The sequence below is a fragment of the Sus scrofa genome, chromosome 6, assembly GCF_054392235.1.
Source record: "Sus scrofa isolate SSC_HxYL_T2T_F1_AM1 chromosome 6, Sscrofa_HxYL_maternal_Yorkshire_Landrace_v2.0, whole genome shotgun sequence".
NCBI lineage: Eukaryota > Metazoa > Chordata > Mammalia > Artiodactyla > Suidae > Sus > Sus scrofa.
The window spans coordinates 90,105,930-90,166,406 of NC_139388.1; the positions used below are offsets into that span (position 1 = coordinate 90,105,930).

Genomic DNA, 60,477 nt, shown 5'->3' on the forward strand with positions numbered 1-60,477 from the left:
CATATTTGCATACGACTTCAAGGCTTTGCCTTTACTTTTAAATAAAAATCCGAAGAAAATTATAGAGTTTTCTTTGAAGATTTCGCTCCAGATCAAAATGTTCTGCAATTATACTCTTATCTTCAGGAACCGGGAATATAAATTTCCAATGGCTTTATTTTCACCCTTACCATAAAAGGAATATCCTAACACTGCCCCCACGTTTTGCAGTAGCCTCGGCAAAAAGGGCTTCTGTCGTGAGTGGCACACGTAGGGCAACTCGTTTGCTCTGCGTGCGGAATCGACATCAAGAGATTTCGGAAGCATAATTTTTTGGTACTTGGGCAGCTAGTGATCGTTGGTCCTAGCGCCCCGCTGTTTTAAATGTCGAATGAAAGACACTTTCCGTTTTGTGGTTGAAGGTCTTCTGTTTATAGAACGTTTGTCAGCGTAAGAGGTTAGCTGTGGGTGTGCTCTGTGACTTGTCCCACTTGTGGTGCGACTGCTTTCTTAACGGAACATTGATAATAAGTTTTTTTTTTTTTTTTTTAGTGACTCACTTTGGGCATATGGAGGTTTTCAGGCTAGGGGTCAGTCAAAGCTGTAGCCGCCTGCCAAGTGCCACAGCAACGCCGGGTCCCAGCCGCTTCTGGGACCTACAACTACAGCTCCAGGGCAACAACGCATCCTTAACTCACTTAGTGAGGCCAGGTATCCAGACCGCGTGGATACTAGTCAGGTTCGTCAACCACTGAGCCACGATGGAAACTGTCGTGTTTTTTTTTTACAGATCCATATTTTCCTGTTTTCTATGAAAATATGGAGTACATGAAAAGATTAGAGAAATAATGAGGATGCATCGTCACTGGAATACAAATGATGGCAAGCAAAATCAGATTCACAAAGAAGCCAGTCACAGAAGGTCATATATGATTGTTTCTACACAAAATGTCCAGGAAAGGCAAATCTATAGAGACAGAAAGTAGATTAGTGGTTGCCAGGACTGGAGCTGGGAACAAGAATGGACTACAGATGGGCACAAGGGATCTTTTTGAGGTGAAGGAAATGTTCTAAAAGTAAATTAGGGTGAGAGTTGCAAAACTATAAATCTACATTGAATTGTACACTTAAAATGGATACGTTTTGGAGTTCCCATCGTGGCACAGTGGAAACAAATCCGACTAGGAACCATGAGGTTGCGGATTCCATCCCTGGCCTCGCTCAGTGGGTTAAGGATCAGGTGTTGCCCTGAGCTGTGGTGTAGGTTGCAGATGTGGCTCCGATATGGCATTGCTGTGGCTCTAATCAGAGCAGCTGCAGCTCTGATTAGACGCCTGGCTTGACAGCCTCCATATGCTGAGGGTGTGGCCCTAAAAAGACAAAAAACAAAACAAAAGGATAAGTTTTACAGTATGTAAATTATACTTTAATAAAATTGTAAAAAAAAAAATAAACTCAAAGGCTGGAAAGAAAGTTCACTCAGCTAGGAGCCTGAGACTCTATAATCAGTTTATAGAATAAATTCTGGAGTTCCCGTCGTGGCGCAGTGGTTAACGAATCCGACTAGGAACCATGAGGTTGCGGGTTCGGTCCCTGCCCTTGCTCAGTGGGTTAACGATCCGGCGTTGCCGTGAGCTGTGGTGTAGGTCACAGACGCAGCTCGGATCCCGCGTTGCTGTGGCTCTGGCATAGGCCAGTGGCTACAGCTCCAATTCGACCCCTAGCCTGGGAACCTCCATATGCCGCGGGAGCGGCCCAAGAAATAGCAAAAAGACAAAAAAAAAAAAAAAAAAAAAAAAAAATCTCTACTTTGGAAACTTGATATTAGTAGATTTCCTGTATTCTGATTTTCTGTGTGTTCACTGAACACTTGTCATTCACTCCCTCATTAAAACTTTCATAGGACCTAACTAGCTTAGGTCAACATCCTGTAAATTTCAAGCAACCCATCATGCTCTTTGTGAGCCTCTCAGGGCTCAAGGCATACTGGTCTTCTCTCTGCATCTCCAAAGCCACTAGCCAAGAAACTTCTCTCCTCCACCTGGAAGTACTCTCTCTCAACAGCTTGTCTTCTCCCAAAGTGGCTAACTCATTCATCATATGTCTGTTCAAACGTCATTTTCTCAGGGAGGTCCTCCTTCACCCCTGCCCCAACACTCACTAGGTTAGCTCCTCCTCTCTCTGTTACATTCTTCCACCATATACTTCTCTGCAGAACATTATTCATGCATTAGGTTTTTTTTTTTCAATCAAATATAGTTGATTGATGCATTAGTTGTAAAGTTAGTTGTTCAATATCTATATTCTTTAGCTAGAGTATAACTTATGTGAAGTGAAAAAGAACAAAATTGGAGAAGTATATTTCCTGATTTCAAAATTTACTACAAAACAAAGTAAGTAAAAACATTGTGGTATTGGTATAAAAACAGACATACAGGACTTTCCTGGTGGCTCAGCGGGCAAAGGATCTGATGTTGTGACTGCTGTGGCTTGGGTCACTGCTGTGGCATGGTTTCGATTCCTGGCCCAGGAACTTCTGCATGTCACAGGCGTGGCCCAAAAAAATCCCCAAAAACAAAAACAAACAAACAAACAAAAGACACATAGATTAGTGGAATAGAACACAAAGTCCAGAAATAATAAATCCTGGCATCAAATAATTTTTGATAAAAGAGCCAAGAGCATTCAATGGGGAAAGGAGAGTCTTTTCAGCAAACAGTGCTTGGAAAATGGATATTCAGACGCAAAAAATGAAGTTGAACTTTTACCCTTCACCACATAAAGAAATAACTCAAAACTGACCAAAGATTTCCACTTGAGAGCTAAAACTATAAAGTGCTTAAAAGAAAATGGGGAAAAGCTTTCTGATATTGGGCTTGGTAATGATTTCTTGACTATGACACCACAAGCACAAACAACAAAACAAAAAGTAAGTAAACTGGGCATCATCAAAATTTAAAACTTTTGTGGAATTCCCCAAGTGGATCAGTGGAAACAAATCCGACTAGTATCCATGAGGATATGGGTTCGATCCCTGGCCTCCCTTAGTGGGTTAAGGATCCAGTGTTGCTGTGAGCTGTGGTGTAGGCCAGCGGCTACAGCTCCTATTGGACCCCTAGCCTGGGAACTTCCATATCCTGTGGGTGTGGCCCTAAAAAGCAAAAAATAAAAAATAAAATTTAAAACTTTTGTGCATCAATAATCACTATCAAGAGAGTGAAAAGGCAACTTTCAGAATGTGAGAAAATATGTGCTCTGTCCCAGACCAACTTTTTCCTCTTCTATGGTGTCTCCTCATGTCCATACCAGAGGTTGAGACTCCAGGGCTGTCAGGACCAGGCCTTGAGCAGAATCTGCAAGAGGCTTGCTGCCGTGGGACCAGCCGAACCAGCCTGGTGTAGCCTTCTAGCACTCGGGCCCAATTTGACCAGAGGATCTAATTTGCAATAAGAGGTGGGGAAATCCCAACCTTTATTTGATACCCCTGGATTTGTAAATATTGATAACCAATTAAAAAAAAAATTTCCTGTCGTGGTGCAGTGGAAACGAATCCGACTAGGAACCATGAGGTTGCGGGTGTGATCTCTGGTCTTGCTCAGTGGGTTAAGGATCTGGCATTGCCATGAGCTGTGGTGTAGGTCACAGATGCGGCTCAGATCTGGCGTTGCTGTGGCTCTGGCATAGGCCAGTGGCTACAGCTCTGATTAGACCTCTAGCCTGGGAACATCCATGTGCTAAGGGAGCGGACCTAAAAAGATTAAAAAAAAAAAAAAAAAAAAAAAGACCAAAAAAGATAAATAAAAAATAAATAGATAAGTAAAAACAGGAGTTCTCGCTGTGGCACAATGGGATCAGCAGCATCTGGGCATCTTTGGGATGCAGTTTCAATCCCCGGCCTGGCACAATGGGTTAAGAATCTGGTGTTGCCACAGCTGCAGCATAAATTGCATCAGTGGCTTGGATCTGATCCCTGGCCCGAGAACTCCACATGCCACACTGCGACCAAAAAAAGAAGAAGGAAAAAAAAAAAACCTTCAGGGAGTTCTCTTATGGCACAGCAGATTATGGATCTGGTGTCACTGCAGCAGCTCAGGTTACTGCTGTAGTGTGGGTTCAATCCCTGGCCCAGGAACTTCCAAGTGCTGAGGGTGCAGCCAAAAAATAAAAATAAAAACGAACTTCAGGCATCTTCTGGGCTGTACATTATCCATCTGTGCAGAAGTATGGCCTGTGGGTCATATGGGGCAGCCTCTGGTCCCAGGTACCTACTTGGCCCCAGCTGCCTGGCCAGCTAATAACTCTGCAAATTGAACACGTTCAGAACTATATTCATAATTTCTATCCCCGCTTCCCCTAAGATTCCCATTCCCCACCAAACCTGCTTCTCCTCCTGTCTCTTCCAACTCAGTGAATGGCAGGCACCTCCATCACTTAGTCACCTCACAAAGACCCCCCCTAAGATTACCTCCTCTCTAAATCCCCTCTTGGTACAGACCACATCATTGCCTGCTCTGTTACATTTATAACCAGAACCTCTGAAATGATCTTCTGACCTACTGCAATGCTCCCTTCCAGTCTCCATTTTTTTTTTTTAAACACACCTGCAGCATATAGAAGTTCCCTAGCTAGGGGTCAAATTGGAGCTGCAGCTGCGGTCTAGACCACAGCCACAGCAACAATGGGTCCGAGCCACATTTGTGACCTACACTGCAGTTTGTGGCAATGCCAGATCCTTAACCCACAGAGCAAGGTCAGGGGTCGATTCCGCGTCCTCATGGATATGAGTGAGGTTCATACCACGGAGCCACCATGGGAACTCCCCAGTCTTCTTTTATTTAGTTATTTATTTATTTATTTGTTTTTTTTGTCTTTTCTAGGGCCACTCCCACGGCATGTAGAGGTTCCCAGGCTAAGGGTCTAATTGGACCACCGGCCTACACCAGAGCCATAGCAACTTGGGATCTAAGCCGTGTCTGTGATCTACACCACAGCTCATGGCAACGCCAGATCCTTAACCCACTGAGCAAGGCCAGGGATCAAACCCGCAACCTCATGGTTCCTAGTTGGATTCATTAACCACTGCGCCATGACAGGAACTCCCCAGTCTTCATTCTTAACTTCTCTAATTTTTTCCCTTAACATTAACCTTGAACTCCTCATTTGGTCTACAAGACTCTATGTGAGCTGGCACTGGGATCTTCTCTTGGCTCCTTTTCTTTCCATCATTCTGGTCTAGCCTGACTGGCCTTCTCCAAGTTCCTCCAACACATGGATTTCATGGCCTTTGCCTGTGCTGTTTCCCCATAGAACCCTGAAACGCTCTGAATCCTAGAGACAAAATCTATTTATTCGCAGCAGTACTCCCAGCCCCCAGAACACTGCCTGGTATATAGAGAGCATTCAAAACAATTTTTTGTTTACTAAATACTGCCTGCATTTTTTTTTCCTTTTTTTTTTTTTTTTAGGGCTGCACCTTCGGCATATGGAAGTCCCCAGGCTAGGGGGTGGATTTAGACCTGTAGCCATTGGCCTATGCCACAGCCACAGCCATGCCAGATCTGAGCCTCATCTACAACCTACACCATAGCTCATAGGAACTCCTGTTCGGCTTTTTCATTCATCCAAGTTGAACAAAATTATCTTCCAAACAAAACTCTCAGCTCTGCTCAGAAATCAGAGTGACCCTAAGAATGTTAGAAGGGAGGATAGAACCACACTGGCCACTCAAGTATGTCTCAAATTTAAGAGAAGGAAAAGTGGAGTTCCTGTCATGGCGCAGCAGAAATGAATCTGACTAGTAACCATGAGGTTTCCGGTTTGATCCCTGGCCTCGCTCAGTGGTTCAAGGATCTGGCGTTGCCATGAGCTGTGGTGCAGGTCACAGACTCGGCTTGGATCTGGCGTGGCTGTGGCTGTGGCTGTGGTGTAGGCCAGCAGCTGCAGCTCCGATTAGACCCCTAACCTGGGAACCTCCATATGCTGTAGGTGCGGCCCTCAAAAGACAAAAAAAATACAAAAATAAAAAAATAGAAGAAGGAAAGGAGAGGGAGGGAAGGGGGATGGGCTGGGGAGGGAGAGAAAGAGGAAGAGAAGAAAAACTACTCTCTTCAATGTTTACAAGGAATGCCTGATGTGGCTGGGCAGTAACAACCCGACTAGTGTCCATGAGGACATGGATTCGATCCCTGGCCTCGCTCAGTGGGTTAAGGATTGGTGTTGCCGTGAGCTGTGGTGTAGGTTCCAGATGCAGCCTGGATCTGAGCGTTGCTGTGGCTCTGGTGTAGGCTGGCAGCTGTAGCTCAGATTCAACCCTTAGCCTGGGAACTTCCATATGCTGCAGGTGTGGCCCTAAAAAAAAAAAAGTGTACAAAACAGTGTTTAAGGGGAAAAAGAAGTGTAACATAGATTGCGCATTCAAGATAATTCTTCAAGGTAAAGGATAAAATACATAGAAAAAAGACAGGAAGGAAATACACCACGTTAAATAAGTGGGTGTTTTTCTGCTTCTCCATCCTTTTATGCGCTTCACAATTTTCCACAGTGAACATGTACATTACAGGAAAAACAAGTGAAAAAACTAAAAAAGAAAGGCTTCACATGGCTTTTTTCTCCTCTTAAAATAATTATCTTGTTGCCTTATGTCTTTTTTTTTTTTTTTTTTTTTTTTTTTCTTTTTAGGGCTGCACCTGTAGCATATGGAGGTTCCCAGGCTAGGTATCGAATCAGAGCTGTAGCTTCTGGCCTACACCACAGCCACAGCAACGCGTGATCCTTAACCCACTGAGGGAGTCCAGGAATCAAACCAGCGTCTTCACAGATGCTAGTCAGATTTGTTTCCACTGAGCCAGGACAGAACTCCTGCCTTATGTCTTAGTTCCTCTTTTTTGTCAAAAACTTTGGCCCTCTGTTTCTGCCACTTCTCCTCTCACTTGATCCACTACAGTCTGGCTTCCCTCCTAACCTCAGAGGTGACCCACCCTGAAAGGATCATCAGTGACCTCTTAGATGCCAAATCCAGTGACTTCTCCTTTTTCCTTGCCTGAGCTCTCTGTAGTATCTGGCATTGGTAGTGCCATCTCCTTCTTCTGGAAACTCCCTGCCTGCTCTCTGGGCATCTCTCTCTTCTGTCCAAGGAGCTTACCTTTCTGACCACTTTTGGTTGGTTCCTTCTGGTTCCTCAAAGATTAATGTTCCCCAGGTTTGGGCCTCGAGGTCCCTTCCTCCCTGCACAGGTCCCAAAGTCCAACCCTGGAATTTGCCTGAGAAAAGTCAATCCAACTTCATTCTGGACACCTTCATTTAGATGCCCCTCAAAAAAACAAAATAAAATACAAATGATTGTTTTTGGTCTTTTTGGGGCTGCATCCGCGGCACATGGAAGTTTCTAGGCTAAGGGTGGAGTTGGAGATGTAGCTGCCACCCTTCACCACAGCCACAGCAATGCCAGATCTGAGCCAGGTCTCCAACCTATACTACAGCACACGGATCCTTCGCCCACTGAGCAGAGCCAGGGATCGAACCTGTGTCCTCTTGGATCCTAGTTGGGTTCATTACTGCTGAGCCACGAGGGGATCTCCCTGAGTTTACATTTTGGTTGTACCTCTTACATATTATGTGACTTGTACTGGCCTCCAGTATTTATCTGTAAAATGGGAATGAAAAGAAGCTACTTAGTAGGGCTGAAAAGAGGATTATATGAGACAAAGGCCTGCCTTAGAAAGGTCTTAATACTTGCCAATTATTATTACTGGCCCCAGGAACATCCTCAAGCATTTTCAAGTGTCATCTCTTTTAACACTAACAACTTTATGCCTTAGGCGAAATAGGGGGCTTAGGGCTGTTAGGTAACCCTTTAAGTATTTAAGACCTGAACCCGAACCTCACATAAAAGGTTTGGTGAACATGTATGGGTCAAAGAATAACAAGGGGTTTGCTTACTGACGCCATACTCAAAACAGGTCTTTTGATTCCAAACTGATAGTTGGATCATCACTTTTGAAGGGCTAATAAATGTAAGCTTCACAGCCGGATTTGAGGAGGTAAAAGGGTCAGAGTCCTCCATGGGGAGTCTCGTTTTTGCTTCCAATTGCGGATGAGGTGAATCTTTAATTTAGGCCTCATTTTCCTCAGCCATGAAGTGGGGTTAGAAGAGTTATTAGGGTCCCTGGCGTCCCTCTCAACACTAATTTTCCAGCGCGGGAGATTCTAGTTCGGATAAAGGCCCCAAACCTTCCGGCTGGGGTTCATCCTCCGTGGGGCCGGCAATAAGAACGCGTCCCCTTTAAGGCGCCAGCTCGCCGGCGGCGGCGGCCGGAAGTGTTGATGCTTGGCCTGGCGGCGGCGGTGGCGGTAGCGGCCGTGGCGGCCTCTGCGCATGCTCCGTCGCCCGCCCGCCCTGGCCGCTCGCCGCCCGCCCGCCCGACGGAGACGGTGAGGAGGGGGAGGGGTGGGCGCGCGGGCGCGGGCGCGGGGTGGGGTGGGGGCGGGGGGGCGGGCGCGGGGGCCGCGCGGCGGCCGGCGAGGGCGGGCGGGCGCGCAGGGGGCGGGGGGCTGCTGCCTCCGCGGGCGCCTCCCCACGCCCTGTGCGTGCCGCCGCCGCCGCCGGGGAGCGAGCGGACGTCGCGGCGCCGCGGGGGGGTGGGGGGACGCTGCCGCTGGGTCCGCCCGAGCAGCCGGGCCGCCCCCAGCGCGGCTGGCCGTGCCGCCCGGGTCCGGCCCCCGGCCGAGAGTGGCGGGGGCCGGCAAGCCTGGCACTGGGGGGCCCCGGCACCCCCGGACCAAGGGGCCCGGAAGTCCTCTGCCGAAGGGCCAGGAGGGGCCCGAGCCACTCCGGACTGAGAGGCCCGGACGCTCAGGACCCCGGCGAGGGGTCTGGGGATCCAGGGGTATCCCCAGAGGCGGGATCCGGGGGGCACCAGGGCCCTCGATGAGGAGCTGGGGAGAGGCCTGGGTCGCGCTCGGGGTGGGGGTGGGGAGAAAGGGGGACAAAAGGTGAAGGAAGCCCGCTGCCCCCCTAGGAGGACCCTTCGGAGCCTCGGGGTGGGGAGCAAGAGCAGAGAGTGGGTTCTGCTGAGGAAAGGGGTGTTCAGGCTTCACCTGGGATCGTGTTAGAGGCCTCGGCCGTTCTTTCTAAGGGAAAAGAGGCCGTTGTTTCCCCGAAGGCGTGATGACAGGTCCGGGGAGTGGGAGCAGGGGCCAAGGAAGAAGAGCTCCAAGGGAAAGTGAGCAGGCCCCTACCTTTCCCTACGTGAGGGGGCGGTAGGAAGACACCTCAGCCTCCAGAGGAGGTACTGAGAAGGGACCAGATCTGTGAGGGAATAAAAGAGGTTGGAGTACCTCCTGATATTATAGGTAGAGAGCAAGGTAATATCGTATGTTGGGGAGTGGGGAAAATCTTGTTTTTGAGGACCGGGGAGAAGATCTTGATGGGGAGAATACCCCAGTTTTCTAAATAACAGGGGAATTGACCTGGTGTCCCCTAATTGAGAGGAAGGAGAGGTGAGGGTGGACTCTAACTTGGGAGTCCTCGAGTGTGATCCACTCAGACTAAGGCAAGTCTTGACCTGGGGAATCAAGGGAACGCTTGGCCATCCAAAGAGCAGGAGGAGGCCTGCATTCTCCTCTTAAGATGAGAGAAGTTCAGAAACACTTCCTAAGGAACAGAAAGGGGCCTTGACGGGTGTTTGTTTAGAAGAACCAAAAAATGAGATTTTCTTCCTTAACCTGGAGGATTAAGGAAAAGGAGGATCAGATAATTCTAGTCTCACAGAAGAATTGTTTTCTCTCTCCTTGCCTCTGCTAATGGTTTCAAAAGTGCTTTTAGGAGACTATTTCATTAAATGTTTGGACTGACTCCCCTGATTTGTCAGCCTTTTATCAATTATGTGTATTTAATGTCTACTGACGACACATTTTTTCATTAGTTGTTAGTCAACCATTTGTTCATAATTACTTCAACACACACTGAATAGGTAACTTGTACTCAACTTCATTTGGTTAGTTTGGGCTGTATTTTGGTCTTGTCCTAAGCAAAATTCTCCTCAACTGTAGTAGGGTGACCCTTCACAAAACTCTTTTATATACAGTTGCTTCCCTAAACACCTACGTAGTAGTCAATATGCGACTTATACCAACATTCACTTCCTCTGGCTCTTTCACAGTGGTCCTGTGTAGTCATCTTGTTGACTTCCTTACATCTGGTAGCACCCTAGATTACCTACTAAATACATGAGAAGAAACAAAGAAGGAAAAAAAAAATCAAGGAGTTTTGGCCTTAAGTAGTAATGAAGTTTTAATTCACGGTCTACAAAAATTACAGTGAAGTGTGGAATAAATACATTTTGGGGTTAGAAAATTTCAGGATGTCTGGTATTCCTGTCATTCTTTTTCATCTATCAACTCTGATGTTCCTATGATTATGTGACATTTGTGTGTACATCTTGCCATGTTTTAAAAAGTTTTCGGGGAGTGCCCGTCGTGGTGCAGCTGAAACGAATCTGACTAGGAACCACAAGGTTGTGGGTTCGATCTCTGGCTTCGCTCAGTGGGTTAAGGATCCACCGTTGCCATGAGCTGTGGTGTAGGTTGCAGATGCGTCTTGGATCTGGCGTTGCTGTGTTCTCTGATTAGACCCCTAGCCTGGGAATCTCCATATGAGATGGGTGTGGCCCTAAAAAGACAAAAAAAATTTTTTTTCAGGACACAATGAATTTAATCCAGATATATAATTTCTTTAGTTTTTTGATAGTTTAGGTGAGTAGTCATAATGCTTACTTTCAAGGTGTCTTTGCAAATAACTGCAAATAATTCTTCCTTTTCACACAGGTTTGACATATTTCCTTTACATGTGTCCGTCCTCCTAGAATTACAGAGTATTGTGTGATTTCACAATGAATACTCTAAGGCCCCTTCCATGAAATACCCAAAGGAGCAACTCACTCATCTTGCCCTTAGGAATTTTTGTTACTATAAACGAGAGCTACTTTTCAGTTTACATTCAACTCAAAGAGATGACCTTGCAATTAGCCCGTGTAGTTTGTAGAGCTGGTTTCGGTTACTTGCTAGGAATATGGTATTTAGGTTAATAAGAGATATTCAGCCCTGGAGTTCCCTTCATGGCTTAGCGGTTAACAAACCCAACTAGGATCCATGAAGATACAGGTTCAATCCCTGGCCTCGATCAGTGGGTTGAGGATCCTGCGTTGCTGTGAGCTGTGGTATAAGTCGCAGACTCGGCTCGGATCCTGTGTTGCTGTGGTTGTGGCATAGGCCAGCAGCTGTAGCTTGGGAACTTGCATATGCTGCAGGTGTGGCCCTAAAAAGCAAAAAAAAAAAAAAAAAAAAAAATTCAACCCAGACTTGCTTCTCTAAAGAATGTAAGAATTGCCATGTTGGATCAGACCTGTGTCTTACTGACACTGGGAAACATATTGTGGATGATGATAATTATCGTCTCTGATAAACTCAGAAGATTAGAGAAACAGCCATAAATTTCCTCTTGAGCTCCAAAGTGTGAGAGGGGTAAGGAGTAAAATACAAGTTCCTATTGAGGAAAATGTTAATCAGGAAGTTAGTCAACCACTTATTCAGGGTATTGTTGAGAGGACTCAACGTTAGGGTAGAAGGTTGAAACTAGAAGCATCCTTCTAATTCTGCTTCTCTAACCCATTAATTTACCTATGTCATTACTTTTTTAACATTTAAACCACTTTTTTTGAATTGAATTCCCTACAGTTGTTACATGCTAAAGTATTACATCTTTTAAAGTCATTAAATATATAACAGAATAATGCTTAACAACAAACAAGTGTCTGACAAATGTTAGCTGTGTATTTCAGTTCACCCTACATTTTAATGGTTCAAACTTTGAAGATTTCTCTTAGTTCAATTATTCTACAATTTGATGGCATTTTATTCTTTATCGTATTCCTTTTGGCTTTTTCTAGACTCAGGGGTCCTAATCATTTAGGTTTTATTGCTGGCAGCAAGCCAAACCAGTCTGTTGATTCTTTTTTTCCTCCTAGTTTTAAACGTTTAATTTATAGAAGTTCACATTGTATGTTGAAATATCTTGCAGTTCCTTTTTTCCCTTCTGCTCTGTGACACTGTCACATATCTGTTTCCCTTCTGAAGTTCCTTAAGAACAGATTATCCATTTTCATTTCCAAGGAGCCTAAATCTGTGTTGGATGTAGAGTAGAGACTCAGTAAATATTTGAACTGGCTATAATGATGCGTAATAAGCAAGGCAGCTTAGCCTGAGCTTTTTAACAAATTTATATCCCCTAAGTTTCTAAGGTAGAAAATTCTAGAAGTCTTTTAGGGTAAAGTGAGTCACTCATTGTACAAAAATTTTTTACACACCTTCCATGTGCTAGGTTTCCTTAGAAAGTTTTGTTGATGGAAGTTGGATAGTTGAAAACTCTTACACTCTGTGTCCTGGGCACTGAGCTAGCACAGGGGAGCCCATTGAAAAAGAAAAGTTACGCTTGCTCTCCCAGGATGTAGTCTGGCAGAGGAGGCTGACATAGTGGGATGATGGTTGTGACAGGGGTACTACAGGCGTTGAAGGAGCAAGAACACCCTCTTGCTCCTTCAATCCAGTTAAGGGGAGTTCCCGTCGCGGTGCAGTGGAAACAGATCTGACTAGGAACCATGAGATTTCGGATTCGATCCATGGCCTTGTTCAGCGAGTTAAGGATCTGGCCTTGCCATGAGCTGTGGTGTAGGTTGCAGAGACGAAGCTTGGATCCTGTGGCTGTGGCATAGGCCGGCGTCTGTAGCTCCGATTGGACCCCCTAGCTTGGGAACCTCCACATGCTTGGGTGTGGCCCTAAAAAGCAAAAAAAAAAAAAATCCAGTTAAGGAAGTTTCAGACGGCCTCTCTGAGGAAGTGATGTTTCAAATAAGTCTCAAAAGTTCAGCAGTGACTAGCCAAAGAGGAAGGAAAAGAGAATTCCAGGTAGAGCAAACAAGTATGAAGGCTCAGGCCAGGAAATATGGGATGTTTGAGAAGTTGGAAAAAATTCAATGGCAGGAGCCCACGATGTGAGAGGAAAAACTGTGAGAAATGAGGCTAGTAGAGTGGACGAGGGACAGATTTGGGGCGGCGGGTTTGTAGCCATGTCAGGGTGTTTGCACATTAATAGCAGCAAAGAGAATGCACTGAAGGATTTTTAAGTGGGGAAATGACCTTTAGTAAGATCACTTTGTCTGCTCTGTAGATAATGTGTTGGAGATCAAGACCAGAGATTAGGGTACTGATGAGAAACAGCTGGAAAAATCCAGGTACTAGTGTGGTAGCTCAGAATGTGGTGGCAGCACAGATGGAGAAGGGAGATGGTTAAAAGAGATATATAGGTGATAGAATGAATAGGACTTGGTGGTTGGTTGGATTTAGAAAGAGGAGTCAAAAATAACTCCTTAGTTTCTGGCTTGAGAAAATGGGTGGAGGGAAGCACCATTTATTGAGGCAGGAAACATAGGAGCAGGTTTGAGAGGGAACATGCTTTCAATTTGGGATATAGGAGGTGTTTAATCCAGGAAAAAAAGTTTGAATGTGAGACTCATAAAGGGCAGAAGTCTAAGTCAGATAAGAGGAATTTAGGTCAAACACAAAAATTGAACCAACAGATGTCAGTGAGGAGCAAGGCTGTGGGAGACAAGGTTTTTAGATAAGCAGCACCTGTCCTCACAGAGCATACAGTGCAGTAATGGAGGTAGATGTCTGTTTGGTCAACTCAGTGCAAGGCACAGTGTGATCAACACTAGAGGAGAAGCTGCAAGCCAAGTACTGGAGGACCGCAGAAAAGAAAATAGTTTGGCAGTGGCTTTGTGGAGGAGTGAACTTTGAACTGGGCCTTGAAAGGAGAAGGAGAGGAGGGAGAAGGGAGTTTGGGGTTTATGGAATATCAAAAGTATAGAAACCTGAAAGTATGTATTATATATTCAGAATTCAGTGGGAATTGGTGTGGCTGGGTCTTAAGATTCTTAGTATATTATAATTGCAGATCAAACTGGGAAAGTTTGGCCCCCAAATTAGACTTTTTTTTCTTTTTTTTGCAATGTCGGATCCTTAACCTACTGAGCAAGGCCAGGGATGGAACCTGCATCTTCATGGATACTAGTTGGGTTTGTTTCCTGCTGAGCCACAGCAGGAACTCCGAGGGAGACTTTGAGTGCTATGTTTAAGTGTGTGCCTTATAGGTGAACAATTGCTATGGCAGAGCCAAAATGTGGATTCGGTTGTCTAAGTACCAGTTACATATTCAGACTTGCATCCATTGTGTGTCTATGCACAGTTTGGCAAAGTCCTAACATATTCCGTCATCACATATCTAAGTAGATACAGTGCTCTCACCTATATTCTCATAAGTGACTCTGACTCTCTCTGATCAAATGTGAAGACTGACACCTGCAGAACAACTTGGGCCCTTCTGAGTTTTTATTAAGATTGAAATAATTCGGAGTTCCTGCTGTGGAGCAGTGGGTTAAGAATCTGAGTACAGTGACTCTTGGTCGTTGTGGAGGTGCAGGTTTGATCCCTGGCCCAGCACAGTGGGTTAAAGTATCTGATGGTGTTGCCGCAACTGTGGTTTAGGTCCCTGACTTGGGAATGTCTTGGGTGTGGCCATATTTTTAAAAAATCAAGATTATTCTTTGAGTTACTTTAGAGTCAAGGAGTTTGTGGTTCCCCAGCAGCTCTCCAAAGGAGATGTTAGGAAAGATCATATCTCCATTCAGTCTAAGACAAAGGGATATTAAGACATTCCTGGAGGTCACACAATTGGATTCAGTTATTAAACAACCACACAATGCAAATCATCTTTCTCTTCCCATACAACTTAGTTTAGTCGGCGGATACTTATTAAGTACGTCACTCACAAAGGACAGAGCACTTGATAGAGTGTAAGGGCTAGTTCCAAAAAAAGTAATGATTCTCACTTTCTAGGAGCTTGCTGTTTGGGATGGAACTAGTGGTGTGCTGTAAACTAGCTCTCTAGAAGAAAAAAATACTCTGATTGGTAGTGCTTGCCAGTTTCTGTGGTGTGTATACTCACAGCATCACTGATTTCAAGCTACCAACTTGATGTCACTAAACTCGGAGTTGGGAAGAGGTGTGCACAGTTGTTTCTTAGGAGCTGGTAAGAGCTGGCTCTGGCACACCACTGGGTGAATCACACTAAGAAAACCTACAGTAGGAAGTGAGTGCTAAGGCATTTCTGGAAAGATCAGAGTCTACGTCAACACCTTTTCCCTCTCACAGTTCCCTTCTTTTCAGAGGACCGTGGTCTCCAGGGTGCCTCTGGAATTAATAGTTATTATCTTGGTGTTCCTTTCCTGTGGTTGCCGTGTTTTCAAACCAGACAAAGTTACTGGTACTTCTTGTTTCTGACAGCAGCCCCAACTATCTGACTTCATGTGAAAGATGGCTAATGCGGAAGTGAGCGTCCCAGTGGGGGATGTGGTTGTGGTACCCACCGAAGGAAATGAAGGGGAGAACCCCGAAGACACTAAAACCCAAGTAATCTTGCAGTTACAGCCTGTGCAACAAGGGTAAGTGACTAGAGATTTGGATATTCTGAAAAATTTGGGAGGTTTAGAGAACGAGGAAATTATAACTTTAAGGTGTCTCAGCACAATGAGACATTCAGCATCAGAGTGGCTAGATTTTCTTCATCTCTACAATGTATTGTGTGCTATATTTGTTATTCAATACTTATTACAACAATTTGCTGTTTCCTTGTCTCTCTCCCTCTACTCTGCTATGAGTTCCTTGAGAGTAAGTTAGTGGTTCCCTCATCTATTTATTCACACTGTTTAGCATAAGGTCTTGGTACACGTTTACCAAAAGACAGTGTAGTTAGAGTCAGAGGAGAGTAGGTGAGGCAACTATAAAAGCACTCCTTGGAGCTCCCATCATGGCTCAGTGGTAACGAACCCGACTAGTATCCATGAGGATGCGGGTTTGATCCCTGGCCTTGTTCAGTGGGTTGAGGGTCTGGTGTTGCCACGAGCTGTGGTGTAGGTCACAGACGCAGCTCCGACCCTGTGTTGCTGTGTCTGTGGTGCAAGTCAGCAGCTGCAGCTCCGATTTGAACCCTATCCTGGGAACTTCCATATGCCATGGATGCAGCCCTAAAAAAACACAAACAAACAAAAAATATATATATCATCTACCTGCCATTATTAAAAAATGTAAAGATGTTGGAAGAAACATAGTACATAGTTGCCACCATTTGAGGCTTGCACTCTAGGTGTGTAAACCAAAAATACATGTTTTATAAGTTAAGATATTACTTACATGGCAAAATCTAAGAAGTGCCAAGTGTCATGGTTGGGGTGGGCTATGAATTTGATAGAAGAGGAAAGATTTTATAGTGGTCTTGAGGTTTAAATAGGAATTAGATCTACAGAGAGAAGCAGGAGTAGTTATTTTATCTTGGGGAATGTATAAAAGATTCTTCACAGGATTAGAAGTGTTCTTGGGCAAACATATACAGTTGGCTCTCTGTATCTTCAGGTTTTGCATCCACAGATTCAACCAACCTTGGATGAAAAATATTAAAAAAAAAAATCCAGGCATTCCCTCGTGGCTCAGCAGTTAAGGATCCTGTGTTATCACTGCTGTGGCTCTGGTTATAGCTGTGCTGTGAGTTCAGTCCCTGCCTTGGGAACTTTTGCATGCCTCTGGCATGGCCAAAAAGAGAAAAGGAAAAAAGTCCAGAAAGTTCTAAAAAGCAAAATTGAATTTGCCACACGCAAGCAACTATTTACAAAGCATTTACATTGTATTAAATATTATAAGTAATTTAGAGATGTTTTAAAGTATATGGGAGGACGTACATAGGTTATATGCAAATGTTATGCCATTTGGGGGAGTTCCCGTTGTGGTGCAATCTGACTAGGAACCATGAGGTTGCAGGTTCGATCCCTGGCCTCGCTCAGTGGGTTAAGGATCCGGTGTACTGCCATGAGCTGTGGTGTAGGTTGCAGATTTGGCTTGGAGTCTATGTTGCTGTGGCTGTGGCGTAGGCTGTGGCCAGTAGTTGTGGCTCTGATTTAACCCCTGGTCTGGGAACCTCCATATGCTGCAGGTGCAGCCAAAAAAAAAAAAAGCAAAAAGCAAATGTTACACCATTTTGCGGGGCGGGGGGTGGGGGGCAACACCTCTGGCATATGTAAGTTCCCAGGCTAGGGATCCAATTGGAGCTACATCTGCTGGCCTATGCCACAGCCACAGCAACTCGGGATCTGAGCTGTGACTGCGACCTTCACCACATATCACAGCAACACTGGATCTTTAACCCACTGAGTGAGGCCAGGGATCAAACCTGCATCCTCATGGATCCTAGTTGGGTTCGTTAACTGCTGAGCCACAAAGGGAAGTCCCTGTTATACCATTTTAAGGGACTTGAATATCTGTGCGTTTTGGTGTTTGAGGGATGGGAGTATCCTGGAATCAATCCCCCACCAATACCAAGGGAGGACTGTAATCCAGTCCTAGTCTACTAAATAATGTAACTTGCCTTAAATTTTCTGGAGAAAGACAGGTAACCTATCTTGGAATTTAAAAAGCTTTTTAGCAAAGGAAATTTCAAATAGACCTCAAAATAAAGAAAATACGATAATGAACCTCATCCATCACATAGCTTCAGCGGTTATCAACATGTGGCCAGTCTTATTTCATCTCTACATCCACTCACTCTTGAATTTTTTTAAGCAAATCCCAGACATTAGTATATATCTGTAAAAGATAAGGACTTTTTCTTCTTAGTTTAAAAAATATAATCATAGCTTTGTTGACATTTCTGAATATTGTTAAGCATAAAGGAAACATTCTAAGATCTATAAGGGAAAGTTGATATTAATTCCCAACATATAGCCTATAGAGTGTTTTTTTTTTTGTTCTTGTATTTTTTTCTTTTCAGGGCCTCACCTGCAGACCTGTAGTATATGGAAGTACCCAGGCTAGGGGTGGAATCAGAGCTGCAGCTACCAGCCTGTGCCACAGCAACAGCAACACCAAATCCGAGCTGCATCTGTGACCTACACTACAGCTCACGGCAATGCTGGATCCTTTAACCCACTGAACGAGGCCAGGGATTGAACCCACATCTTTATGGACAGGAGTCAGTTTCTTTCTTTCTTTTTTTTTGGTCTTTTTTTCTTTTTTGCCATTTCTTGGGCTGCTCCCAAGGCATATGAAGGTTCCCAGGTTAGGGGTCAAATCAGAGCTGTAGTGGCCCAGCCTATACCAGAGCCACAGCAATGTGGGATCTGAGCCACGTCTGCGACCTACACCACAGCTCACGGCAACACCGGATCCTTAACCCACTGAGCAAGGCCAGGGATCGAACCCTTAACTTCATGGTTCCTAGTCGGTTTCGTTAACAACTGAGCCACGACGAGAACTCCCAGGAGTCAATTTCTTAATCTGCCAAGCCTCAACAGGAACTCCTAGAGTGGTTCTGAATTTTACTGGCACCAACAGATTATGCATGCTTATTCAGATTCACTTGTTTGGGAATTTCCTTTGACCATACATATACATACTTGTAGTTGTTACTTTTTGAGGTAGGGTAGCATCAGGAGGAATTAAAGGGCAGGTTCTTTAGTTCTTGGCAGCTTTATTTTCTCATGGAGGCATCATTTATCAATTGTCCCTTATCCTATCCCTAGTAGAGACAGGAAAAATCTTCTCTGCTATTTAGAGACTTAATTCTTTTGAAGATTTAGTTCCACTTAGTTTTCTTTTGTTTGTCTCTTATTTTCAAAATGCCTTTTCTGGAAACCTCTTATTGCTTGATTAGATAGAGGCATCTTTGTATAATATATATTGACTCTCCAATCCACTGTTTATACAAAATTTTAGTACATAAGCTAGTGAATAAACATTTTGAGGTATTGTATTTAGAGGTGCCTGTGAGTTGATTTTTCTAGTTGTATTATTTATTTGAATATTTTATTGCATTTTAGTCTCATTTTATTAAAATAAGCAGGGAACAAAAACAGTGCTTCTAGTGATAAGAAGTACAGGTCTCTGGCAAGTTCCTGTTGTGGCCCAGTGGTAACAAGCCTGATAAGCATCCATAAGGATGCAGGTTCTACCCCTGGCCTCACTCAGAGGGTTAAAAGATCTGGCGTTCTATGATCTGTGGTGTAGGCTGGCAGCTGTAGCTCCAATTTGACCTGTAACCAGGGAACTTCCACATGCCACAGGTGTAGCCCTAAATAAATAAATAAATAAAAATAAAAAGTGCGGGTCTCTGGAGTTCCCTTGTGGCATAGCAGGTTAAGGATCTAGATTGTCACTGCTCGGTTGCTGCTCTGGCATGGGTTCAGTTCTTGGCTTGGAAGCTTCCACATGATATGGGCGTGGCCAAAAGAACCCCCACAAAACCCCAAATCATCATTTCACGTCTCTGTTCAGTCCTCCAATGCCTTCACATTGTATCCTAAATAAAATCTTACGTTCCCACCATAGTCTACAAAGTCCTGCCTGAGCTGACTCCTGTCCCCCTCTCCAACCTCATTAACTATATGTGAAATTTCATTTTTAGAGATTTACAATGATGTAGAGTTAACCTTTAAAGCTTTAGTAAACATAATTTTACCTTACTTTGATGATTCATAAGCATGTCAGTATCTTATATTTTATAACATATTTTAAACATATTTTATGATTTTTGACGATAGTTATAGTAGGTGTAGGGAACTAGGCTAAATCTATCACTATCCTGCATACTTTTAGAAAAATTTTCCCTGATAAAACCTTGTTTGCCCAGGAGTTCCTGTCATGGTTCAGTGGTTAACAAATCCAACTAGGAACCATGAGGCTGCAGGTTTGATCCCTGGCCTTGCTCAGTGAGTTAAGGATGCAGCGTTGCTGTGAGCTATGGTGTAGGCTGGTGGCTACAGCTCCGATTAGACCCCTAGCCTGGGAACCTCTGTAAGCCGCAGGTGTGGCCCTAGAAAAGACAAAAAAACAAAAACAAAAAAAAACCTTGTTTGCCCATAAAGATATAGACTATGCCCTGACTTCCCACCCCAAGTGCAATTTACTAGTTGTTGAAATTATGTATAAGCAATAATTCTTTTTTTTTTTGTCTTTTAGGGCCACACTGGCGGCATGTGGAGGTTCTCAGGCTAGGGGTCGAATCAGAGTTGTAGTTGCCAGACTACGCCAGAGCCATGGCAACGCGGGATCTGAGCCACATCTGCAACCTACAAAGCTCACAGCAACACCAGATCCTTAACCCACTGAGCAAGGCCAGGGATCAAACCTGAGTCCTCATAGATGCTAGTCAGGTTCGTTAACAACTGAGCCATGACCGGAACTTTAAGAATTTATTCTTATTGTTGTTTGTTTTTGTCTTTTTAGGGCCACACCCGCAGCATATGGAAGTTCCCAGGCTAGGGTTACAATGCCAGCCTACACCACAGCCACAGCAACACCAGATCTTTAACCCACTGAGTGGGGCCAGGGTCAAACCCATGTCCTCATGGATACTAGTCAGGTTTGTTACTGCTAAGCCACAGCAGAAACTCCAAGAATTTATTTATTTTTTTAATTAAAAAAATTAAAAATTTTTTTTTGCTTTTTAGGGCCACACCTGTGGCATTTGGAAGTTTTCAGGCTAGGGGTCGAATCTGAGCTATAGCTGCTGGCCTACACCACACTCACAGCAGCGCCAGATCCGAGCTGTGTCTGCAACCTACACCACAGCTCATGGCAACACTGGATCCTTAACCCATTAAGCAAGGCCAGGGATCGAACCTACGTCCTCATGGATACCAGTGGGATTCGTTACTACTGAGCCACAATGGGAACTCTTAAGAATTTATTCTTTTTTTTTTTAATCACTTTATGTATTTATTTATTTATTTTAATTTACTCAATAAATTTTGTTACATTTATAGTTGTACAATGATCATCATGACCCAATTTTATAGCATTTCCATCCCAAACCCCAGCCCCTTTCTCCACCCCTCAGAATTTATTCTTTGAAAGGATTTTGCACATATTGGTCAAGTTAGAATGAGTTTACTAAATGTACTTCAAGCAGTGGTTTCTCATGTTTATCACATTCCTCATTCATTGACCAGTCATTTGTTAGGTGCTTTGCCATATCCCAGTTAGTATACAAGATGCCTGCCATAAAAAATTGAATAAATGAATAAGATATAATCTCTGCTCTCAGGTACTTTTTATACTATGCCCAAGGAGAGACAAACAGGTAAACAAGTTTTAAGTATTAAGTGTTATAGTTGTTGTGATCAAAGCCTAAATAAAACACAGTTGGGTCACAAAGGAGGAAGTGGGCGATTAGACCAGAGGGTTGGAAGGAAATGAATCATGGAGGATACTTATTGAAAAACAAAAAATGCGGACGGATGTTCTGGGGAGAGGAGAGCAGAGATAGTGTAAAAGAAGATGGCAGTTTTCAGAGTTCTTGTTGTGACTCAGTGGTAACGAACCTGACTAGTATCCATTAATACACAGTTTTGATGATCCCTAGCCTGGGAACTTCCATATGCCCCAAGTGTGGCCCTAAGAAGCAAAAAAGAAAAAAAGCGGGGGTGGGGGGGAGTGGAGAGAGAAGATGGCAATTTTGGGAACCACAAATAGTTTGGTACAGTTAGGGCTTGGATTGTCAGGTGGGGTTTGGTGAGAGTTAAAACCAGGGGCCAGATCTTGGAGGGACTTAAATGTCATAGTAAGGACTGGAGCCTTATCTCAGCAGAAAGGAGAGGGGCTTTTTGTTTGTTTGTTTTTTGGCCATGCCCACAACCTATGGAAATTCCCAGGCCAGGGATCAACCTGGGCTGCTGTGGTGACAGTGCCAGATCCTTAACCCATTGTGCCACAAGAGAACTCTATGGAGAGGGTTCATGAAGGGTTTTAAGGGGGGTGTTCCGTGATCACTGTGGGAGGAATACAGACGACCAGGAAGAGGCAAAGAGACCACTTCAGCCTAGAGATGACTTAGCCTGAATTAAGGCATTAGTGGTAGAAATAGAGACAGGGAGGCTGACTAGTGTTGAGTTGCATCTGGCAGGATTTGGTGACTGACTGTAGGAGTTGAGGAGGAGGAAAAGAGAGAAATTTAGTGTAATTCCCAGGCTTTTGTTTTAGTCTACTGTGCGGTGTGATGCCATTAACAAGGATGGGGAATATAGGAAGAAGAGTAGTTTGGGAGGTGGGAGAGGAGAGAGAACTTGGTTATTTTAGACATAGTGAATTCAACAGAGTCCTATGGGGTGTCCAAAAATATTTATTTAGGGAGTTCCCTGGTAGTCTAATGGTTAGGATTTGCCATGTTCATTGCTGTGGCCTGAGTTCAGTTCCTGGTCCAGGAGCTGAGATCCCACATCAAGCTGCTGTGTTCTGTAGCAAACACAAAAACAAAAACACATGATTTTATTTATTTAGTAGTTAATTGTGTCCTGGTGTGGAATTTAGAAGGGAGATCTGTGCTAAAGATGTCACCATGTGGGTGGGTAGTCACTGATGCAAAGGATTCAGGCAGTGCTTTATGATAACAAGATGCAGTAATTAACATTAGGTTTATTATGGAAATTTTTCTCTTTTTTTTGCTTTTTAGGGCCATACCCACAGCATATGAAGATTCCCAGGCTACAGGTCAAATTGGAGCTGCAGCTGCCGACCTGCACCACAGCAACATGGGATATGAGCTGCATCTGCGACCTACATCACAGCTCACTGCAATGCCACTGATGGAGGCTAGGGATTGAATCAGCATCCTCATGGATACTAGTCAAGTTTATTACTGCTGAGCCACAATGGGAACTCCTACTATGGAAGTTAAAAGTCATCACTGTATCATGGTAGGTTATCTGAACCATTTCTTAGAAGGTAGAAACAGGAGTTACCCTCATGGTGCAGTGGAAATGAATCCGACTAGGAACCATGAGGTTATAGGTTCAATCCCTGGCCTCGCTCAGTGGGTTAAGGATCTGACGTTGCTATGAGCTGTGGTGTAAGTCTCAGACATGGCTCAGATCCCGCATTGCTGTGGCTGTGGCGCAGGTTGGCAGCTATAGCTCCAATTAGAACCCTAGCCTGGGAACCTCCATATGCCGCGGATGTGGCCCTAAAAAGACAAAAGATGAAAAAGAAGGTAGAAACATTTTGGAGAGAGATTTTGCTTAAGTGGTACCTCTACTGCTAGTTACTTTGGGCATAATCTCTTTTTTTTTAATTTTTTCTTTTTAGGGCCACATTTGAGGCATATCGAAGTTCCTGGGCTAGGGGTCCAATCAGAGCTGCAGCTGCTGGCCTACACCACAGCCATAGCAACACAGACTTCTCAACCCACTGAGTGAGGCCAGAGATTGAACCCAATGTCCTTAGTTACCACTAAGCCACAATGGGAACTCCTCTTTTTTTTTTTTTTTTTTAAACTAGTATTTGCTCATGTGGATCATTTGAATATGGTGCCTTAAATAATGCTAAAGTGGGAGTTCCTGTTGTGGCTCAGCTGGTTATAAATCCAACTAGTATCCATGAGGATGCAGGTTTGATCCTTGGCCTTGCTTAGTGGGTTAAGGATCTGGCGTTGCTGTGAGCTGTGGTGTAGGTCACAGACGTAGCTAGAATCCCATGTTGCTGTGGTGTAGGCTAGCAGCTGCAGCTCCAATATAACCCCTGGCCTGGGAATTTTCATATGCCGCAGATACAGCCCTTAAAGAAAAGTGCTAAAGTGTAAAAATGGCTGACGTGCCTAGATTCCAACAAGGGACATCATTTCTGTGATCAGCAGATTCTTCCTGGCTTGAACTATACAGCAGTATTACTTATTAGTCTTGTTTGGAGAATTCTATGACTTAATTCTTATGTCATGAGCTTGTTTTTACTTTTTTCTTTTTTTGCTTTTTAGGGCTGAACCTGCAGCATATGCAACTTCCCAGGCTAGGGGTCCAGTCGGAGCTACCACTGCTGGCCAATGCCAGAGCCTCAGCAGCTCGGGATCTGAGCTGAGTCTGAGACCTATCCCACAGCTTGAATCCCTTACCCACTGAGCAAGGCCTGTGATTGAGCCTACATCCTCGTGGATACTAGTCAGATTCATTTCTGCTGTGTCACAATGGGAACTCCATGAGCTTTTAATGCTAGGAAGGGTAAAGTCTGGTGTAAAATAGTAACAAGGAACAGTGTAAATAGGTGCAAGAGTAACTTTCCTTTGGGGTGAGGAAAGTTGTTGATTCCTTTCAATGGTAGTAGCTGCTAAGCAGTTCTGGAAGCTTGGAATTTAAATACAATGAGGCACTGAACAGAACACTAACATTGAGTAGTAAAGTATATTATTTTATTCCTTTTGAGATAGATTAAAACAAATTTCTTAACCCCATGCTGTGAATATTAATTTTTTCATGATTTATGTAGTTTGTTTATCGATGGACACTTTTACAACAGGATTTATGAAGCTGGGTCCGAGAACAACACAGCAGTTGTGGCAGTAGAAACTCACACGATACACAAAATTGAAGAAGGGATTGGTAAGTTTTTTGTTGTTCTAGTACTTTTTTTTTTTTTTTTTTTTTAAGGACACAGCCACGGCATATGGAAGTTCCCAGGCTAGGAGTTGAATTGGAGCTGCAGCTAACTGCCTACACCACACCCACAGCAACACAGGATCCAAGCCATGTCTGTGACCTATACCCACAGCTCATGGTAATGCCAGATCCTTAACCCACTGAGTGGGGCTGGGGATCAAACCCTTTCCTCATGGATACTAGTTGGGCTCATTACTGCTGAGCCACAATGGGAACTCCTTTTTTTAAAAAAAATTTTTATTATTTTTTTAATGGCTGTAACCAAGGCATATGGAAGTTCATGGGCCATAGATTGAATTCGAGCCTCATCTTCAACCTATAGCACACTTTATGCCACAGCTCTGGCAACTCCAGATCCTTTAACCCACTGTGCTGGGCTGGGGATGGAACCCACACCTCCGTAGCAACCTGTGCTACTGCAGTCAAATTCTATTGCACCACAGTGGGAACTCCCGTTCTAGTGCCTTTTATTTTTTATTTTTTTGCTTTTCAGGGCCACACCTGCGGCATATGGAGGTTCCCAGGCTAGATGTCGAATTGGAGCTGCAGCCACCGGTCTATGCCACAACCACAGCAACACAGGATCCAAGCTGCATCTGCAACCTACACCATGGCTCATGACAATGCTGGATCCTTAATCCACTGATCGAGGCAGGGATCAAACCCGTGTCCTTGTGGATCCTAGTCGGGTTCGTTAACTGCTGAGCCATGAAGGGAACTCCCCGTTCTAGTACTTTTGACCTTAGCTTCCTTGGTTGAAATTTCTTGCCTTTTGTGCCTTATTTCCACCCCCTATCCAGTGTGCCCTACCAGTGCTTAGCTATCAGTTTAATGATGGCATATCTAGAGACACGACTAATTAAGATGCTAGGGCTGTCAGATAATTTTTTTTCTTTTTCTTTTTCTTTGACTGTGCCTGTGACACATAGAAGTTCCTAGGCCAGGGATCAAACCTGTGCCACAGCAGTGACCTAAGCCACTGCAGTGACAATGCCAGGTCCTTAACCACTGTGCCACAAGGGAATTCTTATCAGTTGATAATTACATCACTTTGCTGGGGTTGCTTTTTCTTTTTTTGCATGTGTCTTTTTAGGGCCTCCTCTGTGGCATATGGAGGTTCCCAGGTTAGGGGTGGAATCAGCTACAGCTGCCAGCCCACACCACAGGCACAGCAACGCAAGATTCGAGCCATGTTTGCCACCTACACCATAATTCATGGCAATGCCGGATCCTTAACCCACTGAGCGAGGCCAGGGATCGAACCTGCGTCCTCGTGGATATTAGTGGGGTTTGTTAATCACTGAGTCATGGTGGGAACTCCCTTTGCGGGGGTTGCTGAAAATATTTTCATCTATATAAATCCCTCAGAGAAATTGGAGCCTCAAAGTTGATCTCTGTCATTGGGGAAGTTGTGGATGAGGACTGATGATCTGTTGATTGGAGGGCAGTCAATGGAAGGAAACTGAAGAGAAACTTGGAAATTGGACAAACCTGATTTTAATCCCAAGTTCTTACTTTTTGCTGTGTTTCCTTGGGAAAGTACCTTCATCTTTCTGAGACCTACAGACGTACATAGGAAACAATCACAGCCTCATAGAATTTTCTAAAGAGCTAATTAAGATTGAGCCTATAGGAGTTCTTTTGTGGCGCAGCAGGTTAAGGATCTGGTGTTGTCACTGCAGTAGCTTGAGTTGCTGCTGTGGTGCAGGTTCAGTTTCTTGCCTGGGAACTTCCACATGCTACAGGCATAGCCGGTAAATAAATATGTAAATAAATAAATATAAATAAAATCATTAAAAAAAGATGGAGCCTGTAAGAGCACATATGCAGTATCTGGCACTGTGGGGGCTTGGTAAGAGAGCTGTTATGCCATACTTCTTCCAGGAAATTCCTAACCAGTATCAACCAGTGTGAACTGTTAGCCCTTCGCTGGAACCAGCAGACTCTAGAGATTTTGTTTTGTTTTGATTTGTTTGTTTTTTACTTTTTTGGGCCACCCTGTTGCATATGGAAGTTCCCAGGCTAGGGGTCGAATCGGAGATGCAGCTACCAGACTATGCCACAACCGCAGCAACATGAGATCTGAGCTGCGTCTGTGACGTACAGTGTAGCTCATGGCAATGTGGGATCCTTAAACCACTGAGTGGGGCCAGGGATCTAACCCGTATCCTCATGGATACTAGTTGAGTTTATTACCATTGAGCTATGATGGGAACTCTGAGACTAGAGGTGTTGAATTAAGCTTTGGGGAAGTATGTTTTTTTTTTTTTTCTTTTTTGTCTTTTTGCCTTTTCTTGAGCCTCTTCCACAGCATATGGAGGTTCCCAGCCTAGGGGTCTAATTGGAGCTGTAGCTACCAGCCTACAGCAGAGCCACAGCAATGTGGGATCTGAGCCACGTCTGCGACCCACACCACAGCTCATAGCAATGCCAGATCCTTAACCCACTGAGCAAGGCCAGGGATCGAACCCGCAACCTCATGGTTCCTAGTGGAATTCGTTTACCACTGCACCATGACGGGAACTCCAGGGGAAGAGTATTTGATAAATAACTGATATTTTCCCATTTTCAGATGCAAGCACTATAGAAGCAAATGAGGACATGGAAATTGCTTACCCTATAACTTGTGGTGAGAGCAAAGCCATTCTCCTTTGGAAGAAGTTTGTATGTCCAGGAATAAATGTAAAATGTGTCAAGGTAATTGTCCTTTCTCCTTGCTAGGCCCTATTTTGGGGCTCCTTGTTTTCAAACGGTGTGGTTTCAGTGCTTCATCTTTCTCTTCCCCCATTATCAATGTTTTCCCCCGTTTTGTGACTCTAGTCCCTTTGTGTCACAGTGAAAAAAAAGTAAGGACTTTGGAGTGAAATTGACCTGGATTCAAGTCCCACCAGACTATAAGTCCTTTGAGAGCTGAGAATTTGTCTGTTTTGTTCACCAGTGTATCCCCAGCATCTAAAATAGTGCTTGGCATATTTGTCAGTAAATATTTGTTGAATGAATGGAGTCCCATCTCTATCACTGACTTGCTGGGTGACCTTGAGCAAGGTATTTAATATTTCAGAGCCTTATATATTACAGTAAAAATAATTACACACAGTAAGGTTGCTAGAAGATGAACTGAGATAGTATATGTAAAATGTCACAGTGATGTGTAATTTAGTAGTTTGTTGAAAATTATTATTGATAAAAATAATTTTCATGAGAGCACAATGTGGAAATAATTGCTTATTCTGTTTCCACTGGTAGCCATAGCTTTACCCATAAATAGTTGGTATCATCACTGGCATTGTCCTGGAATCATTAAGAATTACAGACTTTTGAGGCTCTGTAGTGCTGTTAGTTTCTACCATATTTGTTCTTTCTACCGTATCCTGAATCTTGTCATTAGGGCTGGATAGATTACTTCATTTTAACAGTCTTTGTAACACCTGCTTGATTCAGGGCATAAACGGATATTAGATCCAAATCAGTATATTCATCTCTGACACTCCTCTTGTCATCTGTAGCTTTGTACCAGGACAGGGCAGGATCGCCTTCTCTGCACATGGGACAGATGGGTAGAGAATACAAGGCTATGACTTAAGATGTCATCTGGGTATTGTTTATACATCAGAAGTAAAGTTATGTCTTTTTTCCCCTCTTGGCCTGCCTAAGTTGACATTGGATTATTTTGGACTTTTCTTTTTACATTAGTTCAATGATCAGTTGATCAGCCCCAAGCATTTTGTTCATCTGGCTGGCAAATCCACCCTGAAGGACTGGAAGAGAGCTATTCGTCTGGGTGGAATCATGCTCAGGTGAGCCCATACCTTTCAACTGTCTTTGGGGCACTTAATCATGGTAGAATCCAGAGAGCCCAGTCTTTCTAATTAATTTATTTATTTATCGGCTGTACCTGTGGCATACAGAAGTTCCAGGTCAAGGATGGAACCCAAGACACAGCAGTAATCTGAGCCACAGCAGTGACAGTGCTGAGTCCTTAGCCGCTAGGCCACCAGGGAATTCCAGTCTTTTCTCTTTAATTTGAATTTTTATTTTTTCTGAAGGATTGGCTTGAGTAATCCATGCATTATTTGACCTTCCTTGACTTATTCTTAAAATCCCTGTGAGAAAAGGAAAGTTGAATTAAATTGACTCTTCCCAGCATCCGGGGTAAATTAGTCTTTTTCTTTTTGCTTTTTAGGGCCACACCTGTGACATATGCAAGTTCCCAGGCTAGGGGTTGAATCGGAGCTACAGCTGCTGGCCTGCACCACAGCCATAGCAATAGCAGACCCAAGCCGTGTCTGTGACCTACACTGCAGCTCATGGTAGCGCTGGATCCTTAACCCACTGAGCAAGGCCAGGGATCTAACTCATATACTCATGGACATTAGTCGGGTTCGTTACTGCTGAGCCACAACAGGAACTCCCAGGGCAAATTTTTCTGATGATAGAATGTTGGGTAGGATCTTCTCTGGGTAGAGAAGCTCAGGAGTAGATGACAGTCCTGCTTGAGGTTGCTAAGCATAGGTAGAGCTAAGCCAGGTGCTAAGCAAGTTTGACAACTATGGAGATGTATGCTGCCTGACAAATCCTGGGATAATTTGGTAGAATAGAAAAGTGCTGTTCATAAATAACAATTATGCACAGTGAATACAATCTTTGCCATCATTATACCATTGTAAACTTTTTTTTTTTTTTTTTTTTTTGTATTTTTGCCTTTTCTAGGGCTGCTCCCATGGCATATGGAGATTTCCAGGCTAGGAGTCCCAATCTGAGCTGTAGCTACCAGCCTACGCCAGAGCCAAAGCAACGCTAGATCCGAGCCGCATCTGCAACCTACACCACAGCTCACAGCAACGCCAATCCTTAAGCCACTGAGCAAGGTCAGGGATCAAACTGGCAACTTCATGGTTCCTAGTTGGGAACGATGGGAACTCTTGTAAACTTTAGAATGTATAACATCCCCACCCATCTCTTTGTGCAGCAAGTTTATTATTGTAATTTTTCCCCTTTTGCTGTAATTAAATTAGTTGGTATTTCTTTTTTCTTTCTTTCTTTTCCTCTTTTTTTTTTTGGTCTTTTTAGGGCCGCACCCTCGGTATATGGAAGTTCCCAGGCTAGGGGTAGAATTGGAGCTGTAGCCATCAGCCTACACCACAGCCATAGCAACGTGGGATCCAAGCCATGTCTGCGATCTACACCACAGCTCTTGGCAACACTGGATTCTTTAACCCAATGAGTGGGGCCGGGGAACAAGTCCGAATCCTCATCGATCCTAATTGGGTGGGTTACTGTTGAGCCACAATGGGAGCTCCATAGTTGGTATTTCTTGAGCAAGAAATTGATAGAAAAATTTTAAATGCAGTTAAGAATTAAAAGTTCCAGGAGTTCCTGTTAAGGTGCAGCAGAAACAAATCTGACTAGTATCCATGAGGTTGTGGGTTCGATGCCCGGCTTTGCTCAGTGGGTTAAGGATATGGCATTGCTGTGAGCTGTGGTGTAGGTCGCAGATGTAGCTTAGATCCTCCATTGCCATGGTTGTGGCGCAGGCCAGCAGCTCTAGCTCTGATTAGACCCCTAGCCTGGGAACTTCCATATGCTGAGGGTGCAGCTCTAAAAAGCAAAGATAAAAAGAGAGAAAAAAGAATTAAAAGTTTCAGGAGTTCCCATTATGGCTCAGCGGAAACCAGTCTGACTAGCATCCGTGAGGATGCAGTTTCAATCCCTGGCCTCACTCAGTGGGTTAATCTGGCATTGCTGTGAGCTGTGATATAGGTTGCAGACATGGCTTGGATCTAGCGTGGCTGTGACTGTGGCATAGGCTGGTGGCTACAGCTCTGATTTGATCCCTAGCCTGGGAACTTCCATATGCAGCAGGTATGGCCCTAAAAAGACAAAAGACAAAAAAAAGAAAAGAATTAAAAGTTCCCCACAGAACATGTATAAGAACCTCAAAACCTCTTACCTTTGTCTTATGTGCTTTGAAAAGTCCTTATGATGTAAGAAAGAAAACAAAATATAATATAAATTAAACAGTGAGATTTTAGCTTTTTGTTTCTGCTGTGCTGCAACAGGAACTCCTGCAGTCAGATTCTTAACCTACTGTACCACAGGAACTTATGTGATTTTAGTTGTTTTAAAACACACACAAAGGAGATCCTGTCATGGCTCAACGGTAACAAATCTGACTAATATCCATGAGGACACAGGTTCGATCCCTGGCCTTGATCAGTGGGTTAAGGATCTGGTGTTGCCATGAGCTGTGGTGCAGATTATAGACTTAGGCTCAGATCTGGCATTGCTGTGGCTGTGGTGTAGGCCCGCAGCTACAGCTCTGATTCAACCCCTAGCCTGGGAATCTCCATATGCCCTAAAAAGACAAAAGACAAAAACAAAAGAACAAAAAAAAAAAAACAACCAAAACACACACACACACATACTGGTTTCTTTGATCAGATTCAATCCCTGGCCTGGGAATGTCCATATACTGTGGGTGTGGCCAAAATAGAAACACACACATGTTAAGTAAAGTTAGTGGAAGAAAATATGCTGAAATATTGACAATATCTCTGTGTTGGGGAGAGATCAGTAGTTGTATGACATTGGGGATGAATACCTGTTAACTTTCTTTTTTGTTGTTCTTAGCTTTTTTTTATTTGCCCAGAAAAACACACGTATGCCAACTTCCCCCAAATGTAAAAAAGACTCGAGTGCCTAAAAAAAACTCTTTAGTGAAAGCCAAGTGACATTATAACATAGAGTAATATAATTAAAATACCCCATGATTTTGCTCATGGCCTGTAATAACAATGTCTTATGTATCCAATTATGAGGACATTTTATAGTACGGATATAGTATAATCAACTTTGCTCTCTATTTATAGAAGAGTTATCTTTTTTTTTTTTTTTTTTTTGGCTGCACCCACAGCCAAAAAAGTCCCTAGACCAGGGACTGAACCTGCATCACAGTTGCTGGCCTGCAACACAGCTGTGGCAATGTGGGATCCTTAACCCACTGCACCACTAGGGAACTTCCTTTTTTTTAAGGGAAGAAATATGCTGAAGTTTTATGTCTTCAGAAGTGGCAACAGATCTTGCTGGTCTACAAATACCAATACATCAGAATCTTATCACAAAACTGTAATTCCTCTGTGGCATTTCTCAGTTGTGCTGAGATATGAATTAGTCTTTTCCTTCTTTGAGTTTGATTTCAATGAGATTCTATGGGGAAATCAGCTATCGTCAGGATAGCTAAATATATATAAAGCTTAGTGATAATGGGAAATAAAAGAGAATACTCGTAATGAGTAGACTAGGGAAGAAAAAGGAGTACTTGTAAATGTGGGCAGAACCGATGAAAATTTTATAGCCCTAATTAGAATTTTTACAACCTATTGACTTTTTTCATTCTTTTTTGGCTGCCCCGCAGCATGTGGAGTTCCCGGGTCAGGGATCAGATTCGAGTCAGAGTTGCAACCTACAGAGTTGCCACATTGTAGCTGTGGCAATGCCAGATCCTTTAACGCATTGTTAAAGGATCAAACCTTTTTCCCAGCACTGCAAAGATGCTGAGGATCCCATTGAGCTACAGTGGAAACTCCCAACCCAATAACTTTTTTTTTTTTTTTTTGGTCTTTTTGCTATTTTTGGGGGCCACTCCTGTGGCATATGGAGGTTCCCAGGCTAGGGGTCTAATCAGAGCTGTAGCCACTGGCCTACGCCAGAGCCACAGCAACGCAGGATCCGAGCCGTGTCTGCAACCTACACCACAGCTCATGGCAACGCCGGATCGTTAACCCACTGAGCAAGGGCAGGGCCCGAACCCGCAACCTCATGGTTCCTAGTCGGATTCGTTAACCGCTGCACCACGACGGGAACTCCCCAATAACTTTTAATACTATTAGGTTTCACTAATCTACAGAATAGTCTCAGCAACTTTGTCTCTTATTTTTTCCCCTCTAGATGAAGTGCAGGCTAAACTGGTACTTTTTGTCTCTTTGCATAGGAAAATGATGGACTCCGGACAGATTGATTTTTACCAACATGACAAGGTTTGCTCCAATACCTGCAGAAGCACCAAATTTGATCTTCTGATCAGCAGTGCAAGAGCCCCAGTGCCAGGACAGCAGACAAGTGTGGTGCAGACACCCACTTCGGCCGATGGTAGGGGGTAGGAAACCACCTGAAAACCCACTGTGTTTTTCAGTAGCACATTGCCTCTCATTTCTCCTTTGTGTTTCTTAATTTCAGTTCTCCTGAGCATTGATATAAGGTATGGTAATCTTGGGTGGGAGTCCATGCTTTAGAAACAGATCTTTGTTCTCTCCCAAATGTTGGCCATATCTCCTTCCTTGTTTCTTCTTCTTCTTTTTTTTTTTTTTTTTTTTTTTGTCTTTTTAGGGCCACACCCACAGCATATGGAAGTTCTCAGGCTAGGAGGTGAATTAAGCCTCAGACCTATACTACAGCTTACAGCAACACCAGATCCTTAAGCCACTGAATGAGGCCAGGGATCTAACCTGTGTCCTCATGGATACTAGTCAGCCACAACAGGAACTCCCTTACTTGTTTATTATAATGCATGGTAAACATTAGAAAGGTGATTCAAATTTTTTTTTTTTTTTATTTTGCTTTTTAGGGCTGCACCTGTGGCATATTGAGACTCCCAGGCTAGAGGTTTAATCGGCGCTACAGCTGCCGGCCTACACCACAGCCACAGCCATACCAGGTCCAAGCCGCATCTAGGACCTACACCACAGCTCACGGCAATGCCAGATCCTTAACCCACTGGGCAAGGCCAAGGATCAAACCTGCAACCTCATGGTTCCTAGTCAGATTCGTTTCCGCTGTGCCATGACAGGAACTCCCATATAATGTTTATTTAATGGTTTCACTTGGGTGTCACTTGGCATATCTTAGAAGTTAGATTGTTTTGAAAACCTTTTGCTCTACTGCTAATGGTCAAGGCAGGAAGGTGGATTAGAAAGGTGAATCGTTTTCAGCTGTTGAACTGAGATGTATCAAAGACATATCATTGGCTGGACTATGGACATTTTGCTCTAAGGATCAAAGAGCTCTATCTGGAAGGGATCCAGATAACCAAGCTGAGGCTTCCTCACAAATGAGATAGGCTGGGAGCACACTTAACTTCAGTATTGTTGAGTTTGGGACTAGGGCTCTCTCTAAGAAAGGTGTAGCCATGTGAGATTTCTACTAAGGACTCAGTCCTGCTAGAGAGTTAGCACAGCTAAGATTCTTAGAACATGTCTAAACTACTTCCAGGAGACTTATAAATATGCTTGACAGAGACACAAGAACACTAAAGGATGTAAGGGAAGTACTGTGCTTTGCAAATGACCTCTCAAGGTTTCTTTTGGTCAGCCCTAATGTTCTGTGAGTAACTGCTGGGTGAGTAGAAGCCAAATCTCTTGAAACCTAAGTTCCTTTCAAGAAAGTATAAAATATCTAGCAATTTTTGGTCATGTGACACTTTCACTTAAAAAGTGAAAGATGCTGAGAGGTTATCTACTTCCTTTTTAATTTGACCAAAATTTCTTTACTTGATTGTCCATATTGATATGACTGACTTGCTTGATTATTGATACACTCCAGCGTGGAGAGTCCATACTTGTTTATATTTCTGTCTGATCAGTTTGATTTTTCTTAGTTCTTTTTGTTTAAAATCTTAATATAATTTTTTTTTTTTTGTCTTTTTAGGGCAACACCTGCAGCATATGGAAATTCCCAGGCTAGGGGGCAAATCTGAGCTGTAGCTGCCAGCCTACACCACAGCCATAGCAACACAAGAGCTCAGCAATGTCTGCAACCTACACTGCAGCTCATGGCAATGCCAGATCCTTAACCCACTGAGCTGGGCCAGAGATTGAACCCGCATCCTCATGGATACTAGTCAGGTTCACTACTGCTGAGCCACAATGGGAACTCCAAAATCTTAATATATAATTGATTGCAAAAGATTTTTTCCTCCATGAATCTGCTATTATGGATTTCTTACCTCATTTTTTTGGTCTCATTTCTCACTTTCTCTTACATAGCCTGATAAATAAGTTATCGTAATTTCATGTATGCTAGATGGTTAGTATCAAACATGCTTGTAGTAGGGCTCTTGACTAAGCACCATAATTTTCTTTTTCTTTTTCTTTTTTTTTTTTTTTTTTTTGTCTTTTTTGCTATTTCTTTGGGCCGCTCCCGTGGCATATGGAGGTTCCCAGGCTAGGGGTCAAATTGGAGCTATAGCCACTGGCCTATGCCAGAGCCACAGCAACTCGGGATCCGAGCCGCATCTGCAACCTACACCACAGCTCACGGCAACGCCGGATCGTTAACCCACTGAGCAAGGGCAGGGACCGAACCCGCAACCTCATGGTTCCTAGTCGGATTCGTTAACCACTGCGCCACGACGGGAACTCCTCTTTTTCTGTTTTTAAAAAAATTTTTTAATTTATTTTTTATTTGGCTATGCCCATGGCATGTAGAAGTCCTGGGGCTAGGGATTGAACCTGTGCCATAGCAGGGACAATGCTGGATCCTTAACCCACTGTGCCACCAGAGAACTCCCATGATTTTCTTTCTTTCTTTCTTTCCTTCTTTCCTTCTTTCTCTCTCTCTCTCTGTCTTCCTTCCTTTCTTTCTTTCCTCTCTCTTTCTTTCTTTCTTGGCTGAACCTGTAACATATGGAATTTCCCAGGCCAGGGATCGAATCTAAGCTGCAGCTGCAACCTATGCCATAGCTATGGCAATACTGGATCCTTAACCCACTACACTGGGCTGGGAATTGAACCTGTTCTGCCATAGAGACAACACCGGATCCTTAACCCTGCTGTGCCACAGCAGGAGCTCCCTATAATTTTCTTTTAAATTATTTCAAGTCCTCCTCATCCTCACTAAGTCTGAGTCTGGCAGCCTGGCAATCATGCCCACCTTCCATCTCTTTCAAAACCATAACTGCTCAGAAAGCAGATTGCTGTTGTGTGACTGTATCTTTCATTTGTGAAGTTATCTCTCATCTGCTATTCAAAGTCAGAAGAAAGCATTTACTTTTGCAGGGAAGATTTTCTTTGGAAAATTCCATATTCATCCCTGCTTACTTAAGATTCTAGTTTTCAATATAGGGACCTGCAGACAAAAGGCCAGAGAATTAAAATATCAGGACCTCTTTGGCTGTATGAGATAGAAGATAGCTATGACTTTTTCATAAAATTCACTGGTCTTACCTTTAAATGACTGCTTTTAGGTAGCATCACACAGATTGCTATCTCAGAAGAGAGCATGGAAGAGGCTGGGCTGGAATGGAACTCTGCTCTCACTGCTGCTGTCACCATGGCCACAGAGGAAGGCGTGAAGAAAGACTCCGAGGAAATTTCAGGTACTTTCTGTGGGGCTCAGATATCTTGCAGGGTTTGTGACTTTTATCATCATTATGATTGTGGACACAGAAGCCCTCTTCATTGCTCGTGCTGGTTTTTCTCTCTCTCTTCTTTTTTTTTTGGTCTTTTTGCCATTTTCTTGTGCCGCTCCCTCGACATATGGAGGTTCCCAGGCTAGGGGTCGAATTGGAGTTGTAGCCACTGGCCTGTGCCAGAGCCACAGCATTGCCAGATCCGAGCTGCATCTGCAACCTACGCCACAGCTCACGGCAATGCCGGATCCTTAACCCACTGGGCAAGGCCAGGGATCAAACCCGCAACCTCATGGTTCCTAGTCAGATTCGTTAACCACTGAGCCATGACGGGAACTCCTGTGCTGGTTTTTCTTATGCATTTTAATACTAATTATAGCTACAAATATTTTATTTTAATCCATGCAATAGCCCTGCAACATCAGATTGTATGAAGAAATAAATGAGATTCAGAAAGGTTTAGCAACTTGTCTAAAACCAGTCACATAACTAGTGTCAGAGCAAATTGAATTTCAGCTATTTAACTCTGGAGTTCACGTCTTTTTTTTTTTTTTTTTTTTTTTTTTTTTTTGTCTTTTTGCTATTTCTTTGGGCCGCTCCCACGACATATGGAGGTTCCCAGGCTAGGGGTCGAATCGGAGCTGTAGCCACTGGCCTACACCAGAGCCACAGCAACGAGGGATCCGAGCCGTGTCTGCAACCTACACCACAGCTCACGGCAACGCCGGATCGTTAACCCACTGAGCAAGGGCAGGGACTGAACCCGCAACCTCATGGTTCCTAGTTGGATTCGTTAACCACTGCGCCGCGACAGGAACTCCTTTTTTTTCTTTTTTAAGTTTCTTTGAAGTATAATTGTGGAGTCCATGTTTTTTATCCTGTTATACTGACTCCAACTTTGGCACATTTCTTAGAAAACCAAGCTGCAAGATGTTAGAAGAAAAACTTAGGTAGCAGGTGTTGTAGAGGATGGTGATTAGTAATGATTAACCTAGAGGGGAGAGGAGAAACTTCACATCATCCTCCATTCATTAATTCACTTAAATATTTATTGCTGCCTTTTTTTAGCTGACACTGTTGCTCAATCTAGATAGATGAAAAGACGTAGCCTCTATCCTCAGGGAGCTTATAACCCCACCTACTCAACTGTTTTGTTTTGCTTTTTAAGTATATGACCCGAGGTAATATATCTTTAATTTCATTTCATTTCTTTATTATTTAACTTTTATTTTTATTTCTATATATATGTGTGTGTGTATATATATATATATATATATATATATTTTTTTTTTTTTTATAGCCATACCTACAGCATATGGAAGTTCCTGGGCCAGGGGTTGAATCGGAGCTGCCCCTGAAGCCTACTCCACAGCCGTGGTAACACTCGATCTGAGCCACGTCTGTGAGACCTATGACACAGCTTACAAGTAACGCCAGGTCCTTAACCCAATGAGCCCCAATAGGAAATCCTATTTTACTTTTTATTAGTTTTTGGCTACACCCCTAGTATGTAGAAGTTACCAGGCAATGATTGAATCTGGACCATAGCAGCAACCTTAACCACTTCAGTGACAATGCCAGATCCTTACCTCACTGTGTCACAAGGGAACTCCTATTTAATTTTTCTTTTCTTTCTTTTTTTTTTTAGGGCTGCACCTGCAGCATATGAAAATTCCTGGGCTAGGGATCTAATTGGAGCTGTAGCTGCCAGCCTACGCCATAACACAGCTGCCGAGATATGCCACAAACATGGCAATGCCAGATCCAAGCCAAATCTGTAACCTACGCTGGATCATCTAATCCACTGAGCAAGGCCAGGGTTGAACCCACATCCTCATGGATACTAGTCAGGTTTTTTTGGTTTTTTTTTTTTTTTTTTTTTGGCTTTTTTAGGGCCTCACCTGTGGCATATGAAAGTTCCCTGGCTAGCAGTCAAATCGGAGCTGTAGCTGCTGGCCTATACCACAGCTTACAGCAACACTAGATCCTTAACCCACTGAGTGAGGCCAGGGATTGAACCCACATCTTCATGGATACTAGTCGGATTCATTTCCACTGTGCCACAATAGGAACTCCAATGGGAACTCTTTAGTTGGGTTCTTAACCTGCTGAGCACAATGCAACTCCCCTATTTAGCTTTTTAACATTATATATTATTTAATTTTAAATTGAGCTATTTAAATAAATAATATTTTAGTATTTATTTAATATTTTTATTGATGAAGATAGGGTTTCCTGTAGCCAGAGCCATCACAAATTGACGCAGTTGTCACAAGTCCCTATTTTGCTGAAGAGTCCACATAATTAGGTGCCATCTCAGGAAGGCAGCTAATGTTCCAAAAGCTTCTTTTCTTTTCCCAGAAATAACCCAAGAAGAAGTCATTTCAAATTGAAATAATTTTGAATTTAACATTGTAACGATATGCCTAAGTACATGTAGCAGCCCTTGTTTACCCTCTGTCTTATCCTTCTTTTTCCAGAGGACACTTTGATGTTCTGGAAAGGAATTGCTGACGTAGGACTGATGGAAGAGGTTGTCTGCAATATACAGAAGGAAATAGAGGAGCTACTCAGGGGAGTTCAGCAGCGGCTTATCCAGGCTCCCTTCCAGGTCACAGGTAAACACACTAATCCTAAAAACAGCGGTCATTTATTAAACACTAGTAACTATAGGCAGATCCTGTTAACTTCATGGAACACTGAGGTGTAGGTATTATTATCCTCAGTTTACAGATTAGGAAACTAAGGCTCACAAAATTTACTATCCAAAGTTTATAACTAGGGTTTTTTGTTTGTTTGAATTGTGATATATCATTTTTTTAAATTTAGGTATAGTTGACTTAACAATACTGTGTTAGTTTTAGGTGTACAGCAAAGTGTTTCAGTCACATTTTTTTTTCAGATTATTTTCCATCATAGATTATTACAAGATATTGAATATAGTTCCCTGTGCCATATAGTAAATTCTTGTTGCTTATGTATTTTACATATAGTAGTTTATTATTTTTTTAATTTATTTATTTTTTATTTTTGTCTTTTTGTCTTTTTAGGGCTGCACCCGTGGCATGTGGTGGTTCCCAGGCTAGGGGTCTGATTTGAGCTTTTGCTGCAGGCCTATGCCAGAGCCACGGCAATGCCAGATCCCAGCCACGTCTGCGACCTACACCACAGCTCAAGGCAACGCCAGATTCCCAACCTGCTGAGCGAGGCCAGGGATCCAACCCACAACCTCAAGGTTCCTAGTTGGTGGAGTTCCCGTCATGGCTCAGTGGTTAACAAATCCGACTAGGAACCATGAGGTTCCGGGTTTGATCCCTGGCCTTGCTCAGTGGGTTAAGGATCCAGCGTTGCCGTGAGCTGTGGTGTAGGTCACAGATGCAGCTTGGATCCCGAGTTGCTGTGACTGTTGCGTAGGCCGGGGGCTACAGCTCTGATTAGACCCCTAGCCTGGGAACCTCCATATGCCTCGGGGCGGCCTTAGAAAAGACAAAAGAAAAAGAAAGGTTCCTAGTTGGATTCATCTCCACTGTGCCATGACAGGAACTCCTACATATAGTAGTTTGTATCAGTTAATTCCATACTCCTAATTATCCCTTCCCCACCATCACCTTTGGTACCATAAGTTTATTTTCTACATCTGTGAATCTGTTTCTGTTTTATATATAGATTTATTTGTATTATTTTTTAGATTCCACATGTAAGTGATATTAAATAATACTTACCTTTGTCTGACTTGCTTCACTTAGTATAATATTCTCTAAGTCCATCCATGTTTCTGCAAATGGCAATATTTCATTCTTTTTTATGGCTAATATTCCATTGTATATATTTATCACACCTTCTCTATCCTTTTCTGCTGATGAACACTTAATTGCTTCCGTATCTTGGCTGTTGTAAATTATGCTGCAGTGAACATTGGACTGCTTATATCTTTTCAAATTAGGGTTTTCATTTTTTCCAGATATATACAGGAGTGGGGTTGCTGTATCATACATGATAGTTCTATTTTTAACATAACTAGGATTTTTTGTTTGTTTGTTTTTTGTCTTTTTAGGGCTGCTCCCGCAGCATATGGAGATTCCCAGGCTAGGGGTCTAACCGGAGCTGTAGCCGCTGGCCTTCTCCAGAGCCACAGCAACGCAGGATCTGAGCTGCGTCTGCAACCTACACCACAGCTTACGGCAACACTGGATCCTTAACCCACTGAACGAGGCCAGGGATCGAACCTGCAACCTTATGGTTCCTAGTCGGATTCATTAACCACTGAGCCACAACGGGAACTCCCATAACTAGGTTTTGAACTCAGGTCTGTCATTGCTTTTTTCCAGTGGTAATTTTTGCCTTTGTAAATGGTGCCAGAAAGCAATCTCTCTCAATATAGATATAGATACAAATAGATGTTTATAAAGAGTCTGAAAGTTGGAGAAATCCACCTGGTTTTACACAGTTTCATATTCTGTTAGTTTAAGGCTTCTAGAACTATTGTGTGCACTTATAGGCACACAGTAGTTCTGAATTCTTACAGGATGCTTGTTCTGCACAATGAAAAAGGATGTTCTAATTATCTGATACAAAAAGGGTCATGATGAGTTCTCATAAACTTGTGTGTTTAGTGAGTCCTTACTTGGATTTAAGTCTGTGGGGTTTTTTAGGCTGCACCCTTAACCTGCTGCATCACAAGGGAACTTCCTTACTTAGATTTGTTAGTTATGCCTTTTTAAAAATTTTTTTATTAAAGTATAGTTAATTTACAATGTTGTGCAATGTTAGTTACATCTTATTACCTGTTTTTAATTCATACCATATGTAAATACACTTAAACCTTATAGCAAAATATATTTTTACATGCTTGGAGGGGTTTCTTTTTGTTTTCTGTTTTTTTGCTTTTTAGAGCTGCACCTGCAGCATATGGAGTTTCCCAGACTAGGGGTCGAATTGGAGCTACAGCCGCTGGCCTACACCATAGCCATGGCAATTTGGGATCCGAGCTGCATCTTCGACCTACACCACAGCTCATGGCAATGCTGGATCCTTAACCTGCTGAGCAAGGCCAGGGATCAAACCCAAAACCTCGTGGTTACAAGTCAGAATCGTTTCCACTAAGCCACAACAGGAACTCCGACTTATTTTTATTTTAATTTTGTTTATTTATTAATTTTGGCCTCCCTGTAGCATATGGAGTTCTTGGGCCAGGGATCAGATCCAAGCTGCAGTTGTGACCTACACCAGATCCTTTAACCCACTGCGTTGGGCCTAGAGAGGACTATTTTAGACAGGGTGTCAAGGAAGCCCTCTCTAAGGAGATGGCATTTGAGAAGAGACCTGAACTGAAGGAGCTAGCCATGTGACAAGCTGGAAGAAGGGACATTCCAGGCAGAGGGAAAGAAGATTTTGAGGTGGCGATGAGCCTGGTGGGTTAAAAGGATTACAGAAGTGCTGATGTGGCTGCAGTGGAGTAGAATGGAGAGAATGATAGGTGATGAGGTTGGGAAGGAACAGAGGGGACAGTTTAGAGAAGCTTTGGTCAGAACTTTGAGGGTTTTTTTTTTTTTTTTTTTCGGCATATGGAGGTTCCCAGGCTAGGGGTCAAATCGGAGCTGTAGCCGCCAGCCTATGCCAGAGCCACAGCAACGCACGATCCGAGCCGTGTCTGCAACCTACAGCACAGCTCACGGCAACGCCGGATCATTAACCCACTGAGCAAGGGCAGGGACCGAACCCGCAACCTCAAGGTTCCTAGTCGGATTCGTTAACCACTGCGCCACGACGGGAGCTCCAGAACTTTGAGTTTTAAGATGATGGTAAGCCATCATAGTGATTTTGAGGAAAGTGAAGTGATCAGATTTGTTTATAATTTTATTTTTTAATTTTAATTTTATTTTAAAATTTTTATTTATTTATTTATATATTTTGTCTTTTTGCCTTTTATAGGGCCACTCCCATGGCATATGGAGGTTTCCAGGCTAGGGGTCCAATCGGAGCTGTAGCCGCTGGCCTATGCCACAGCGATAGCAACGCCAGATCCGAGCCACATCTTTGACCTACACCGCAGCTCACGGCAATACCAGATCCTTAACCCACTAAGTGAGGCCAGGGATGGAACCTGCAACCTCATCATTCCTAGTTGGATTCCTTGACTGCTGAGCCATGATGGGAACTCCCAGATTTATTTATAATTTTATTTATAATTTTAAAAGATCACTGTGGGAGTTCCCATTGTGGCTCAGTGGGTTAAGAACCCGACTAGTACCCATGAGGATATGGGTTTGATCACTGGCCTCCTTCGGTGAGTTTACAATCCTGTATTGCCACAAGCTGCAGCATAGCTCATAGATGCTGCTCGGATCCAGAATGGCTGTGGTATAGGCTGGCAGCTGCAGCTCCAATTCAATCCCTAGCTTAGGAACTTCCATATGTCTCAGGTGTAGCCCTAACAAAAAAAGACAACAACAACAAAAAGATCACTTTGGTTGCTGTGGGGAGAATAGATTATATGGGGCAAGAGTAGAAACAAGAAGACCATTTAGGCAGTTCCTTGGTGGCCTTGCAGTTTAAGGATCCAGTGTTGTCACTGCCGTGGTCTGGGTTCAATCCCTGGCCTGGGCACTTCCACATGCCATGGACAAAAAAAAGAAGACCGGTTGGGAGGCTTGAAGGAATTAGCCCAGGCAAGAGATGATGGTAGTGTGGATTAGAAAGGGTAGTGGTAGACCTAGGAAGAGGTGATCATGTTGGGGATATATTTTCAATGTGGAATGGACAAGTCTTGTTGAAGAATTGGATGTAGGGTGAAAAGAAGGAAATCCAGCGTAACTCATATGTTTTTGGTCTGACCTTTGAGTGGTCATACCATTTCCTGAGATGAGACCACTGGAAGAGGAAATCAGAATTGATTTTTGACTTATTAAGATGCTTATGAGGCCTTCACTCAGCGCAACAGAAGTATGAATCTGTAATGCAAGAAGGAGGTCAGGGCTGGAGGTGTGCATGTGGGAGTTCTTAGCATGTCCATGATACATAAAACCATGGAACTGGGGTTCCTGCTGTGACTCAGAGAGTTAAGAACCCCACATATTGTCCATTAGAATGTGGGTTTAGTCATTGGCCTTGCTCAGTGGGTTAAGGATCCAGCGTTGCCTTGAGCTGTTGTATAGGTCACAGACCTGGCTCGGATCCTACATTGCTGTGGCTGCAGCTTAGGCCAGAAGCTGTAACTCCGATTAGACCCCTAGCATAGGAACCTCCATATGCCTTGGGTGTGGCCCTAAAAAGCAAAAAAAAAAAAAAAAAAAAAAAAAAAATTGATGTAAAAATTTTTGTTTTGGAAAACAAAGATAATACTATTAATAATAAAATTCCCCGTCAGTTCCCATGTTTGGTACTTAAAATATGGTATTTCTAATCTTTATATCTGTTTTACAGAATAAGTATTATTAGTCCCAGCTGTTTCAAATGAGAAAAACAGGGGTGAAATGATTTACCCCAGCTCACACAGATAGGAAACATCAAAACTGAGCTTCGAGGAGTTCCCTTCGTGGCACAGCAGAAACAAATCCCACTAGTATCCTTTAGGTTGTGAGTTCAATCCCTGGCCTTGCTCAGTGAGTAGGGGATTCGACATTGCCGTGAGCTGTGATGTAGGTCACAGACACAGCTCGGATCCTGCATTGATATGGCTGTGGTGTAGGCCGGCAGCTGTAGCTCCGATTGGACCCCTGGCCTGGGAACTTCCATATGCCATGGGTTCGGCCCTAAAAAGCAAAAACAAAAGACAAAAAAACCCTGAGGTTCAAAAAGTACATGATCATGTTTCCTAAACCAAGTCAGAACCTATAACCAGATGCAAGATTTTTTCCTTTAAAACAATTTTTAGGAGTTCCCGTCATGGCGCAGTGGTTAACGAATCCGACTGGGAACCATGAGGTTGCAGGTTTGATCTCTGGCCTTGCTCAGTGGGTTGAGGATCCGGCATTGCCGTGAGCTGTGGTGTAGGTCGCAGATGTGGCTCGGATCCCGCGTTGCTGTGGCTCTGGTGTAGGCTGGCAGCTACAGCTCCAATTGGACCCCTAGCCTGGGAACCTCCAAGTACCACAGGAGTGGCCCAAGAAATGGCAAAAAGACCAAAAAAAAAATTTTTTTTTTAAATTTTATATTGGAGTATACTTGTTTTACAATTTATGTTAGTTTGAGGTATACCATAAACTGATTCAGGTATAGATATACATATACCTTTTCTTTCTCAGATTCTTTTCTACATAGGTTGTTATAGAACACTAAGCAGAGTTCCCTATGCTATACAGTAGGTCCTTGGTGATTATATGTAGTACTTTGTATATGTTAATCCCAAACTCCTAATTTTTTACCCCACATTTTTCTTTTGTTTCTTTTGTTCCTCCTCACACAGACCCCCACAGCATATGGAGTTTCCCGGCCACGGATGAAATCTGAGCCACAGTTGCAACCCAAGCCCCAGCCATGTCAATACCAGATCCCCAACCCACTGTTCTAGGCCGAAGATCAAACCTGCATTCCAGCACTCCCAGGACACCATTGTGCCACAGTGGGAACTCCTTTTGAGTTTATTTATGTGGAAAGATATATAAAGACATAACAATTAAATAAAAATAAGTTACATATGGAGTTCCCATCCTGTGCAGTGGAAATGAATCCAACTAGGAACCATGAGGTTGCAGGTTTGATCCCTGGCCTCAACCAGTGGGTTAAGGATATGGTTTTGCCATGAGCTGTGGTGTAGGTCAAAGACGCGCCTCGGATCCTGCATTGCTGTGGCTATGGTGTAGGCCCGTAGCTACAGTACTGATTAGACCCCTAGCCTGGGAACCTCCATATACTGTGGGTCCGGCCCTCAAAAGACAAAAAAAAAGTTACATATGTGATGAATCTTAAAATTTTTTGAAAATTCAATTAGTGTCTAATTTCTGGATTTTTAAATATATATAAACGGCACAATAGAAAGTTGGTGGAACATTTCTGTTTTAACTTGACAGACTTGTCTTTTGTTTTAAATAGATGCTGCTGTTCTCAACAATGTAGCACATACATTTGGCCTAATGGACACGGTCAAGAAGGTTTTAGACAACAGAAGGAACCAAGTAGAGCAGGGAGAAGAGCAGTTTCTCTATACTCTGACAGGTATGTGTAACTTCTCTCTGGCCTTAGGTAATATTATACTAACATCCTTGAGACTTGGCATTTCCTTTTCTTTTTCTTTTCTTTTTTGTAGGGCCATACCCATGACATATGGAAGTTCCCAGACTAGGAGTCATATTGGATCTGTAGCTGCCAGCCTACGCTACAGCCACAGCAACACAGGATTCAAGCTACGTTCCTGGATATGCACATGGATAATTTTTCTTTTTGGCCACACCCATGGCATGCGGAAGTTCCAGGTCTAGGGGTGGAACCTGTGCTATAGCTGTAACCAGAGCCACAGTGGTGACAAAACCAGATCCTTAACCCACTGAGCCACAGGGGAACTCCACACAAGGATAATTTAACTTTTTTTTTTTGTCTTCTTTTTTTCTCTTTTTTCTAGGGCCACACCCGCAGCATATGGAGGTTCCCAGGCTAGGGGTCTAGACACAGCTGTAGCCACTGGCCTACGCCAGAGCCACAGCAACGTGGGATCTGAGCCACATCTGCTACCTATACCACAACTGATGGCAACACCAGATCCTTAACCCACTGAGTGAGGCCCAGGATCAAACCCTCAACCTCATGGTTCCTAGTCGGATTCGTTAACCACTGAGCCACGACTGGAACTCCAACTCTTTATTTATTTATTTGTTTATTTAAATTTTTGTCCTTGATTTGTAGCAGTTTGATGTGGGATCTCAGTTCCCAGACCAGGGATTGACCTGGGCCTGTAGTGGTGAAACTGCTTTGTCATAACCACTAGACCACCAGGGAACTGCCTAATTTAACTCTTTTTAATGAGTGCTAACTTTGTGCAGGTCTCCAAGCTAGGTTTTGTTTGTTTGTTTAGGGCCGCACCCACAGCACATGGAAGTTCCCAGGCTAGGGGTCAAATTGGATCTGCAACTGCCGGCTTACACCATAGCTCATGGCAACACCAGATCCTTAACCCACTGAGCAAGGCCAGGGATCAAACCCACAATCTCATGGTTCCTAGTCAGATTCGTTAACCATTGAGCCATGACGGGAACTCCTAAACTTATTTTTATATCCAGTTTGTATTTTAAATTCAGCTTACCAAGTATTCTTATGGATGCCCTTTTACTTTTCTTTTTTTTTTTTTTTTTTTTTTTTTTTGGTCTTTTTAGGGCTGCACCCACGGCATATGGATGTTCCTAAGGTACGGGTCGAATTGAAGCTGTAGCTGCTGGCCTACACCACAGCTACAGCAACGTGGGATCCTACCCACGTCTATGACCTACACCACAGCTCATGGTAATGCTGGATTGTTAACCCACTGATCAAGACCAGGGGTGGAATCTTCATCCTCGTGGATACTACTCAGATTTGCTTCTGCTGAGCCACGACCAGAGCTCCAGGGATGCCCTTTTTAATTTGATCCTTCTAGGCACATAATAGACTGTTATCCATATTTTACAGATAAACCAGTAGAGGCACAGAGAGGGTAAATGATTTGCCTGGTTCCACATTATTCCTTGACAGTGAAGCCCAGAATAAAACCCTGACTTCTTTTTTTTTTAGTCGTTTGTCTTTTTAGAGCTACACCCTTGGCATGTGGAAGTTCCCAGGCTAGGGGTTGAATCAGAGCCATAGCCACTGGCCCATGCCACAGCCACAGCAACACGGGATCCAAGCTGAGTCTGCGACCTACACCACAGCTCACAGTAACACCAGGTCCTTAACTCACTGAGCAAGACCAGGGATGTAACCTGCATCCTCATGGATGCTAGTCAGATTTGTTTCCGCTGAGCCATGATGGGAACTCCAAAACCCTGACTTTTTATTCATAGTTCAGTGCTATCTTCCACCTTGAAACTTTATACCATCCGAAAGATAGTTTTTGTTAGAAATGTAGGCTTCTGGTTCCTTGCCATATTATTTTAGCTATAACCGTAGTGGTTTTCTGCTTTTTTCACTATGATATAATATTTTTCCAAGTTGCTACACAATACTTTCTTTACCTAGACATTCTTCCAGGGTTGAATTTAAATTTTCAAATTTTTCTTCAGTAGCTTATTTTGTTGCAGTGATCTTGTATGGATATAATTTTCTTATGCCTTTTTTTTTTCCTCTTTTTTTCTTTTTTTTTTTGGCCATGTCCACAGCATGTGGAAGTTCCGAGGCTGGAAACTGAACCTGTGCCACAGCAGCAATCTGAGCTGCTGTAGTGACAACACCAGATGCCTTAACCCACTGTGCCGCAAGGGAACTCCCTTATGTCTGTATCAAATTTCCGAGAGGATCCTACCAATTTATGTCACAAGTTTGAGCTTGCTAGCAATGGGTGTTATTTTTTATAATACACCCTGATTTAACTTTTAAAAAATTACATATTTAATTGGTATATTGTTTAGGTTCACATTTCTTTAATTACTACATTTCTTTAATTTCTACCAAAGATGGAAAAAATAGTATTTGAACCTGCAACCTCATGGTTCCTAGTCAGATTCGTTAACTACTGTGCCAGGATGGGAACTCCTTAACTTTAAAAGGCAGTTTTTAAAAAATTTTTGGAATTGTTCTTTATCCCTACCTACTCCTTTTGTTCCAAGCAAGGAGTAGACTTGCTCTTGGTGTTCCATAGGGAGAAAAGTGCTTTACAGGTGTAACCACTTATTTATTGGATGTTTATCAGTCATTAAGCAATTGAGAAGTTCTGTTGTAGAACCAGACTCAGCAGCAGTCATCAAGGTTGCTTTGGACTCTTGGGAGAGTGATAGTGATAGGTGTATTGGGTGCAGAAGCAAATAAGTCGGCCATCAGAAGACATTCGTTTTGGCCTATGTTTTGTAACCTCAAGTAAGTCACTTTACCTCTCTGGATCTCTGTTAAAATGAATGTGTTAGAAATGTAAGACTTGCTTCATGTCTGTAATTCTTATGGACTTCCTCTGTAACTTTCCTTAGACTTCCGTGGGGGCTAATGGTAGGCTAAAGCCATCTGGGTGACCAGCAAGTGATTCTACCTTGCAGAACAGTTTGGGAATCACTGTTTTTCAGAGTGGCCATTGTAGATCCATGGCAATTGCAAAGGAATTGGTGCAGGTATTATTTTCATATGTGGACCCAGGCATGGCATACGTTGGTTTGCATTTTGGTGACAGGTCACAAAATGCCACAGGAGCTCCTAGAGTTGAGATATAGTAGGATCATAGCATGAAAGGATTCTGAATTGTTGCCCTCCCTATAATCACATGATGAAATATAATTATTGGAAGGATTTTAAAGATCATCCAGTCTAAGGAGTTCCTTTTGCGGCTCAGCAACTAGTATCCATGAGGATGCAGGTTCGATCCCTGCCCTTGCTCAGTGGGTTAAGGATCTGGCATTGCTGTGAGCTGTTGTATAGCCTGCAGATGCAGCTTGGATCCCACGTTGTTGTGGCTTTGGCTGTGCCCAGCAGTTGCAGCTCCGATTTGACCCCTGGCTTGGGAACTTCCATATGCTGCAGGTGCAGTCCTAAAAAGAAAAAAAAAAAAAAAAAAATCATCCAGTCTAGTTTCTTCTTGAATACAATGAAGTTACTTGCCTGAGGCTACATAGTAGCAAAACCAGGTCAACACCCCAGATCTCCTCACTCCCAATTTAGTGTTCCCAAGTTTATACTTCTCTCTATACAGAGTCTGTCTTTTTTCCATAGACTTGGAACGCCAGTTGGAAGAGCAGAAGAAGCAAGCTCAGGATCACAGGCTGAAATCCCAGACAGTTCAAAATGTGGTACTGATGCCTGTGAGCACTCCTAAGCCTCCAAAAAGGCCCCGGCTCCAGCGGCCAGCCTCCACCACCGTCCTGAGCCCTTCTCCTCCTGTGCAGCAGCCTCAATTCACAGTCATCTCACCCATTACCATTACCCCAGTGGGTCAGTCATTTTCCATGAGCAATATTCCAGTGGCCACCCTCAGCCAGGGCTCCAGTCCTGTGACTGTCCACACACTGCCTTCTGGTCCTCAGCTCTTCCGTTATGCCACAGTGGTCTCCTCTGCCAAGAGCAGCTCACCAGACACAGTGACCATCCACCCTTCATCTAGCTTGGCGCTGCTGAGCTCCACCGCCATGCAGGATGGGAGTACCCTGGGCAACATGACCACCATGGTGAGCCCTGTGGAGCTGGTGGCCATGGAGTCGGGCCTGACCTCGGCAATCCAGGCTGTTGAAAGCACCTCAGAGGATGGGCAGACCATCATTGAGATTGACCCAGCCCCAGACCCAGAGGCTGAGGACACTGAGGGCAAAGCAGTCATTTTGGAGACAGAGTTGAGGACTGAGGAGAAAGTTGTGGCTGAGATGGAAGAACACCAGCATCAAGTCCACAATGTGGAGATTGTGGTCTTAGAGGATTAACTGGGGATTTTGGGGCCAGGAGATGTTTTGGTTTGGAATTTTAATTATTTGTTTATTTTTATCATTGTCCCACTCATTTCCACGTAGGATCCTTTTTTAAAAAACAAAATCTTGTTGTTTAACTAAACATGTTGGGTCCCTTCCACCTCCTCATCGAGAATGGACAAAAATAAGCTGCCCTTCTGGAAGTTGAGAGTAGGTCACTCAGTGTCCCAATCCTCTTATACCAAGAGAGTGATTTCTTTCAGGAGAGGCATCAAGATAACTAGTAATCCCATCCAGAAAGCCTTCCCAGGCTAGTCTGTCTGTGTATGCATGTGGTTTTATTCTCATAAAGATGCATTAACCAAACTCTGGAATACAGATCTGACACTGAAAAGCAACCCACTTACATGTGGATGCAGAAGGATACTTTATTTTGTATCCTGGAAAGGGCCCTCAAAGGCCAAAGCAAAACTCTGAAACAAAAGTAAGTTGAATTCTGCTTGCTGGGGAAGGTAGCATACCAGCAGCAGCTTGAAAAGGGAATTACTTTGGCCAGGATGGGACAAGGAAATTATCTTATTTCCAGAAGTGTAACTCATGTCTCTTGATAACTCTGAGGGTTACCACAATGGGGCCATTTTGAGGCAAGTCCAATGATAAGCGGAAGGGTACATTGCCATGGAGCAAGTGGCATCAGGGCCCTGTGGCTTGGCAGAAATAGAAATCCAGAGATGTCACGCTCTGCTTTTGGATTCAGGCTCACCTTGCCCCCAACTTTGTCAAAGCACTTAGCCTCCTAAACTAGGATCAGTCCATTCATTTGCAAACTGTGTAATGTGGTATAAACTGCTCTAGCTCTTGGACTGTGACTATCCTGGGGTGGGGCTCCAAGGCCATCATTTTTATTGCATGACTTCAGGAGCAGAGGAGTTCTTTATCCAGACCAGCTGCCCTTTTTGGTGGGGCCCTTTTTTGGCTTTGGAACCAAAATCAGCCACTCATTTGGTGCTTCCTCTTGTTCTTCCCTCCATCCCTCAATGGTTAATGGCATCTGTCTCCTGGATCCTATGCTCTTCAGCTTTTTGGCTGTTTCAGAGAATGGTGACAGGTGCCTGCCTGCCTTCATCCCCTTTTAGATTCATTTATATCATTTATACCACAGATGTTTCTGTGAGATATGAGCTCATTAAAAACTCTTAGGTTTGGCAGGGAAGACTCAACATCCCAGCTTATCCTGAGGTACCAAGTAGATGTCTCCTCCTGAGTGAGCTGGACTCCCTGGGAAAGAAGCGTTGTCTGAAACATTATATTATAGGAAATGTACCAGGAAAGTCAATAATAATGTCTTTAGGGGTGGGGTTACTTTATTTTCTTCCTCGTCTTCTTCTTTTTTTTTTTTTTTAATGTTTTTGTATATTTAGAGCTGGGCCCATTTTCTGTGCTATGATTCCTTCTCTTTGACCATCTTCAGTGTTTGGGGCAAGAATGGACCCTGGTTTTTATTTCTTTGATTGCATTGTTTATTGCACTAGGAAAAATATAGAGAAACTACAAACAATTTAAAAGAGAAATAGGTCATAAAAAGAAAGCACACACCTTAGGAGTGGGAGGGTTTTTTTTTTTTTAATTAAAAACAAAACTTTGACCTGTAGTTTCCTTTTTTTTTTTTTTTAAAGAAAGACACCCTCCTAAAGCCATGTTTCTTCCAACAAATGTTGGGAACGTGTTAAGCAAGTGAAAACTGCTTATAGCTAGAGGAGCCCTCTAACTTGGGAGGGTCAATTTTAAAAGCCTTAAGGGTGAGATTTCTGAACCCCATTTAGTTGTGGTTTTCAGCTTTAAAATTGTCTGGGGTTTTATTTTTCTTTTCAAAATATTTAATAGACATAGCAGTCAGCGTAGAACAAACCTTTGGCCCATTATATAGCTTTAGTGAGGGAAGTGGCTTTTATTTCTTGCTTCTTTAGGTTTTTGTTGGTACATAAGCAAAAACAAAATTTCTGCCTAGGGCTAAAAGTGCTACTTGAACCTAGAAAGGCACGTCATCCCTATTGTGGTTTTTAGGGACACTTATCTTTCCCAGAGACAAGAGGCTCAATTCAGGACAGAGGAGGAGCTCTGCAGAAAACCTACACACACTTGATCAGGTTCCTTCCTTTCTTCCATCAGAGATGTTAGTAGTATTTTAAAGCAGTGTGAGCATCATGCTTCCAAAGTCAAGAGGTCGTCTCCTAAAGAAAGAGCCTGTTTACTTTCACTATCTGAATATTCCAGCTGGTGGAAATACATGAGCTTTGTTGTGTTCCTGGTCTTCCAATAGCCTGTCATTATTGTTAGCTGTTATGCACCCGTTGTTGAGTGTGGGTTCCCTTATAGCCCTAATCTAGATGATCTCAGACAGGGTGAGACACATGCAAGCCGCTGGTATGTGCACAAGCAGTTGCAATGAATCATTCCTCAGGCTGAGATGGCAGTGGCCATCTATCTTTCTGTTCATTCATTAAATAAACATTTATAAGTACCATCTATGTGCCAGGCTTTGTGCTAGGCACTGGCAGCATAGAGATGAAGACTCTGTCCATGCACTCAAGGAATTCATTCTCCAGAGGGTGTCTGGGGTTAGGAACTGTATTTCAATATAATCAATTTCCTTTGTAATCCTATGTATTTTATTTCATGAATTGAAAAACATCGTTCTGAGAATTGGTCCACAGGTTTCAGCAGACTACTAAAGGTACAAAAAGGTTAAGCCTTTCTCTAATGAGATACTGAGACAAATCATCATGTTGGGGTAAGTGCAATAATAGAGCTATTGGCTGGGAGAAGAGAGAACAAAGGATCAAGCACCAAATCCAGCTTGGAGGCAGAAGTCAACAAATATGGGAGTACTTCCTGGAGAATGTACACTTAAGCTGATTCCAGAGAGACCATTTTTTGCTACTTTTTTTTTTTTTTTTTTTTTTGGCACTCCATTTTCAAATAGTTGGGCTTATTTATACAAGTAGGAAAAAAAAAAAATCCTTAGTCTCTTGTTGCATCTGCCTCCAGAACCAGTCAGAGTCATCAGCATGGGCAGTCTCTCCCAAGAGCACCCTACTGGAAAAAGCTGAGTCTTGCCTCAGCTTCTCTGTTTCTATCAGATGCATCCAGTGCAGGACTTGAGTTTAACTGGTAGAAGGTAAATGCCTCAAACCTTCCTGCCATGTGGTTTCCATAAAGGTCTCAGAGTCAACTGTTCAGCTGTCTCGAGCTGGCCTTGTCCCTGTCTAACCTCAGTCTTGTTCTCATCCTCTTTGCAATTTGTCGTCCCTAAACAAAAAACAAAAAACATCTCCCTATCATTCCAAAGTTAAAAATAAAAAAATTTTTAAAAAGGGACAGTAGACTTGAATAGTCAAGATTTAAAACTACTTTATGTGAAGTTGCTTTGACTCTTCCGTCCATATTAGGGAAGGAGGACCAGAGTTAATCCATATACCTTGGAAATTAATATACAGTCACGTGTTCTGACAGAAACCTTCTAGTGGTGGCATTTTATCCCATTTCATGAAAGACATTAAAGATAAGTCTATGGTAGAAAATAATGGTAACATTTGATGATAAAGATAGTAAAATCGAGCCTGAAATATGGAACTACTAGTTCATTTAGTTGTAGCTGGCCCACCATTACCAAGGAGGGAAAAAGGACAAAAAGGCTGAATTCTCAAAATAGGCATGAGGTTGTGTTTTACTTTGAACAATGGTCCCCAGACAAAAGGTCATAGCCAGCCTAGCCCCTGCGTTTTCAGACAACTTACCTAGTACAATTGATCACAGATCCCTCACACCTTGGATACCTCCTCCCTGGGAAATTCCTGTGTTGTCTATAATATACTACAATAACAACCAAGGTGGTTGCACTAAACAAGGGATCCCAAGGCATCAATTCTGCTAGATTGGGACTCCGCCCTGGAATTTCTCTTCTTAGATTGCCTTAATTGAGTCATTTCTAGATTTCCTTTCCAATCCTGGAATGCCTTTCTTACTCCTGAGCTATGCAATTTGATTTCCTCTAGAAGGTTCTGTATTCCTTGAACATCCTTAACCATATTCCTACTTTTTATTTTATTTTATTTTTTTTTATTTTTTGTCTTTTTGCCATTTCTTGGGCCGCTCCTGCAGCACATGGAGGTTCCCAGGCTAGGGGTCTAATCGGAGCTGTGGCCGCCAGCCTACGCCAGAGCCATAGCAATGCAGGATCCGAGCCGCGTCTGCGACCTACACCACAGCTCACGGCAACGCGGGATCTTTAACCCACTGAGCAAGGGCAGGGATCGAACCCGCAACCTCATGGTTCCTAGTCGGATTCGATAACCACTGCGCCACCACGGGAACTCCTATTCCTACTTCTTTAGCCCTTGCTGTGGGGAACTAAATGTGACTTAGTTCCCAAATTCTGCCATGTTAGTAACTACCTTTCTGCTATGTCAGTAAATCAATTCTTGGGACAATCATTTCTTCTCAAGGAACCCCCAAGACCCAAACCTCAGCATATTTCCATAGACTGCAGTCTTCACTACCTAGAACAGCCTTCTTATCTCCATCCATTACCTGAATTGAAGCATTTCCGGGTTTGTGTGTGTTATGTGTGTGTGTGTTTGTTTTTGTTTTTGCCTTTTAGGACTGCACCTGTGGCATGTGGCGGTTGCTAGGGGTCCAATTGGAGCTACAGCTACCAGCCTACACCACAGCCACAGCAACTCGGAATCCAAGCCGCATCTACAAACTACACCACAGCTCGTGGCAACGCCAGATCGCTGACCCACTGAGCAAGGCCAGGGATTGAACTCATATCCTCATGGGTACTAGTCAAATTCCTTTCCTCTGTGCCATGATGGGAACTCCTAGAATACCCAGATTCTAAAACTTACCTTTTACACCCAGTTGATTCTCTACTTATATGGTCCATGACCAGGCTAAGACATGCCTGTTTCCTGGATAAATTATTTCAACCCAGTATGATTCCTACTACCTCTTCACAATTACCTGAAATTTCTGTTATATCTTATGAGCCTCTCAAGCTAAAGTAGGCCATGCTCTACTTTGAAATTGCCTCTGGGTTCCCCTCCTGCATCTATGGTTTCCATTTCTGTACCTTTACTGGTGGTTATGGCTTATGATATGGTATATATGGGTTGATTTTTCTAGTTTGAGAACAAGAGTGGACATTAGTATTGCATTACATATAAAGGTAAATTCGAAGCTGCGTAATGACCGAAGGAGAATATATGTTCCTCATTGGGTTTTGTAGGAGATTCTGTAAGGAAAGCACACACCAAGGTGAGGGGGTGGGTGAAGGAGTGGAGGGTGTTACCTGCATTTCAAAGTGTAAGGTTTTTTTAAAAAAACTTCTCTGCTGTTTTCTCTAAAGAAACCTATGTATTATAGAGCAAACTGGAAACCCACACAGCTCTGATTCAGCCTTAAGATTCAGCCCACATTTTTGTTTTATTTTGTTATAACTTATTGAAGTATAAATGCATACGGGAAAGTGCACAAATCACTGTACAATTTGATAAACTGAACACACCCATGAAATCTGCTTTCAGATCAAGAAAAAACAAACAAAAAAACCTACCAGCACCTCACCCTGCCAGGGTAACCCCTATCTGGCTCTCTATCACCATATCTTAAGTTCTACCTATTTTCAAACTCTTTTGGGACTGTTTTTTTTCTCTCAACATTATGCTGTGAGATTTGCCCATAATGTGGTGAGACTTGTAGTTGATTGCTTCACATTGCTGTGGAGACTAATGGTGCTTAAGCCGATCCATTCTAATGATGGGCACTTGAGTAGCTTCCAGTTTGAGGCTATTATAAATAATGTCTCAAACATTCTTATTTTTTAAATTTACTTTTTGGTTGCAACTGCAACATGTAAAGTTCTTGGGCCAGGGATCAAACCTGCATCACAGCAGCAACCTGAGCTGCTGCAGTGACAATGCTGTATCCTTAACCCACTGTGCCATAAGGGAACTCCTGCTGAACATTCTTGTACATGTCTTTTGATGAACATATATGCATTTATGCCTACACAGAGCTTCGAACATTTGGATAGTTCACAAGAAAAATTCAAGATACAGTTTTTCTTAAACAAAAAACAAAACCCACATACACAAAAAAAACATGAGGTTGTGGGTTTGATCACTGGCCTCGATCAGGGGGTTAAGGATCTGGTGTTGCTCTGAGCTGTGGTGTAGGTTGCAGATGCAGCTCGGATCCTGTGTGGCTGTGGCTGTGACATAGGCCACCAGCTGTAGCCCCAACTGGACCCCTAGCCAAGCAAAAAAAAAAAAAAAAAAAAAAAAAACCAAAAACCCAAAAAAACAGAAAGGAGTTCTCTTGTGGCTCAGCAAGTAAAGGATCCAGTATTGTCACAGCTGTGGCTCTGGTTACAGCTGTGGTGTGTGTTTGATTCCTGGCCTGGGGTCTTCCACAAGCCAAAAAAATAAGTGTAAAAATAGAAAATAAAATTAAAAAAAAAAAATCAAAACCCAGAACAGATGACAACACAAGGTCCACATTTCCTCACAGCAACACTTGATTGTAACTGTTCTCTGTCTTAGGTGGGCCATGGCTATGGCTTCTAACAGATTCTTTCATTCCTTATTACAAACCCAGACCTACTTATATTTGGTTGCTTATTTTTTTTGCGTCAGTAGTCTCAAGGACGTTCTTCCTCCCCAGATAACTGCACAGCTTATTACCTCACATCCTTCAGTTTTCTGTTCATGTTACCTTATCAGAGAGGACTTCCCTGACCACCCACCCTATAAAAAGTGGTAACTTCCTCTTGCACTAAGCTTCCTAGTTTCTTTGTTTTACTTAACAGCTGACATACACTTATTTTTTTCTCCCCCAACTAGAATGGAAGCTCCGTGAGAGTAGGGACCGTTTTTTTGTTTTTTTTTTTTTGTCTTTTTCTAGGGCCGCACCCACGGCATATGGAGGTTCCCAGGCTAGGGGTCTAATCAGAGCTGTAGCCACTGGCCTACACTGGAGCCACAGCAACTCGGGATCCGAGCCTCATCTGTGACCTACACCACAGCTCACAGCAACGCCGGATCCTTAACCCGCTGAGTGAGGCAAGGGATGGAACCTGCAACCTCATGGTTCCTAGTCTGATTCGTTAACCACTGAGCCACAACGGGAACTCCAAGCAGGGATCTTTACTGTCTCTTAGTCACTGCTATTTCTACAGTCCCTGGAATGGTGCCTGGGGTAGAAGCTGGGTAGATATTTGATCCATGAATAATAACAATAATAGCTGGAGTTGCCGTTGTGGCTCAGCTGTTTAGGAACCTTACGTAGTCTCCAGGAAGATTCGGGTTTGATCCCTGGCCTTGCTCAGTGGGCTAAGGATCAGCGTTGCCATAAGCTGTGGTGTAGGTCACAGGCACAGCAGGATCCCATAATGCTGTGACTGCAGTATAGGCTAGCAGCTGTCACTTCGATTTGACCCCTAGCCCAGGAAATTCCATATTCCGAAGATGCGGCTTTAAAAAGAAAAAAAGAAAAGGAAAAAAAACCCTAAAAGCAATAATAGCCAATACTTATTGAAGGATAACTATGTACCAAGCATTGTTCTAAGCAATTTACATAAGTTTTTTGGCTGTACCTGCAGCATGTGGAAGTTCCTGGGTCAGGGATTGAAACCAAGCTGAAGTTGTGATCTGCCCACAGCTGGATTCTCAACCCGCTGAACCACAGGGAACTTTCCAGCACTTTACATAAGTTAATCCATTTGATCCTCACGGACCATCCTATGTGATGGATAGCATCATTTATTTTACAATGAGGAAACTAACATTTATATTCTAGTGTAAACAATGGATACATTTGAAACATTGTACAGATCACATTTATTAAGCAGAGTATTTGAACGTACTAGAGAATCTTAATACCTAAAAGGAACTTTCAAGGAACCGTTTTATGATGATGATGTTTTATTGATAACATGCTCATCAGTTATGTTAACAACTTGCTCCTTCAGTTGTTTTGTTTACATTCACTTTTTAAAATTGTTTAACGATTTTTTTTTCCATTATAGCTGGTTTACAGTGTTCTGTCCATTTTTTACTGTACAGCAAGGCGACCCAGTCACACATACATATATACATTCTTTTTCCTCATATTATCATGCTCCATCATAAGTGACTAGATATAGTTCCCAGTGCTATACAGCAGGACCTCATTGCTTATCCATTCCAAAGGCAATAGTTTGCATCTTTTAACCCCAAATTCCCAGTCCCTCCCAGTCCCTCCCTCTCCCCCCGGCAATTACAAGTCTGTTCTTCATGTCCATGATTTTCTTTTCTGTGGAAAGGTTCATTTGTGCCATATATTAGATTCCAGATATGTGATATCATATGGTATTTGTCTTTCTTTCTTTTTTATCTTTTCTAGGGCCACTCCTGCAGCATATGGAGGTTCCCAGGCTAGGGGTTGAATCGGAGCTGTAGCTGCCAGCCTACACCACAGCCACAGCAACGCAGGATCCAAGCCGTGTCTGCAACCTACACCACAGCAATGTAGGATCCAAGCCGTGTCTGCAACCTACACCATAGCTCACGGCAACACCGGATCCCCAACCCAATGAGCAAGGGCAGGGACCGAACCCGAAACCTCATGGTTCCTAGTCGGATTTGTTAACCACTGAGCCACAACAGGAACTCCCTACATTCACTTTTTTTTTTTTTTTTTTTTGTCTTTTTGCCATTTCTTGAGCTGATCCCATGGCATATGGAGGTTCCCAGGCTAGGGGTTGAATCAGAGCTGTAGCTGCCAGCCTACGCCACAGCCATAGCAATGCCAAATCTGAGCCGTGTCTGCAACCTACACCACAGCTCACAGCAACGCCGGATCGTTAACCCACTGAGCAAGGGCAGGAACTGAACCCGCAACCTCATGGTTCCTAGTTGGATTCGTTAACCACTGTGCCACAACAGGAACTCCCCTACTTTCAATATATTAAAATTTTTTAGTCGTAGGACTGGGCCTAGGTCAAGATGCAACTTAGCTGGGATTTCAGAGATCTGGAGCAGTGGTAGCTGAGCAGATTTTGCAGTTTATGATGGGCAGCAAGTCCCGCTGACCATCTCACAAGAGTACTAGAGAGGGAGTGTTAGAGAGAGGGAACTTCCACTGATCTGAGAAAGGACTTTATTTCATTTTTTGTCTTTTTAGGGCTGCACCTGCAGCATATGGAAGTTCCTAGGCTAGGAGTCGAATCAGAGCTGCAGTTGCCAGCCTATGCCTATGCCACGGCCACAGCAACACCAGATCCAAGCTGTGTCTGTGATCTACACCATTGCTCACAGCAATGCTGGATCCTTAACCCAGTGAGCAAGGCCAGGGATTAAACCCATGTCCTCATGGATACTACATGGGTTCGTTACCACTGACCCACGATGGGAACTCCCTGAGAAAGGATTTTAGAACTCAGATCATGTGTCATCAGCGACAGGAAGTACTGATTTATCATTTTGTTAATGGTCCTGTTTGAGATGATGCTGATGCCAGGGTCTCTGGTTAGAACTCCTTCATTTGTTTGCTAAGCTACCACTGTGTAGAGCCCCACCCACCCCATGTGCCTTGTTACACAGGGAACCTACTCCATAGAATATTGATAATATTGTAAAACCTTTGCCAACTAAGCAAAAAGATATTCCCCTGCTCCAGAAACAAAAACAGAACCGCTATGCCTCAGAAATGCTGTTAACATTTCCATTGACAGAGACATTCTGGTTAGGTTTTCTGAGAAAATTAGGGCTGCTCATATTCTGTACTGCCAGCCAAGGACCAAAAGGGAAGAATTTATTTGTAAAACATTGTCACAAGTAGTTTAGATGCACATTTCATTGGATTAACTATTTTTTCTTGGCACAGATTTAAAATGGAGCCAGTCCTTCTCAGGTCTCCCTGACTTCCTTTCCCCTTGGCACTATGTCTAGAAATCTTGTTTACACTCCATTTTTCTCTCTGGCCTATTGTCTTAGATTGAGACTGTAATCTGTTCTCTAGCACAGTCCTACTCAGGCTTTTTAGATTCCATGGATCAGTAAAAGAGAGGAGTTCCCTGGTGGCTCAGTGGGTTAAGGATCCAGTGTTGTCACTACTGTGGCTTGGGTCGCTACTGTGACACAGATCTGATCCATGTACCCCTCAGGTGCAGGAAAAAAAAAAAAAAAAAAAGTCTTGGGAACCAACATAGGGTTTTCAACATTGTATTTTACAAATAAGAATTTTTTTTTTTAAGGGCTGCACTTGCAGCATATGGAAGTTTCCAGGGGAGGGGGTCAAAGTGCCTAGGCCACAGCCAAAGCAATGCAGGATCTGAGCTGCATCTGCAATCTATACCTGCACTACAGTTGGTATATGGCAATGTCAGATCCTTAACCCACTGAGCGAAGCCAGGAATAAAACCTGAGTCCTCATGGATACTAGTCAGGTTCTTAACATGCTGAGCCACAATAGGAATGCCCCAAATAAGGATATTTTAAAAAATGGCTAATTCTTACTGTCACTACTTGTCTTAACATGCTGAGCCACAACAGGAATGCCCCAAATAAGGATATTTTAAAAAATGGCTAATTCTTACTGTTCCCTCCAAAAGGTAGGAGGGGAATAATTTCAAAATAAAGAACAGTCCTCTACATTGAATAAGTCTAGCTTTGTGAACAGCTCCTTACATTATCATTACCTTTCTTATTTCTTTGAGGACTGGTGAAAATTTCTGCTTTCATCTTTATTTATTTATGTATTTGCTTTTTGGCACTGCACCTGAGGCATATGGAAGTTCCCGGGCTAGGGGTCAAATTAGAGCTACAGCTGCCGGCTTATGCCACAGCAACACAGGATCCAAGTCTTGTCTGAGACCCACACCACAGCTCATAGCAATGCCGGACCCCCAACCCACTGAGCGAGGCCAGGGATCGAACCCTCAACCTCATGGTTCCTAGTCAGATTCGTTTCT

The 60,477-nt window shown here is 43.3% G+C and overlaps 1 protein-coding gene and 1 non-coding gene across 19 annotated transcripts; both read left to right on the plus strand.

Moving 5' to 3' along the window:
• The first annotated feature begins 220 nt into the window (after window positions 1-220).
• On the plus strand, window positions 221-354 carry LOC146402636 (U11 spliceosomal RNA). Its single transcript, XR_014808759.1, has one exon. It is a non-coding gene; the product is annotated as a U11 spliceosomal RNA (small nuclear RNA).
• Window positions 355-8,380: 8,026 nt separating this feature from the next.
• On the plus strand, window positions 8,381-52,121 carry GMEB1 (glucocorticoid modulatory element binding protein 1). 18 transcript variants are annotated; one of them, XM_084963583.1, is made up of 11 exons: window positions 8,381-8,409; window positions 15,379-15,533; window positions 24,418-24,500; window positions 27,130-27,254; window positions 28,251-28,354; window positions 32,548-32,965; window positions 33,204-34,290; window positions 34,775-35,928; window positions 38,442-38,579; window positions 44,992-45,114; window positions 48,778-52,121. In XM_084963583.1, the coding sequence occupies exons 8-11, from the start codon at window positions 35,832-35,834 to the stop codon at window positions 49,476-49,478; spliced, it is 1,059 nt and encodes a 352-aa protein (XP_084819709.1). In that variant the 5' UTR covers window positions 8,381-8,409; window positions 15,379-15,533; window positions 24,418-24,500; window positions 27,130-27,254; window positions 28,251-28,354; window positions 32,548-32,965; window positions 33,204-34,290; window positions 34,775-35,831; the 3' UTR covers window positions 49,479-52,121. The 18 variants fall into 18 exon arrangements, with proteins under 18 accessions (XP_084819709.1, XP_084819705.1, XP_020951339.1 ...); XM_084963579.1 differs by lacking the exon at window positions 33,204-34,290 and having other exon boundaries at window positions 15,376-15,533; window positions 24,388-24,500; window positions 32,548-32,712; window positions 35,797-35,928; XM_021095680.2 differs by lacking the exon at window positions 33,204-34,290 and having other exon boundaries at window positions 15,376-15,533; window positions 24,388-24,500; window positions 32,548-32,705; window positions 35,797-35,928.
• The last annotated feature ends 8,356 nt before the right edge of the window (window positions 52,122-60,477 follow it).

Coding starts and splice junctions, on each gene's coding strand:
- GMEB1 (XM_021095680.2), top strand. CDS start 15,406: ATGGCTAATGCGGAAGTGAGCGTCCCAGTGGGGGATGTGGTTGTGGTA. Junction 24,501..27,129: donor CAAAATTGAAGAAGGGATTG/GTAAGTTTTTTG, acceptor TCCCATTTTCAG/ATGCAAGCACTATAGAAGCA. Junction 45,115..48,777: donor GTTTCTCTATACTCTGACAG/GTATGTGTAACT, acceptor TTTTTTCCATAG/ACTTGGAACGCCAGTTGGAA.